Below are 72089 nucleotides of genomic sequence, written 5' to 3'. Positions count from 1 at the left end.
CCACAGCAGATACTCTTCACACATTCCTGTTGTACATGAGAGAACTGAGGCACAGAAAGAATTAAGTAACTTGCCTAAAATCATTTTCCATCACAGCATGAAAAATATCTAATCCTTTCAAATCTCAATTACCTGGTGAAAGTCAGGGGAGTCATGCAGAATTTTTTATGTGTAACTCTCACTCCGATTTATAGTCATTTTGTGAACTGCTTCCCAACATCTCTTGAAATAGTGCCACTTAACTGTTGTTAAACATGGAAAAGTGTGTACAACGTAAAGCCTAGCCTTAACTTGATTGCTCTTTAGTAAAGACACATAAGCATATTAATAAACGTGGCCAAAGACAGAGGTCGGTACTTACTTAGTAACAAATGAGAAATGAAAAAGAACATTTAAAATTGCATGGTAGCCTAAAATCCTCCTTTTAAACTTTACATGTGATTTTATTCAAGTATTGGCATTCAAAGTACATTGAAAATCAAGCAAAGCATGAGAATTTGTGAACATATGGAACATTTGTCAACAGTGACAAGATTGATGATAAGAATAATTCATGAACTTCTCTGGTTTTAACTCTTGCTCTGAGTCTATTTTGTAAGGCATTACTATTAACATAAATAAAATCTAAAGACAGCATCCCATAATTAAACACTCAGTGGATTAAAAAATGAGGAAGCTGATATCATTTGCATTTGTCTCCAGGAACACCTGCACTTATTTCTAGGATCTTTTGGTAAAGGCAAAAACACAGCTGCTAATATTGTGACTAATGAAAAACATAATGTCACCAAGAACTAGCACACTTTATATTTCTACTACTTTAAACAAAAATGTGAAGACTCACTTTGAGTTTACTAGTTATAGTATGTACTATTTTGAATAGTAATTAATTTATAGGTAAAATGTAGTATTGGCCTTTTTCCTGAAAGTTGGAATGTAAACAGAAGTATGTACTGCTGAAAAATACGGATTTAATGTTTGTTACATAAGTGAGTTCAACTGTTCTCGGTGAGGTGGGATATTTAAGCAAGAAACAGCACTCACACACATAGAAATTATTAACTGATTAGGTTTTGCACATTATCTAAGGAAAATGATGCGATGGAAACCTTAACATGTGCCTTTATATACTTACTAAATTTTTAAATTATTTATGAGGTTATATATTGATTTTAACATTTCAAACTAAATCACATATTTAGTTTATAATCCCCAAATTAAAACACCTTGGCATGTGAATAATTAAAATAATTTTAAATTCGCTAGAATTTATAAATTTTTTAAAAATGTACATTTTTTGGCATGTAGCAGTTTAAATACATTTTATTTGATGATGAACACATTAATACTGGGGGAAAAGGTGTCTGCTGTTGCTATTTTAGTTGACAATGAATCAGACCTAATAGAAAATCTAATTGGCTGGAAAAAATAAATTACAGCTATAGTGGAAAGAATGTCATCCTTCCTCCCGATCATCAATAAGATCATTTGCCTACGTCCTTTGTCTCTCTCTCAATTTATACACTATTGTTGTTTTGTTTAACTCAAGAGCTAAACTTTCTTATGTATTATGTTTTCCATCAATCTTAATTAAGATTTATACACATATTTGTAAGCCCAGACTTTTTTTGTTTGTTTTATTTTCATTTTTCCTTAAAGGTATCTTTTAGAATTTCCTTTACTGTTAGTTGTACCATTTTTCTTTTCTCTCTTTTTAATTCTGTACATGTATTTGTATTACTACTCATCCTAAAACATTAATTTGCTCATTTATATTTCTAAGTGGAAAGTTATTCTTATTTGGCACATTAAAGATAGTACTCCCTTGATTACTGATGTAGTTTTTTGTTATTGATAAGTATATTATCAGTCTAAAAACTAATTCCATAATGCCATAAGTAATTGGTGTTCTGTCTCTGAATTTCTGTGAATGCATTTAAGTCTTTGAATTATTATTTTCTTATGCTTATAACAATCATTATTGTTACTAATTTCTGGAAATGCCAATGGGTAATTTTTTAAAATCATTTGGTATTTTAAAAATTACATGCTTTTATTTTCATGCTTATTATTTATTTAAGCCTATTAATATAATTATTTTCTAGCCATTATTTCATCAATAGAATATCTTATAATTTTCCTTGATTTGAGTTTTTGTTTTGTTTTGTGTTTTCTGGATCTTGCCCATGGTAGCAACTTTGCTTCTTATGAAGTTTCGAACATTTGACTGTGAATTATTGGAATTTTGAGAGAATTTGCTCAAACTTGGCAGACATACAATTTTCTAGTCAATTTTTTTTTATCTCTGTCATTTCCCAAGTTTTCTTTTTCCTTTTTTTTATTTTTATTAAATCATAGCTGTGTACATTAATATGATCATGGGGCACCATACACTTGGTTAATAGATCGTTTGACACATTTTCATCACGCTAGTTAACATAGCTTTCATAGCATTTTCTTAGTTATTTTGCTAAGACCTTTACATTCCACATTTACTAGGATTCACATATACCCTTGTAAGATGCACCGCAGGTGTAATCCCATTAATCCCCCTCCCTCCACCTACCACCCCCCTCCCTCCCCTCCCTTTCCCCCTTCTCCCTATTCTTAGGTTGTAACTAGGTTATAGCTTTTTTTTTTTTTTAATTAAATCATAGCTGTGTACATCAGTATGATCATGGGGCACCATACACTTGTTTAATGGAATAGTTGACACATTTTCATCTCATTAGTTGACATAGCCCTCCTGGCATTTTCCTAGTTACTTTGCCAAGACATTTGTGGTGCATCTCACAAGGGTACATGTGAGCCTTGGCAAATGTGGAATGTAAATTTCCCAAGTTTTTTACAGCAAGACATTACTTCAAATTCTTATTTATGGCTTTCTTTCAAATACATATGTAGAAAAAAATCAAGCTGTAAACTCTGTGAAGACCAACTTGTTACAAGTTGTCAAAGACCTTCCCCCCCTTCACCTAAGTATCATCAAATTTAAGAACATTAGGAAATTGGTTCATTTGTTGTTGTTCTCTAAACTGCTTTATGCATGCTTTTGTACTTTGTCTCTTACACTTATGTTCTAGTCATTTTCCTTCCTGTAGTTTTCAAAAGTCAGTACATACTCACGTGTGTGTACTCTTCAGCAGAATGCAGCTTTGGGGCTAGTTTACATCCTAACAATCTCTCTTATGATTTATTTCTTGGTCTCTGCTCATTTTTTACTAATCTTAGTGCTTGGTTATGCACTAAAAGATAAATATATTTATAACACACACACACACACACACACAATGCCCTCTTCTGTAAATTTTAAGATTTAGTAGTATAAGTAGTCAAGGTATTTACAACTATGTATTTTAATTTTTTGTATTTTTAAGCCAGGTTCTACTGCAATGCAACTATTTTAAATAATATAATATTAAGTATGTTATTAAATATTCAGATATTGTTTAAGCTCATTATTACATAACCATAATCTGTACTTTATCTGAATTATGTGAATAGCAAATATAGACATACATACATATGAACATGGGGATATACAAACATTTCTACTGTATCTTGTAAAAATGTGTTTTCAACAATAACATTTGTATTCATAAATAAGTTGACTACATTGAAATGTCTTTTGGGGGATCATTTTTGACAAACACATGCAAAGATGAAAAAGGTGTCTGTAATATGTTAATCTTAGAGCAATAGAATAATGAAGATGCTAAATGATTTGATGAAAATGACTCCAAGAAAGAAAGAAAAGCTAGTTACTTAAAAACACACTATACTGTGCTGGCATGAAGTCTAATCAGAACTACCGATGTTACCAAAAAACAATCCTTTGAAAATAGTAGTCCTTCATGAAAAAAAAAAGTCATAAAGAATCATTTTTTATACTTTTTTTTTCAGTCTTTAAAATTTTCAAAGTATGTACTCTAAATTCAAAACACTATTTAAGCAGTATATATATACATGACTACTAATAAAAACACATCTTTTAAATTCTAATTACACTAGTCTATTAAAGGAGTATTTGCTGACTATTGTGTAGAAATACTCTGTAGTCTCTTGCTATTAGGAAAAGGGTCAAATTTTGACATACTAGTGCAAACATTGTACAGCATTAATATAATAATTAGCATGTTATTTCTGACATATTCTTAAAATAAAGGTACTTGTCACTTTTAATGTATAATCATGTCAACAGTAGTGGGAGTTTTCATCTGAAAACTGAAAATAATATTTATGCAAGAGTAAATAAGACGTTTATCAAAGGAACTACAGTTCTTGAGAAAAAAATTTTTTAAGTTACTCAAATGTTAATTTTATTGTTTCTCTACACACACATTTAGTAGCTAATATAAAGTGGGAAATACAGCACATAAAAATTTCCTTTTAGTGCAAATTTTAAAAACCAGAAAATCTAATCAATCGTTAAGCCAAACTACCAAATATGTTTCCTTCACATTCTTTACACAAGTATTTCAAATTCTCGCTGTTTGATTTCATCTCACTGAGTTAGGCTTTTAAAACACATGGGGATACTTGAGACCTTGGTGATTCTTTGGGTCAAAAGTATATTGAAGTTATTCAACTAATTCAAACTACACAGATTCCTTCATAAGCTCCTGGTATTGAGGTGATGAAGAAAAGACTTAAGAAAAAGACATTGCAGAATTCATCGTAAGTTACAAAATTATTGGTTATACATCTTATCGCAGTAAAGAGCAGCTTTCTCAACTTACTCAATAAAATTACCAATAAAACAAAAAGTATAAGATCCATCACAGTCAAGTCTTAGCCATAAGCTCCTCCCAGATCATTAAGTCTCTGAAGAACTGCAAGGAAGCCTGGAATGAATGTGTAGCCCAGAAAGAATGTGAAAACCCAAACTCCAACAACAACAAAAAAATACTGAGGAAAATATTTTTTAAATTGGTGTAGGTGTTCTTCCATGACTTAGCAATTATGAATTGGGCTTCAATAAACATTCCGGTACAGATGTCTTTGTTATATTGTGACTTTTGGTTTTCTGGGTATAAACCTAGTAAAGGACCCATGAATGGACTAGCAAATTGTGGTACATGTATACGGTGGAATACTATGCAGCCTTAAAGAAAGATGGAGACTTTACCTCTTTCGTGTTTACATGGATGGAGCTGAAACATATTCTTCTTAGCAAAGTATCTCAGGAATGGAAGAAAAAGTATCCAATGTACTCAGCCCTACTATGAAGCTAAATTATAGCTTTCACATGAAGACTATAACCCAACTATAGCACAAGACTATGGGGAAAGGGCCAAGGAAGGGGAAGGGAGGGGGGAGGTTTTGGTGGAGGGAGGGTAATGGGTGGGGCCCCATCTATGGTGCATCTTAGAATGGGTACAGGTGATTGCACTAATGTACACAGCTATGATTTAACAATAAAAAAATAAATTGATGTAGGTGTACATTAAATTTGATTTGTGTATATTTACTTTCAAAAAATATATAGTAATTTTAAACAAATCTTAACACAAACCAGTATTTCTCAGAAAATAAACTTGATTAAAAGAAAAGTAAATGAAGCAGTAGAATTATTAATAGCCTTCCAGTTAAAAAGTTAAAATATTCTATATTAATCTAACAATAATAGAAATTAGAAAACCTGTATTAACATACTCTAGTTAAGTGATGATTTTCAACAGTGGGTGACTGAGAGAGTCAAAGTGAAGATGGGTTGTGTAACTGGTTCTTGTATGGCATTGTCCGTATTGACATAGAACCAGGATAAAATGTAGGTTAATTAATTACTCAGGTAACTTAAATAATGAATGACATCCATCTAAAATCATAAAATGCTGTAGGGTTAGATTATCTGACTTGCAGCATTACTAAATTTGAGCTACTCTTTAAGAAATAACCCCTCATGACTATTTTATATAAACGAATGTAAACAATGTCTGATGAGTCAGAGAAAGAAAGATCATGTCTCTTTAAAAGTCAGAGCTTGAAATTCTGAGAGGCGGCTTTGGCATTAAGGAATTTATCTCTATTATTTTCATATTATTATGCATATACAGTTTATTAATATGTCATTAATAAAATATCATTAATAATTCAAACATGTTAACACTAAAAGAATTTTATTAGCTAGAGCTTTGGGGGGATGTATTAGTTTTTTTTTTTTTTAATTCTAAAACCTGTATGACTTTATCTTGATTTGATAACTACACATTGTATTGATACCAGAGTTTCGGGTTCTTGATCTCGGTGATTTGAAGAATAAATCCAAGGACCACAGATCAGTGGTAAGACAGAATTTATTTACAGAAAAGAATACGAAAACACTAAAGCTCCCAGAGAGAAAACCCAGGTCGGGGAGAAAAGCTCTCCCTGTCTCTGTCCATCTAGTGGTATATATAGGTGCACAGGTTCCTTGGCCAGGAAATGAATGGACACAGTCTTCCACTGGGGCGAGCTGAATGAATGTATTAATGAATGGACACAGTCCATTCATGGAATTGAGGCCTAGGAAACTTACATGAAATTGACCCAGGGATAGGAAACAGGGGTTCCGTTTTCAGTCACAAGAGTAAAGCGAAGGAGACACCCAGGTGCCTGTGTCTCCCCAGCGTTGTTCCACTTCTTTGGCTATTGGAGCCTCTGGTGGGGGTGGGAGTGGGAGCCCCACTTTGCCCACCCTCCAGCCCGCTGGTTCCTCTGCCGGCTGCCCCCGCACCAAAACGGCCAAGGCGAGGCGGCAGGTCCTCTATCTCAGCCTGGCTGAGCTAGCTGGGGCGCCACCGTGCCACCTGTCCTGTATCAATTCTCTCTCTCTCAGTAGAAACTCTAACTGCTGTTAGGGGAAAAGGGCGAAAACTCCATCTAACTGCTTCCTGCTGAATCGGATGATGATAGGAGGGGGCAGTTAGGTTTCTCTGGAGGGAGAGTGATTCAGGAGTCCACAATAGAATCAGGTCTTGGACAGGAACCATCTTTACTGTGTGTGGTTTGATGAGCTTTCTGAAAAATATAAATCTGATTAGTATAATCAGTACAAAGCAAAGGTAGGGCAATGTCAGGTTAGAAGCACAAATTTAGTGATGCTTTTAAAAGAAACCTATATTAACATTTTTCTTGTTGTTTTCTAAATAATAACTTCAAACTTTCCTTTGGTTCATAAGTGTAGGTGGACTATGGCTGGCTTTCTTCATAGTCTGCTTCCATAGAAGATGGAGAGTTCCAGGATTTTACTCGTGAATGGTCTATCTAGGAGTCCATTCCCGTAACTTTAACAGCTGTAGAAGAAGATAAGATAATAGAAAAGGGACCTGCCCAAGTTGGAGTCAGGGAAGGTGAATTAGAGGGAAGAGTTTTGATCATGACTAGGAGTTTTGATCATGACTATCCCCAGGAGAAAAAAAAGCTGTTTTAGTGTTGAATGTGAAAATGTAATGGGGAAGCTTTTAAGGATTTGTTGAAATTTAGCTAAAGCAGTATGTTTTACTAAGTCTGTAGTTTCTTGATCTAGTAATAGAATAGGTCCTGGTCTCATATTTATACAAATGGTTGTTCCTGCTTTAGTTAGTATGTCCCTCCCCAAAAGGGGAGTAGGACTTTCAGGCATGATTAGGAAGGCCTGAGAGAACAGTTAGTCATCCCAATTGCAGCTTAAAAGTTGAGAGAAAAATTTGATAACCGGCTTTCCAGACACCCTCTGTATAGTTAACAGATTTGGAGGATAAAAGATCAGGGTAAGAGAGGAGTACAGAAAAGGTTGTTCTAGTGTCCAAAAGAAATGTTGTCTCCTGGCCCTCCACTATAAGGCAAACCTGGGGCTCTTGAGGGGTGATGACACAAGCTGGAGCCATGAGAACCTGCCCCGGGCACCCTCAGTCCAGTTTGGGCGCTCATGGGATCACTGTCCCCGGAGGCCTTCACCTCTGGGGACAGGCCAACCTCCAGTGTTCACCCCTACATTCTGGACAGAAGCCAGGTGGCTTGCTCAGCCAGTGGTGCTGCTGAGGGCAGCCTGACCACATTGGAAGCACTCGTCCTTAGCTCCTCTGGCTTCCCCGTGCCCCTGAAAGGTGTTTGTTTGGCGGAGTGCCATTACTAGAGCTGTCATTCTTTTTTGATCCCTTCTCTCTTTTTCCTTCTTTTCCTCCTGATCTCAGTTATAAAAGACCATAGTGGCTGTTTTAAGAAGATTCTCCAGGTTATGATCTGGGCCTAGAGCCAATTTCTGGAGTTTTCTCTGGATATCTGGAGACGCTTGAGTGATAAATTTGTCTTTTAAAATAATTTGACCCTCTACGGAGTCAGGTGTCAATTGGGTGTGTTTCCTCATTGCCTCCTCTCAAGAAAGGCTGAGGGACTCTCATTTTGCTCTTGGCAAAATAGTAGACAACTTGGAATAATTCACAGGCTTTTTCTTGGACTGACGTAAACCTTCTAGGATACAAATTAGTAAATGTTTATGCCACCAGTCACCTTCTTTCCCAGGGTCCCATTCGGGAGGGGAACTGTATTCCTATGGGGTATCTGTCCCTATCCCCAGGAGACATACTGCCACCAGTATTGGACATGAACCATAAATCACCACACTTTCTAGCTTCATCCAGGACTTCATTTTTTTCATCAAACGTAAAGTTTGATCTAGTGTAACATTAGATCTCTCCAAGAGAGGTAAAAGCTTTGTTCTAACCCTTGGATAACATCTATGTACTTATCAGGTACTTATCATGGTCATCAGAAAACTTTCCCAAATCACTTTTAATTTGCCTTAAATCTGCCAGAGAAAATTGAGTGTATACTTGCGCACTTCTCCCTTCACCACTGATGCACTTCCCCCTCCACCACACAAAGAGGGATATGGGGGTCCCAGTAGGACCAGAAAATACTCTTGGGACAGCTTCTCTCCTGGAGTCCTCCGAACACACGGAGGAAGGTGTGGGAGAAGTAGATGGAGGGTTTGAACTAGGCGGTGATAGTGTCTCCCTTGAGAATCCCTGAGACCATTTGAGGAAGTCACTACAGCCAAGAGAGCTGAATCTATCTGACAGGTCTTACTGCAGTTGGGGGTTGTCCCTGAGGGAAAAGAGCACTTGCCCATAGGGTACCTCAGACCACTTTTCTTCCTGTTTGCAAAAGGCATCTAATTGGAAAATGGTGTCATAATTAAGAGTACCCTCTGGGGGCCATTGTTCACCAGTAGAGAGTTGATACTGAGGCCAGGCCTGGGGGCAGAAGAAAACCATACATTCTGGTTTCAGCGTCTGGGGATCAAACATGTCCCAGTGCTCCAGAACAGCCCAGTGGGGTGTTCTCAGATGTGACCCATCTGTGAGAAAGAACAAACGTCCCGCGTCTTAATCAATCCCACCCCGTATTCTTGAGTCATCAGAGCGTCCCCTAGCCAACCCAAGAAGCCTTCCGACCAAACAAAAGGAAGCGTCCTTCCAGTGCTTGGGGAAGAGTACGTGAGGAGAGTGGCCGCCTCAGCCCTGCGCTTGTCTGGAATCAGCCACTCTTACCAGTGTAGCGCTTAGTGCCCACTAGTTCTCCTGTGCTTATAATGTTGCTGGCAGCACAGCTCCGAGAAATCAGGCATCAGGGAGCCTGGTCCCAAACCACGCATATATCCTGCCCCTTCCCCACACTAGCCTCAGAGTATCAATCAAAGTGGGGATAAGCCCCATCCTGGAGAAAGTGGCTGTGTGGCGTTTGCACATGTAACTCCATAGAATCTGTACAAGCCTTTTCTAAATTCCCCGTAACAAAAAGGAAAGTAGGCTTTCAGACATGAGCTGGTCTTGGTGTTAACTGCTATGCTTTTCCAATCTCCTCTTTCTTTCCCAAGGGTTAGCAAGTCAACAATTACTAAATTTAGTTATAAATCAGGGTTGCGTTGAGAGACCTTTTGAAACTTTTTGTATTACAAGTAGTTGCACTTAGCCAAAGTCCTAGAGAAACCTAGAATTATCTTAAATTTCCCCACACCAGAAGAAATCAAATACCCAGGGTCATCATTGTTCTTCCTTATTTTTAAGAGACTGCATGGTAGCTAAGGTTCAGGGCCTTTCCCATCTTGGGGAGTCATCCCGGGCTTCCCTTCACAGGCCTCTGGTTGCCCAGACAAACTGTGGAGGGCAGTCGTTTTGCCCCTCATTTGGGGCTGACTTCTCTTTAACAGATTAGTCTTTTTTTCTCAGACACATAAAGTCAATCTAATTTAGTTCTGTAATGAAAGGCAATACAAAAAGACCTTACAACACACCTATAACATAGGAAGCACACTTAAAACATCTGAAAAATAGCAGAATTAATCAGTAACAAACCCAACTAAATACAGCAATCCTTTACCAACATTCAAACTAAGCGTGTGAACTACAAGGAGAGAGAGAGAGAGAGAAACAGCATAGATCTATAAATAGGAAATGTTTGGGACCGTGGAAGAGAAGAGAAGATAGGAAAAGCTGGGAGAGCACAAGTTTTCGAAGGCCGTCCCAAGTCCTGGGGTCAGAACCATTGCTGGGGACCCCAGGGCTTCTGGGTGCTACCTCTTCACTCGGCTCTCGACCAGGGAAAAGGAATAAACAGAGGATAGGTTCAACATTCTTCCAACAGACTCCATGCCTCCTTTTTGAAGCCAAGGGGAATTAGAAAGTTTGCTCCCCAACAGCCTCTTGCCCGTGACCTGGAGGTCAGCATCTATACTATGCACATTGACAGGCTGGGGGGCATTGAATTTATTAATCTCCAGGAGGATAGCTACAGGGAAAAACAGGATAGAGGTAAGCGGTCACACATGTCTTCTTTCCTCTGCTGTCCCCATAGGGGCCGCCAAATATGCTACTGGAATTTTGTCTTCTCTCCTGGCTGGCTTGCCAAACCTGATACCAGAGTTTCAGGTTCTTGGTCTCAGGGATTTGAAGAATAAATCCACAGACCACAGATCAGTGGTAAGACAGAATTTATTCACAGAAAAGAATACGAAAACACTAAAGCTCCCGGAGAGAAAACCCACGTCCGGGAGAAAAGCTCTCCCTGTCTCTGGCCATCTAGCGGTATATATAGGTGCACAGTTCCTCGGCCAGGAAATGAATGGACACAGTCTTCCACTGGGGCGAGGTAAATGAATGTATTAATGGACACAGTCCCTTCCGCTGGGGCGAGATGAATGAACTATTAATGAATGGACACAGTCCATTCATGGAATGAGGCCTAGGACATTTACAAGAAATTGACCCAGGCATAGGAAATGGAGTTCCTTTTTCAGTCACAAGAGTAAAGGGATGGAGACACCCAGGCGCTGGTGTCTCCCAGCAGTTGTTCCACTCCTTTGGTTATTGGAGCCTCCGGTGGGTGTGGGAGTGGGAGCCCCCCCTTTCCCACCTCCAGCTCGCTGGTTCCTCTGCCGGCTGCCCCCGCACCAAAACGGCCAATGCGGAGAGGGCAGGTCCTCTAGCTCAGCCTGGGTGAGCTAGCTGGGGCGCCACGGCGCCACCTGTCCTGTATCAGTATGCCTATATTGAAAGATCCTATGTACCCTATAATATTATACAGCTATTATGTACCCATAATAATTAGAAAAAGAAAGTAATTTTTCAAATATATGACAAGCTGCTTATAAAAAACATAGCTCAACTGAATTAATTGACTTAATTTTGAACTTCCTTTAACAAATGAAACCAAAATAGCCAAATACTTGGATTAAAGGTATTTTAAACTGGAACTTTGTATGCATCTGCTTGATTTCCACTTCAAGGCCTTCTTGACAGATTTTACATTAACAGACTAACCTAATAATAACCCTGGACCAATGTGCCTTTGAAATTAATCACAGTAGTTCTGAATTCCAATGACTAAAACTGGCACAGCATAACTGCTCTTGTATGGTAGTTTTCAAATGAAGCAAGAGCTTTATTTCTGAATTTTATGTGGTATGATAAAAACTCTATTCTTTTAAAATTGCTTTTTGATGCAAACTTTCTTTGAATTAGTTTCCATTACATTCACTTGCCTATCTACACATGTGTGGATTCTGTTTACGTAGGAAGATAATTTCAGAACCAATAACACTGTGGTTCAATTCCAGTTTTCTTAATAAAAAAATTAATGTATTACATTACATTCCCAGCACACTCTAATTAAATTCCTTTTCATTTCAGTCTGTCTCAGAGGGTTAGAGAAGCTCAAGAATATTTAACAAAATTCAACAAAGCAACTACCTGAAGTTGATACATTAACCTTGGCACTGAAAGTTGCTTTATTCAATCCACGTATGCCATCATTATACAATGACCTAAAAATGACAGAATTTCACTCTAACTGGAGAGGCTGTAAATGAATAATGATCATTTCTGACTCATTATATGTATTATGTATTGTGCCCTGGGAAAATTTAAAGAAAAAAACAAACAGCAACAGCAAATGTCTGTCTTACCTGGATGTAAAACCTAAAACATTATTATGGTTGGAGGACAGATAGACCTTACATGTTGTTAGTTTAATCATTTAGAGCAGCATATGTCTCACAAATAAAAATATATGTATTGATCAATTTCATTTTTCCATTTGTATTCTAGGATGGGAGGATGGGAACATGTAATTTAGAGAAGATAATCTTTCCCATGTAACATTCATTTGGAATTGATCATGCATTTCCAATATAAATTACTGATTCCTAGAGGCAGCAAGGCTGAAGGAAAGATCTCTCTCTTGATTGTGCAGGATCACCGAGTCATCCTCGATAACAATCACAGTTATACAGGTCCACCAGCCCACCAGGGTTTATCCAAATGTTTTGTAGCCATTTCAGAACTGGAATTTTCTTTGTGTTGTTTTTTTAGATTTTAGGAAGGGTAATATCAGACGTTTACTATATATTGTGCATCAATTCCGCTTTAAAAAAATCCCTTGATCAAACATAATTCATTTTTTGCAAGGAGACCAAAATATTCATACAAGATTGGGCAATTAATGACCATAAATAAATTGACGTTACTTCTGTTCACTGGTTTTAAGTAGAATCAGGTTTGCTGACAATTCTGTTACAAACTCTTCCAATGACCAGAGCTTTTGATTTTGCAGTTTTTGATAAGGACATAAGGATCCATGTGACCATATTTGAAAACCACTTAAATTTTCCATTCAGGTGACAGTCCACCTACCCTCATTCCCGTGACTATTTAATGTACTTCATTAAAATGGAATATATTTCACTTCTATCATACCAAAACTATTAAAGAGGTGGTTCAACACCTCGTAGAGCACAGGTTTGGAGGCATTTGTTTGATTTTATTTGTAGATGCATTTTTTTGATTTTTTTTTTAAATATTTGTTTTTAATCTCTTGATCAGTTCATTTGGTTTGCTTGTTGAAGACTCTGAAAATTCCTAACTATGCTTTTTTTTTTTTTCTTCATTTGACAGTGGCTGACGCAGCTGCCCTAATCACATCTTTCTCTATCTGGAAACAGGCTGCCTCCTTTTCCCTTTCTCCCACTATCAATCTTTAAGAGTCATTTTTTTTGTGTGATTTTTGGCCGGGGCTGGGTTTGAACCTGCCACCTCCGGCATATGGGACCAGCGCCCTACTCCTTGAGCCACAGGCGCGGCCCCATTTTTTTTTTTTTTAATTCAAAATTTTCTGCTTAGTAGCTGATCCTCACCATCTCTCTTTGCTCTATCATGGGTTGTGATGATTTGTTCGCTGGCTGGTTTACCCCTGAACTGTTTTCACACAGTCTTATCTATTTGAACGAGGAAATCTGAAAGAATAGTATAGAGGAAATGACATTCTCAAACTGTTAATACTCATGCATCTGAATATTAGTCTATGAGCCATGTGAATTGTTTTGAACACGAGAATGGCAAAATTCACCTCTGCTTTAGGGAATATAAAATGGCAAGTTTTTTAATGATTTGAGAGCTGCTCATTGTGGTCACAAAAAAAACGGTCTGGATGCCTGACACAGCTGAGGCACAACATGTGTAGTACATGATATAAGTTGTAGTGATAGGAACACAAAGCAAAAACTCAATGCAAATTGCAAAGGTGAAAAAACTCAGTTATGCTCCCTGGTGATTTGGGATCAGGAATTACAAATATAAATTTGGAAAGTATCTGCCTCAAATCAATGATTAAAAGAATGGAGCAGTAAATCATTCATTACAGAATTCTGAAAGGATATAAGGGAAGGCCAAGAAATATGTGGCTAATAAGACAGACATATTTAAAGGAAGTGCATACATTGCTCACAGTACAAAAAGCAGGAAAATAGGGTTACATGCTTTGGGCAAGAAATGATTTTTGTCATTTTATGAAATCTCAATCTTAATATTTATTTCGTTTTTATTATGGATGTCTACGTTATTGATTGCTTATGTAGATCCTTCAGACACGTAGAAGTATTTCCTGTGTTCTCTGAAGCACTGTACCATTGTGCCACCCTTAGTCAATATACCGTTCGGAAATTAGAAAAATTTGACTTATAGGCATTTATAGTTAAGATAGTTGTGAAAATATATAGGAATTATTCCATAGGAATTAAAGATAAAGTCAGTATTGACACTGATGGGTTGGCTGAGTGCACGTATCAGTAGTAGACTGCTAGTGTAGAGAAGTTAATGGATAAGTTGGTAGGGCAGATGTTTGAGAAAGTTGAGAGACATTAGAGATAGGGAGTATGTAAAGTAATAAAACAAACACTTCTCATTTTAATAGAGCACATATATTCATATACCGCATCACCATGACCTTGTATTCTACATAAGAGTAGGTATGTACTTCAAGGTGAGGGTTAGGTACACTCATAGGTATAGGGTATTTACTTTATTCTCCTTATATTGTTTCTGGCTTATTTAGAAAGAAGGAATCCAACTACCTAAAGCTCCTAAAACTACTTTTCTAGAATTTGTTTTGATGACAATGATTCAAATCTTTGCAGTGCCATGAAACTTGTTCAATGCATATTCAGTATTACAATCCAGGGATCATGCACAAGAGTTAAAAATATCTTCATTTTAAAATTAATGTCTGAGCTACTTAAAAAATATATTTCCAGACTGAGAATCGGATGAAATGGTTTACAACCTCACCTAAGTGTTATAATAGTCTAAAAATTTGTCAGTGTCTATTTTTCCTTTAATCCAGTGGTTCCTAATGTGGTAGTTTAAGGACCTCTGGAGATTATCAGGGGTCCTTAAATTTCCTTCTTTTATCCAATACATATCTGGTGGGCAAAATTTCACCCAAAATATTATGTGTTTAATACAGAGAGAGATAAGAAGTTTTAGTTGATTTCCATTAAGCTAGTCCTTCTACAGTTTTCAGAAATTTAAAACAATGCCATTCACTTCACTAAATTTTCTTTTGTTTGGAAAATATAATCATATTTTATAAAGATGCGCAATTTATGTTAATTTTTAATAAAAAATAATTATTTTAAAACTTTAATCCTTTTAATTACTGAGTTGTAAATAGGAAAATATAACCCACATGAACAAAGTCACTCTTAGGTATTCAAAAATTGTTAAGACTATAAATGTTTCTGGAATGATCGTTTGACGACTGCGCTATAATTGAACCTGGACATCACAGCCAGATTGGCAGGATTTCATTATACTAAGTCTCAAGTGGTTTTCCAGAGATTTCAACAGTGTCTTTCAATATGTTCACTGCACCTGGGGACCTAGTGTTAGCCAAAAGCCTTATCTGTTTTGCCCATACAATCCCAAATTATGAAACAATCTTTAATTTTCAAATTCAATCTTCAAAAGTATTCAATTTTGAAACTGCTAGCACTGACACCATTTTACAGTCGCTAGTTTATGAAAGTACTGGAAGATTTGTCTTTGTTCATGTCTCCGGTGGTGTCCATATTTGCAAGTGACTGTAATTTTAAGTTACATACACATCAAGTAATGCAGTTTCTTAAGTTTTATTAAAACTTGTTTCATATGTTTGGGGATACACCTAAGTTAGAAATATAAATAAAACAAATATTTCAAAAACCATATTAATCCACAATCCTGATGTATAAATTTTAGTTTTCTTGTCTGAAATTTCCTTTAATGAAAGACTAAGTTGAGCTTCTGTATAAAATATTGAACTGTAACATCAAGGTATGTTCATAGCAAAGCATTCAGTTGAATTCACTTGAAATTTCAAAATGCGTATGCTCAGGCCGGGCATGGTGGCTCACACTTCTCTGTAATCCTAGCACTCTGAGAGGCCAAAGCATGTGGATTGCTAGAGTTCAGGAGTTCCAGACCAGCCCGAGCAAGAGTGAGATCCCGTCTCTACTATAAGTAGAAAAAATAGCATGGTGTTGTGGTGGGCCTGTGCAGTCCCAGCTATTCAGGAGGCTGAAGCAAAGAGTATTGTTGCATCCTAGGAGTTTGAGGTTGTGATGAGCTATGGTGATGCCAGGGCACTCTACCCAGGGTGACAGAATAAGACTGTATAAAAAAAAAGTGTATGTTCATTGGAGCACTTAATGCAAACTACAGCCTCATTTATTGAAACAAAAGCAAACTGAACCTCACTTAATGGAAAAGACCGCAATTAATCATTTCCTCTGTAGACTTGAGACTCAAGATACAGAAGATACTATGAATGCTTTACAGACATACTTTTCTATCACAATTTCAAAGAAAAAAAAACTTACTCTTTTAATCCAATCTCATTTAATTATTTTAGTTTTATATACTTCTTCACATTGGATAAATTTTAACTTATCAGATTTCCTTTTGGTTTTCATTAGACACTGTCCAGGATCTGACTATTTCACACATCAGATTTTATTCCTTGGTGCATTTTTCTCTATTTATACAGGACAGCCTTCACTCAGTCCTCTGAAAGCTAACTAGTTTTAAAGTGAATCTGAGAAACAATTTTAAATGTTTATGTGAACTTCTATAAGTGCCCATCACATCTCATATAACTTTGTTTTAATAATTTGGGTTTAGACTTTTCCAAAACACAAATGTGCCTTATCTTTAAAATTGTTTGATAATCGGAAATAAATATTCTAACCGTTACCTCCAAATTTGCTGTATCTCATATGTTATTTCTAATTGGACAAAACCTCAAAGGAATTTCTACATGTATAAACATGTTGGAATTATTTAAAATGTACTTTTTAAAAATGTTTTATTGAACAATGATAATAATAATAATTCAAAAAAAGTAACATTCACATTGTTGAATAAGAATATGTCTATTATAGAATGCTTTGACTCTGAGGTTCAGTATGGAGTTATCAGTTAACTACTTCTTATTATTTTTTCCCAAAGTCTCAAAAAATAGACAACTAATATTTATAAATAAAAATAAAAAATAATTTCAAAAAACAGATCATGCCAAATCTTATAGACAACAGAAAAAGAAGACATACTTCAAAATCATTCTACTTCATCTGAATACACCTGATACTAAAATTGGAAAAAATATATTATCATAAAGGGAAATTACAAACATATTTCACTTATAAATGAGGATTCAATATCCTAAACAACATATTAACAAGTTGAATTAAAAATTAATGTTTAAGTAATGTACTTTGGTCAAAAATAAATCCAATTTATGTGAGAATTAGTTACTATCTTTATAGGCAAGGGAAAAGGAAAAGGATAAAATGAACTTTTTTTAAGGGACTTGTTATTAAATAGCTTGGGGGTGGAGATAAGACAAGGGATGGGAAAAAAAAGATTCAGTTCAAAGAACATTAGTAATTATGGCAGACATAGACGATGGTTTAAACTAAAGACATATGGAAAAAGTCAATGAGCCTTGAAGTTTTAGTAAAAATTATGCATTAGACTTATCTTTCAGCTAGATACTTTGAGGTTTATAATGTATCACTACAGATAAGCAATTTTTACTCTGTCCCAGAAAGATCAAAAGTAAACACAGAGCAGAATCAAATATATTTGAAGATACATGAAATGAGTATAAGAACATAGACCTTATTTATTCAAAAATTTTCTGAAACAATGTAAGAATAAATCTCTTAAAGAGTAAGTTGGTAATAATTTCTTCTTGTTTATGCCTTTAAGAGCTCACATATAAAATTTATTTCCTCCTATCTTGTACTTAACATAAACTGAAATTATATTCTTATCAAGGTGCATCTTTATTGGATATAAAGAGAAATCCTCCCTTACATTACAGAGGGCCAATTCACTCTTCAATCTGCAAGATAAATGCTGGCTTTATTAGAACAAAATTTATTAGCTGATGTAGCTTAGAAATACAAATAATAACATGTAAAATCTATGAAACTTATACTTACACACGGATATTTGGTAAATAACCCCTTCAACATAGTTAAAAAAAGAGTTTTATAATATATTTCACAATGATTTTATATTTTAATTTGTATAAATAATTGAGTCATATGTTTCTAAGATTTTATAACTTTTTAATTTTTTATTTTCTTTGAAAATATCAGATTTGGGGGGACATGGATGTCATTATGTATTTCAATTAACATCGACAACAATTTTATATTCTCTATTCAGCTTAACTGGAGTTGATTTGGAGGCACCTACACATATATTTACTTCTAAATTTTTTTTCACATCATGTAGGATGGAATAAAATGATCGTTAATAACTTTCATAACATTAATAAACATTTAATGGAAGCGTGTTAATGTTTACAGATAATATCTTTATCTATGTATTTCAAGTTACTATTTTGAAATAATAAAATATTTTATATAAATAAAAGGTGAAGCTATTTGAGGAAAAGAAAGATTAAGGTACAGCTGATGTCTTCTAATTAACATTGTGAGTTGATTTATAATATAATTAAAATTTTATTTATAAATGATTAGCAGTTTCTGTTTTCATGGGAATCTAAATTCATTTATGAAATTTATGGAAGAAATTACTGTAGGAAAAATAAAGTAGAGGCTAAAAATATGCATCTCATCACATTTTTCAGTAAATATATATACATAACATTCTTGTTTGTAAATTCAACATTTTCAGAATAAAGTGTTAATTTATTTTCAGAATAAAGTGTTAATTTATTTTCAGAATAAAGTGTTAATTTATTTTCAGAAGTAAGAGAAGTAGAACATCTTTGAATATTTTCCTTTTGCAGAAAAGACTGTAGAACTGGATAGGACATGTATGGTAGGAGAAAGATAACTTTTTATCAATCAGAAGAGTTTACTGCATAAAATGAAAGGATTACAGAGACTTTGTTTAGAGTAGACAATACAGGCTCTGTAGTCAGGTATCCCATGAGGTCAGCTGGTAGAACCGAAGGAAAATTGGTTTAGGTATCTGGGGAAGAGAAAGGAGATGGTACCTCTTCTTATTTGTTGAAGAGTTTTATGTTGGTGATTACAAATATGAAGACCTAATACTCAAGTGGAAGTTTTAGTTTACCAATGTCTAATAAATATATGTTCCCATGGAACAGTAAGGGCAGTCTCTGACTTTACTCAAAATTCTCATCCTCTTGGAACCAAAAGCTTTTTTATATAGCAAACGTTTTAACAGATTGTTAGTTCATTGAGAACATGTACAATTCGGGGCCATACGTGTGGACTTCTATATGCCTAGCACAAATATTTAAACGGAACGGATTACCAACAATTTTTCAAATGAATATGATATTCATCTGTATTTAACTTGGTAACAAATTTATGAGAAACAGCATCTCTGTTATGATTCCTCTTCACCTTCACAGATCACACAGGGGTCCACACTGTTTAGTCAGGACTTCAGGTTTCACTAATAAAAATCCAGTTAAAACTACTTTGAGAAAAAATATCTTTCAGCTCACATATCTGTGTAATCAAAGGGAGACTCCTGCTTTAGGTATGAGTGGGTCTTGGAGTTCAAATGATGTCATTAGTTATCTGTGTCTTCCTTGTTCAATTTCATCCATTTTATTTATTTTATTTTTTATTTTTATTTTTTGGTTTTTGGCTGAGGCTAGGCTTGAACCCACCACCTCCGGCATATGGGACCGGCGCCCCACTCCTTGAGCCACAGGCACCACCCCATTTTATTTTTTTAATTTAACTCTCTGGCAGACTTTTTCTATGTTGCCCTTAATATACAACTAGCAATCCAAGGATCAAATTTCCTCCTTCCTAGAATAAATAATAATATTATTAATAAAGAGTCTTATTCACTATTAACTATGTTTGTACAACTTTTAATTCAATCACTATATTCAGGAGGAATAGGATACAATTGGCTCTTGGGTTACTCGCCTATAAAAAGAATGCTGGGCAATGGGGAGAAGGCAGGTACTCAAAGGAAAAAAAAAATTATATATTATATATATATATATATACACGCATGCACACACACATGCATGTGCATATGTGTATATATATATATATATATATACATACATACCAGTCAAGAAATAATAAAATTATATTACACAGTGGAACTTGAATTGATGATCTCTTATTTTATAATAAAATTTAATAACTTATATTTTTAGTGTTTTTCTATTTCTTCCATTGGCGTAATTGTCTTACAAATGGATTTTTAACTAGCCAAAATTTAATTTTTTAAATAAAAATTTTCACTGGCTCAAGATCTTATGGATCTTCCCTTATGGAAGGGCCTATCCATCTTCCCTTATGGAAGGGCCTATCCATCTATTGGTTCATGTCTGATCCGTGTGGGAGGTAGTGAAGTACTTCAACTGGTGACCTATTCCCCACTTGGTTTCCTCACTTAAGCTCTGGTGTCTCACTGCTCTCGGTACTTCCTTTCTTTGTATTTCGTCTCATTCTCTAAGGGATGCACGAGACTTGGGCTAATCTTCTTACTGCCTGTTTATCTCATATCAATTACACTTAATATAGGGAATCTATAGATGGCCTACCTAGGAAATGTACCTTGCTAGGCCATGTGAAGACTACGGTCTCTGTTGGCCCAGCATCACTTCTGCAATATTTTACTGGTCCCATTCAAGTGAGTGGAGAAATAGATTCTATCTCTTGAGAGGAGAGAGACAAGTTCACATTGCAGAAGAGCAAGTAAAAAGAGAGATCGTTATTGAAAAGGACATAGAGTCTGCAGCAATGAGCATGTTGAATATCACTATTGACCAAAGATCAAATATATCCAGTTCTCCGACAATGAAAATTAATTAAATTTCATCAATTCTATTTGTTTAGGAATATCAATATGTGAGGATGCATGGTGTAATTATCATTCCATCAACAAGAGTTACACAGCTAATTATTAACTGTTAAAATTAATCATGATGTGCCTATTCACATAAACTTATTTTATAAAACAAAAACATCCAGTTTCTATGTCAAAAGTTGATTACTATTTAACACCACAATACCACCCAAGTTTCTTGATTGCTTTTAAAATATCACCATTTACGAATAGCTTACACTGTGTGATTAGAGAGTTACTTTCCTTAATGACAAGTCTTTAAAAATGTTCACAGGCATGATGTAAAGAATATCTATTTTAAAAAGCATAATTTAATAGGTAGAAGTATTTTTGAGCAATAAATACTCCAAAGATACGAACTTTACACTATGCACGTTATTAAATTACTGTCATATGACATTATTGAATATAATTTCTTCTGGGGAACTAGTGTGTCTTAGAGACTTTACAATTCAATTGTAATTTCTAAAATACTATGATTTATTATTTTTGCCTCTGTTCTTCCCAGAACCTTTAAAATATAAAGTAAATAAATTACCTGGAGCAATATTTTAAAATCCATATTTAAAATATGCAAATATTATAAGTTAATTGTGTTTCAGAGAAGCATTTTGCTTATCACACACAAATACCAAAACAATACATATTTTTTCTCAATTGTACATGTCATTTTTTGTGAAGATGATCAATAGTGTCATCTTGTCTGACATTATGAGAACAGCACAGTGTTTTGCCAAACATTGAAAATGCCCAAGAATATGAGGAAAGGGGAGAGGGTGAGGAGGAGGTGGAGGATGGGTCGAGGGAGGGTAATCGGTGGGACCATACCTGCAGTGCATCTTACAAGGGTACATGTGAAATTTACTAAAGGTAGAATATAAATGTCTTAACACAATAACTAAGAAAATGCCAGGAAGGCTATGTTAACCAGTTGGATGAAAATTTTTCGAATTCTATATAAAACCAGCACATTGTACCCCATGATTGCATTGATGTACACAGCAATGATTTAATTAAAAAAAAAAAAAAAAGGAAGTTCAAGACCAGCCTGAGCAATAGCAAAAAACTGCGCAAAGTGCTACTGTCCCATGAGGGAGACGGAGTCATACAGAAGCTTCTTTCAGGCTTACAGTCAGGTAACAAATAGATATTACGAAAAGGGGCTAGAAATAATTTTTTTAAGCTATAGTAATTCAGAAAATGAAAAGAAGAAGTAAAATATTTGTATTGAAATTATTTTTAAAATGTAAGAAATAAATATTATTACTAACCATCATTTTCACCATAAGATTTATCTCTGATGAATTAAGGGATTGTTTTCATCACTGACACTTTCCAAGAGTATTGGAAATTACTACAAATTATTTTAAGATGTTAGATTACTGCATAGTTCAATTATTTTTTTTCTTGGAATGACAAAACATACACACACACACAAAGATAAAATAAGAAAATGGTGGAAACAAAGCGAATGTATTTTGTATTTGACATATATTTTTACAAAACAAATGTAAATATTAATTATTAATTCTCACTTTCGTGAATTTCTCTCTTTAGCATGATGAATTTATGAGTTATCTCAAAAATTCTGTAAATTAAAATAATGCAATATATTACATAGTACATTTATAGAATATTTCCGTTTATGTGATATTTACTACATAGTTATTTAAAAATTTTGTAAAATGCTCAATTTCATCCATTAATTGTTTAATAAAGATAAAATGTAAATTTGAATACATATGTTTTGATTATCAAATTTGATAAAAACACCTATAATTCTACTCAGTACTTTCATAAGTCTGGAGAATAATGTATTCAGATATAATTGCCAAAACATGTCAATGTATTTAGTAAATAGGTGGAAAAAATACATTATATTTTTATCACTGGACTAAGAAATATTGTAGTTTTTATCTAAAAGAAATAAAGAAAATGAAAGTTACTTTAAACAGAAAAGGTCAATGTTTATTAAAGCAAAATAAATGAATTTGTTTGTATCTTTAAACTAAAACAAATAAAGTGAAAATTTTATTCATGAAAGAATACTTCATAGAAAGGAAAATATACATTTCAAAAAATTATGATCTCAAAACCATAGAAAAATTTGTTGATTTATTTATCAGTCTATAGATTTCCCTTTGTGTATGTGTGTTGCTTAGTTATTTGCTTATTTGATATTGGCAAATTTAATTAGTGACATTAAAGAATAAAAATAATAGAAGGAAGCCTAGAAATAAATCTATGCCCCGAATTCTGAAAGTCGTTCTGTATTGCATTGTCTATTTAACTTAATTAGTGATGTGGATTTTGAAGGCTTGAAAGTGCTCCAGGGATACACTATAAATATACACAGATCTCCCGAACTTTAAAAGAAAAACTAAAAGTTACTTCAAAAATCAAGCATAGCAAAATACAAATGAAATATATAAATATCTAAATAAGGACAATAATTAGAAATCTGCAATAAACTACATCAAAATGTCTTAGAAGGCCAACAGTCCAGAATTATTTTTATTTTGCAATCTGTAGGCACTCAATGAAACCATTAATTATCACTGACAATGACACTGAACAAGTATGCCTTTACCCTTGGGAGAGAAGTCAGTTTCTCCACCACAGAAAACTACACCAAATGTGAAAACAAGGACTACCTGAGCTCTTGAACACATAGAGTGTGTAATTTCTAACTTTACCTCCCCACACACACACATATACACACATGAACATTACTGGCCCATTAAAGAACATTTGTACTATAGAGTCAGACCAAATAATAAAAAAGAATCTTTATAAAGGCCCATGTATCCTCTTACCAGATAAGCCTCAGGCATTTTATCTTCATGCTCATTAATTCTGATATGTCACGAATGGAAGAGGTATTTTTGAAAGGTTATGATATTCAGGGTTTGCTATTATGATGGATACCCACTTATAGTTTATTCCATTGAGTGTTTTAAAATGAGAATCGGGCAGGAATGGAAATACTCAACCAAAATATAAACTATCAGACATATGTTGTGGGCAGTCCCTCAGAGACTTAATTTTATTTATAAAATTAATTAACCCTGGTGGTCCTAGGATAATTATAAGGATTAATTGTGATAAATTATGCAGAAGTGTCCTATAAACTAAGGCGAAATAGTTATGAAGTTTTTAAATATTTTAAATCCTATTAGACAGACCTTAATACAGAATGCAGGCAGCGGCACTTGGACGTATCTGACAAAGGATGAGGAGCATGGTTATCCCCACACACATCACGCACTAATTTTCTGTCTCATCTGCTGCGTTTTTCTTTTACCGGACGCTAGTTGCCTCATCAGGGTCCTTCTTGGTTTGTGCCAAAAGAAACCATTCACATCATTCATAAACTAATCTTCCTCAGTCAGTGCAGGAAAATTGTTCAAATGTCTGGAGATGGATGCTATTCAAAAACACGTATATTACAGAAACGTCTTTAGTATCCATATTCTTAAACCCATGGTGAGGATAGTAAAATGTTCTCACTTGTACAAAAATGATTGCATTCTTTATACAGAGCGGCGTTTCCTCCTGCCTTCCTGTGTCAGTAGCTTTTCCAAATATGCCATTAATCAGAAGAGGGAACAGTTGGAAGCAGGGCAGAAGCTGATGCATCTTTATATCACATTAGCTAACAGCACCACAGCAACAAGGGATTGGAGGGAAGTATGATTTGTCAATACTTACCTCCTAAAAACCTTGGCATCTACTAGATCATTTGCAGGCACAGCCATTGTATACCCAAACGCAATCGATGCCAAACTTATAGTACCATCTTTGTGTCATCCCCTAGTTGTAAATTAGGTACTTATAGGTGCTTTTTAAAGATTTTCAGCTGCACAAGGTAAGATTTAGTGCACGGAGTCACGCATAAAAGTTAAAATAAGGGCATTTCTCTTCCCAAATGATAAGGAATTATGCAATGCTTTAACAATTTCACATCCATGGCAAAAGATACATATTAAAATAAACCACAAAAGTTTCTCTCTATTCAGTTCACATTTTGGATTAACAAAGGCAGCTTAAGGAAAAAGAGGAAAAGAAGAACGGCTATCAAGTGGAAATCCTTTCAAATCCTTAAACCTGGGCCCTGCTTCTTACCCTCAGGCTGTTACAGTCAGGGATAATTGTTCTCGCCCAGCACTGCTAACTCCAAAACTTTAGGTTTCACTTTACCTCACCTTGTCCAGTCAGTCTTCTCTGAAAGACCCCCAGCCCCAATATTACCTTTGAGACCAGGACAGATGTCACTTATAAACTTAAACATCCTGTTTTTCTGCAAGTAATTTTGTAATTATCGAGTATCCTGAGATTCTACCCACTTCACTGTGTGATGAAGTAAACCAGGCAAAACAAAGTGATAGGGGCCATCCTAAGTATTCACTCCACAGCTCTTTCTCAGAAACTTAGCACAGTGTCCAACATTTAACTGATGCTTGATAAGCATTCTGACCACTAATAATGATACAATGCATTGAGCCAGGAATCAGAAGACATACGGACAAGTTCAAATTTTCTCTTTTAGTGGCTTGACCACCTTTCCTCCCACCCCCTCTGGAAGCCTCTTTACTGTCCTAGCGTTAGACTCTTCCTCTGCAAAATGACAATGTTGGGTTAAATGAACATTAATTATTTTCCTATCAAGTCTGATTACAAGATTTAGTTGTAAGTGTACTTTTTTTTTTTTAAAGAAAGTACCTATTTACATTTGATTGATATAGAGATACACTGAGTAATAACTAAACTCTGGATCAGATATCAGTGACAGGCATATTAAAATTTGGTTATTTGACATTGCATGATTAAAAGGGTTAAGGGGTTCGTCTTCCTGCCTTCCCACTTACTTAAAAGCAGAAATTTATTCCACTCATTGTTCAAGCGCTTCTGCATAATTGTTTAATATTAATGTAGTTAATTTTCAATATTATTGTTTCCTTAACTTTATTATATGAAGTATAATTATAAAATTTCTCTATTTATTCTGATTTTAGCCTCTTTCAAATATTTGTGGATTCTTATTTTGTTTTTTACATAACTAATTGTATTCTAATAAAATGGGTGGGGGGGGTTAAGAAAGTATTCACAGGCGGTGCCTGTGGCTCAAAGGAGTAGGGCACTGGCCCCATATGCTGGAGGTGGCGGGTTCAAACACAGCCCCGGCAAAAAATAAATAAATAAATAAAGAAGTATTCACTTACCATATGTGCCCTCCCATCTATTGTTTTATAATGCATAACATTGTTTTATGAGCTCAAGAATTTTTTATTTAGACATTGAGGTTTTCCTGCTATGTTGAGTGGATCAACATGATGAATGATGATCTTATTTTTATACAAAACAAAATGTAGAAAAGCTTTATTATCATTATTTAATTCATATAAGATAATTTTCATTTTTGTGTAGTATAGCTTATCACAATTTTTGAACATGTTATCTTTAAGAACATTATGATGTATTTCAAAAGTACCACAATATTAAAAAATGTGACTTCTAAAATATGTATTTATAAATGTCTGATGGCAGCTGTTTGTGTTAAAGCTCAATTTCCTTTATTTGACTTCTTAAAGATTGAAGTAAATAAGTAGACATTCCTATCAAACAACTCAAGGTAGAAGCATATTAACAGACCTTCTGAAAGTGAGATAAGATTCATGTATTATTTTCAAATATTTTTACCTTATATATAAAATATATATGTATGCATATAAAAGATACATATGTATCTATATTTAAAGGTCTTTTTTTTTTTTCTTTTAGAGAAAGTAAATCTGGAAGCTTAATCTATGTTTAGCAATGAAGGGGTGTGGAAGTACTTGAGTGGGAAGAGAAACAAGAAATGATTCATAAACTTCTGAGATGAGTGGACAGAAATTCCCAGCGCAGAGTGTTATGTTTTGAATGTCCACTCCAATATTCATGTTGAAATTAAATTGTCATCGTAACAGCTTTAAGAGTGAGAGTCTTGAAGAGGTGATTAGACCAGGAGGGCGTGACTCTCTCGGTAGATTGACACTATTGTCAAAAGGTGTCCTTGGTTGTTTTACTTGCTGTATATCACTCTTCTTCAAGATGATGGAGAAGAAACAAATTTGGTTTGAATATTTATAAAATGAATTCATGGAACATTTGGCTCCATTCAATAACCCAGAGTTGAGGGCTGGCTTGCCGGTTCCTGAAATACCAAAAACAGGACTAAATGTAATTAAATTAATCAATGAACATAACAAAGCCTTAGAGATTGCACAATAGTCATGTTTTTATAAAAAAAAAAAATAGGAATATGTAAGTCCTATAAATAAGAAGAAAAAGTCATCATGGATAGGTACTAAAGTACATAGAAAACAGATGTGAGAGAGTGGAAATTTTTCTAGGTTGGCTTCCTATTTCTTTGCTTAAGCCAGAAACTTTGCATTGTGGTATTTTTGTCACACAGCTGTTAAAATATTCACATCTATTTTTCTTTCTGTTTATATATGTATATAAACACACACACACATACACTCTATACATTTTTTCTCTTCTGAATAAAACTGAATGTATATAAGGGGGCCTTTACCATATAACTCTGTTTGTTAAGTTATTACATTATTATAGTAACTGCATTATTATTATACCACCTCTTTAGCATTACTCATTGTTCTAGTTTTTGGTAAGTGAGTTTACAGGTATATTTTATGCTGCTGCATCTGATTAATTAGTCGAGATGACATTAAACTTTCCAGAACCCTTTATTCTATTTTTGGATTAAATTGATTTGAAATTATGTAGGGAAAAGTTAGGTCTATTCTAGTTTGAAATATGTAAAATGCTATGAGTTATACATCATATACTCTCTGAACCAAATTTTATATATGCACCTTTAGAGATCTGTAATGCCATACAGAGGTAGCAACACGAAATCCTGATCAAAGAAATAACACTCCTTTAACTCTGCTGGTGTTATTTCCCTTTAATATGCTATTTTTGATATATTTTGTAGTTGAAACATGCTGCATGCTGTCAGAAGCAGAAAAGTGGGTAGACAACTAAAATCTCTGTTAATCAAATACCTTTAGCTTGACACTGATTTATTTACCAACATGATTGTGCCAGATATTTGTAGCACTAGGGAAATTAATAAGTGATTCTCCCCACACTGATAGGGAGCTAACACATTTTAGTTCTGTCAGTATGATAGCTTTTCTCAAAATATTGGTTGCCAGAGCTGTGGTGCCACCACTCAGCTTTGTCTCTGAAGTAAGTTCTGTAATCTGATTTCGAGGAAGATGAATAAAGGCCAACATCCCTTGTCATCTTGATGCATCAATAGATTGATTGATTTAATATTTACAGGAGACTGCTTTCCACAGTGCAGAGCACCAGTCCTGTCCCCAGTAAAGAATAACCAAGCAAAGGGGAGCAAATTATTTCTTTCTGGTATTATATTTTCAAGCCACCTAACATTTGCAACAAAAAGTAAATGCAACTTTGAAGCAATTTTATATATATATATATATAATTAATTATAATTATTTATACCCCCCAAATTTTATGATTGGGGTCAAACTTCACAAAAGCCAAAAGTATTATGAAGATATTTGGATATGTAAGAATAGTGGCAGGTTTTACAGAGTAGATATTTAACAAATTCTGTTATCTGTAAAGTTACAATGCATAAAAGAAGAGCAATATTCCATGTATTTACAAGAAATTAACCAAATTAACACTTAATTATTAGAATGTCTCTTAGTAAATTAAAGCTTGAAATATTCAAAAACAGCTAGTACACACTGAATGTTGTGTGTCAAGCAACATTTAAAGCATTTAAATATATGATTTAATTTATGGTTGTCATAACCACTAGCTAATTACTATCATTAACACTACAATCATACCATATAATGCTGTTCTGGTTAATAACAGACCACATATATGATGGTAATCTCATATAATTTTAATATCATATTTTTACTGTATATCATATCTTAATGCAACACAACTGTTTTACCCCTCTTCTAATTTAAAATACTGTATTTGTTGTCCTTATAAGTGTCACAGTGCTGGTTAGTATTGAATTTCTTTAACCCTTCCCAATCCAATTTTTCTGCCACCTGTTTACTCCCTAGCTCTTATTTATTTGGGGAGGGCATTTTTCTACAAGCACAACTGCACAAATACAATGTATGATCTTCGAACTTATTCACATCAAAACACATGGCTTGCTGAGAAACAGAAATGGTACATCTTGTACTATCTATTGGCTAGAGTTAATACTACATGAAGAAATACATCACACAGGCTCCTAATGTAACAATAAAAAAAAAAAAACGTGAAAACGTGTCTGATGTCTTCCTACTTCAGAGCAGAACAGGAAAATCATTTTGTAGGACGAGGTCTGACGTAGGTATCAGAAAGGATTAAGTTGATATTGCAGTATCACAAAACAAGCAAATCATCTTATTTTTAGCAGAAACATAACATTGCAAGCAAAACAAGCAAATCATCTTATTTTTAGCAGAAACATAGTAAACATTGCAATCCTCTTCAAAAAGCCTTTTTTCTTTGTTCACCAATCTATTGATCTTCTTTGACATAACAGATTGTTGAGCAGACAGAAATAAAAAATATTTTTGAGCTGTACAACTATTCACGAATACCACTTTAAACAGAAACACAGTGCACTGTTGCCAAAGCTGATAGCAGACTGGAGTGCTCTACCTCCATAAACTCGCACCAACCAGCCTCACGGGGTAGAGGAACCAGTTGGGGGACGGGAAGTTAGAACTAAATCATTAGGATGGCAGCCATCAATTTAGCCCTTATGGGTTATTGATGCTCTAATTGTACTGGTCAATATGAGAGGATTATTTTGTTGAAACTCGTTTTATTCTTTGGTATTTAAAATTTATTTTGAAAGTAAAATAAAGATATAAAACATGAAGAAAATGATTTTGTTCTGTTAAATATGGATTCAGTCAAAAGGCCATGCTTGAGGATCCAGAAGGTCATGGGTTCTCCACCCCTGGACTGTACCATACAGCTCAGATCTGTAGTAGACTATACCATTTAGGCTTGTGTAAGTACATTCTATGATGTTCACACAATGACAATTCCTAAACACACATTTCTCCCAGCATTAATGGACACTTACTATGATTTCCTTTTTTTGAATCCCAGTGAAAAACATAATCCTCAGTAAAATGGTGTCATATACCATATTGATATTTTCCTAAGAGAACATATGTATAAAGTAATGGAAAGCTAGAAATTTACTTTGTAGAATACAATGATTTGTAATACTAAATGCTTATAATTTTTGCAACTTGAAGAAACAATTCTCATTTATATGTTTGTCAAATATAATGAAAATGTAGAAAGAGGCATAGATGTACGTATTCACTATGAGTTAATTTTTTTTCTTTTCGTTTTTAACTCTCGCAAAAATCTCTGTGTACCTTTGTCAGAAAAATGGAGGTTTCTTGTATTTAAAGTTCTCTGTAATGAAAGTTATTTACAAAGGTAGTACATGCTACAAAATGTGTTTCTTGTCTTACCCTCCTCTCCCCACCTAGTGGCAAATTCCTATAGATCTTTTAAACTGAAAGGAAAATACATCAAGATTTTAGGAAAGAAAGAAAATATTGCATTTATAGACAAGAGTACACTTAAAGAATATAATACAGTATGCTTGAAAATTATCTAGTGGTCCAAAAGTTAAATTCATGTAGCTGAATTATTTGTTAAGGCATCTCTAATCAATGTTCTGACAAAAAAGACACGTATACAAGCATGCGCAGAAAGTCTACGTACAAACCTTTGCTGTTACCAAAGTTCCTCTGGTATTCCAGGATAGAATAATGAATAACATGATTTTTTCTACATATAAGTACTAAATGAATCTTGTTCTTGCTAAAAGTTTCAATAACTACCCTAAATCACCTGTAGGGATAAAAATAATCTACTTTATTCACATTTGAATATTTAAAGGATTATATCCATAGTTATTTTTTATAGAAATACATTTTTTATAAGACTTTGCTGTTTGGGACTAAAGCCAAGAATATTCATAAGAAGTTGATTCTATGCAGCCCTGAAAGCGTGTTATTACAGAGACTCCATTGCAGTCATAGTCTAAGTTTCAGTAAAATGGAATACCAAACATACGATGACTTTAGAAACAAGTATTTAAATTTGCCACATTTGTATTTTTGTCTGTAAACAAACAACTTGAGCTCCTGCTCCATTTTTATTCAGTCATTTAATGGGCAGAGATAAACTGAGTCCGAAATTGGTACAAATTAATTACCTATTTCTCAAGGCTTCTAATTACACAGAAACGACTATATGTTTCTTCCATAAACCTTTAAAAAATGTCTTTGCTTGATTTTAAAGTCCACGCACGTAAAAAATGAAATACTTGTTCTCCCCTATGTTTCAGCATTTTTATTCACATTATTAGGCAGGGGCTGCTGTAATGGTTAAATTATCCTACCCTGGCAGACTATCCATTTGCAGCACCCCATAATGTTCCACTTCTAAGTTTATTGTCGGCATTATAATATAAAATAAAAAGAAACTACAGTCATGCATCACTTAAAGTTAGGGATCCATTCTAAGAAATGCATCCTGTTAGGTGGTTTTGTTGCACAAACATCATAAAGCATATTACAAAAACCGAGAGAGGATGGCCCGCCACACACCTAGACTGAATACTATACTGAATTGTTAACACGATGCTATTTATTTAGGTATCTAAACATAGAAAATAAATAATAAAATATGATCTTAATTGCTAATACAAATTAATACCTGCTTCATTTACTTAGAGGAGCCCATTCTAAACTAAAACATATTAAACATGGCTTTCTTTTTCAATATTTCCATAGTAACATGACAACAGGATTTTGGAGTTTTCCTATTTAATACTTTACAGTTTTCTAATAATATATCAATTAATGATATTTAATTAATAAATTAAATAAATAAACATTATTTAATTTGACTTCTTGCTCCGTCTTCCTTTCTTTTTTGGATTGCTCATCACATGACTTAGAATTTGCACAGTATTTTCCAAGCATTAAATCCAACTTCTCCCCATGCTATTGTTGATATGTAGATGTAGGATTTATATCATTCTTTCATATTTGTAAATGCTGGAATCCATAGTACTTGGTGTTTAGATGTCCATTTGTGGTACTTTTATTCTTTGAAATAAGTAACAAATACCATTTTTGTAAATGCTTTAAAGAACATTCAAAAAGCACAGTACTTGTTAAGAATAACTGACATCTTCTTGCAAATCTATCGTGCTAAATCTACATTTGAACGCACTTTTGCAGATTTTCTCTTTCTCAGCTAGTTTAGAGACTATAGGAATTATTTAAAATGTAGTGCATAATTCAAAATTCATGCTGCATTTTGAGAATAAGAAAGCAAGATCAATAAAGTCAAACTCTTTGTTTTAGGGGGAAAATGGAACCTACTGAGAAATGCTTCCAAATGGTGCATAACTGTTTTATGACTCAGGCAGAAAGCGTTGGTGTAGGGATATAAAACAATTAATGTTATTCACTGGGTCTGGAGTAGGAAAGTGAGAGTTCAGTGCTAATACCATTTCATCATTTGAAGCAGCAGAGAACAAGAATGTATTTATCATCAGGCACTAACTGAAAGTACGATTTATGGCTGGAAGTTTTCCTTTCTGTTATGCTGAAAGAACAAATAAAATGTGTGAAGAATTAATTTTCTGGAAGTCAGGTCAACAATGAAGACATTTAAAAGGCTAATACAAAACCAAAAGTAAGAAGGGAAGTGCATTAATGCTTAGTTGCACTGATGCTATGTATTATCAAATTCACTTAATCAGTTCAGTAGTAATTTTAAACACCTTTTCTAATTCTCAGTGAATAAAATATAATGAGTTATTGGAGATAAAAATTCCATTTAATGTATATTCATGAGTTTACGGTATATAACATATAATGGCTGACTTCATTTACAGTATGCGGTTTACTTGGGTAAATTACCAGAATCATTAAAAAAAAAAAATTGAAGTGCACCCAACATTAAATGGATACAGCAGGCACTACTAATTACAAGATGTTAATATTTAGGAGACTTCATTATTCACTGGGCAGAGAATACAGGCAATCGCATTACACATTTTTATAGCAAGACTGCAAACATTTTAATATTGAAATCAGAATGAGAACAACATTTTAGAAAAAAAAGAAATTGAGAGAAAAATCATAAAACATATTACCTCAGTGCATAATTGTGCAAAGTTTACGACCTGAACTATGCGGTAATCGTGTAATAAACTGCCTGCCCAGAGGTGATAAGGTGAAAATCTTGAGCTTATAGTGGTAAAAAAAGATTTTTAGAACAAGATAAAAATGTGTTAAATGCTGCCAAATCTAGATTTCAAGTCTCCATAACTAGATTTTATGTTATACAGTAGTATAATTTGACAGAGTGATAATAGCTACAGTGAGAAGAGAACTAAATTATACCAACTCTGAATAGAAAATCTCATTTGAAGACTCAACTATTCTCCTGTTTAGCTAGAGTATTACACTTTAATGAGAAACAGGCACTCAGATGCCAATCAGCAAGTCTAGACACTATTTCAATATTGTGAGACCAGATGAGAACTCGAAATTTGATTCTCATGTTCTCAGAATTAATAGTCAACCTTCTCAGTATCCTAACCCTCTGTGCGCTGGCCCCGTCCCACTCTGAAAAGAAAGGTAAGACTAATTCTACCTCCGTCCTTTCTCACTCTGGCAATTGAATGCTATGCTACTGATGTTATTTCTAATTATGGAATTCACTTAAACTTCCTTGGTGGCTTCTAATTAATCCCAAGATACAGTTAAAACTCCTGAACATGATCAACTAGGTCTGTTGCTAGTTCCTACTTTGTGGGAAGGGGGCTGTGGGCAGCAGGGTCCACACAGCCTGGGAAATGCTCAGGGAATGACCCCCAAGCACTTCTCCTCCCTTAGCAACATTCTTTTCACCTGTCGGAAGTCAGCAAGCCCAGGCATTCTTTCCTTGCTGTCCTCAAGCACACAGTTCTTCTGTTGCTCTCTACCTCCTGTGTTAAGATTTGTGTAACCCTGTTAAGACGCTGTATAAACAAAGCTGTTCCACGACTCAGGGGATGGCTGCAGCCGTCAGCAGAGGCCTCAGCTGAGCGAGCCCCCCGCGGCCAGCCTGTCTGTCCTCTTCTGTCCTTCTTTCTCTCTCTCCCAGTCTTCATGGCTTCATTTCCCAATTTCCCACCTTTTACACTCAGGTCAACTCGCCCTCCTCACCCGGGTCACGAGAGGTCCCTCTGTCCTGACAGTACGGACACCACTGCATCTTCATCTCTTACCCTTACTGTGATTTATTGTGAATATTTAAACAGTGGTGAAATGGACATGGCAGCGCTGGAAGACGCCAGGCACCACCTCTTGGTTGATGAATTTTGATGGCTGGAGGCTTGCGAGGCGGACTGGAAGTGCATGAGGGGTTTAGGGCAAAGGCTGTTTCTTCGGAAATTCCCTTCTGGGTTCTAGTCCGGAAACCTTTCCTCTAACACACACTGCTAAATTCCTTCCTGTCATTGTAGAATAATATTTAGAAATAAACATATCCTACATCAAGCACACAAAATAAATTCAGTGTGAGTTTAAAATGACTTGCTTTTCTTCCAGAGGCTTAAGAGATCTGGACCCACCCTGGGTTACTCATAGAGTTAGGCTTTTTTGGAATTGTAAAATTCCTTAGGCCTTTTCTCTGAAACAGTACACCCCGTGAAGCCTGAGATCCAAGGGCATGCCGCCCTTCCTCAGAGATAGGGGCCAGAGGGTTGACATATGTTAACGACATATTGTCAGAGGTCTATAGGTGCTCTGCCCTGAGGGAAGGACACAGTCATTACTTCATACTGAGTAAACTGAGTGAATGCTTGAAGATATTCTTCTATTAACTCTGTTCCCCTATGGCTACTTTCGTCTTTGTGCCCTGCTCGGAAAACTAGTCACTGTTTAGAGGAAAAGATTTACTACACAAGTGATTGCATTGATATGATAAATATCTCCTTTCAAGTTAAATTACAGATATGTAAAAAAGAAGATAAGATAATAGATAATGGATTAGGTGTGTACGTGACTGGAAGAGTATAAAACTAAAACTCAGAATAAAGAATTTTGCTATATGCCATCCCACTAAGTATAGTCTGTTTCTTGACTTAATAATTACAGGAGCGAGTTTACACCTACAGCAAAGCTGCTGCTCATTCGCGTCTCCAGTCAAGCAGCAGTCATGAGCTCTGTGAAGACAGTATTTAACCCTAGTGTGTTTCCCCATGGCCCGAGCCATTCCAGAGAGTGCAGCACACCATCACACCGTGAACAGCTTGTTGAAGGATTGGATGCATGTCCAGACTATTCCTTGGTATGAGTTAATTTTTAAGAGTCAGCCTGTGGACAAGGATAATCAGGAAGTTGAAAAGTGTAGCTTCCAATCAGTAGCTTGGAAAGAATAAAACTTTGGTGCTATTTAGAAATAATCACTGACAATAAATTCTTCAGACAGCTTTTTCCATTTCCAGGTACCTGTGAGGCAGATGGCATTTGATTAAGTCACTGATCAATATACTTCACACATTTCTTTTCTGCCTTCCTGACCCCTCCTAAGCTCTGCTCCTCTTCCTCTTCCTTCCTTCTCTTTCTCCTGCTTTTTCTATTTCTTTCTCCCCTCCTCTTTCTCCTTTGTCAACTTTTTTATTATCTCTATTATCCTTTTTTTCCTTATAAACTCCTTAACCTTTACTTTAGACTGCTCTTTGGTTATCATTGGTACCCAAGGGGATTCAGGGGCCTCCAACAGTGGTGTGTGGTTTGCTATGAACTTACCTATGGAGGCAGATACCAAAGGAATTACACATGGATAAATTTGGGTGGTCATAGCTTTCATTAGTTTTTGTGTATTTTATGTGTGGCCCCAGATAATTCTTAGATACACATTCATAGTCAGCCTCAAGCCACAGTAGGATGCTCTGCTTGGTTACTTTAAGCTCTCAAGCCTGAGAAAATAACAAGGTAAGTAACGTACATTAAAAACAACAACAACAACAACAAAACATCAAAAATTTAAAATGCTGCACCAATGATAATCTAATTAATGTTTTGATATGTAAATAGGACAATTAAATTTTTAGTACTAGCCGTGGTCTTGTCATAAGAAATTTAGAAAAATCAAATAATACATCATGGATTCATAAATCAATTAAATTTGCCATACTTTTTTTTTTTGTTGTTTTGTTTTTTTGCTGGGGCTGGCTTTGAACCCACCACCTCTGGTATATGGGGCTGGCGCCCTACTCCTTTGAGCCACAGGCACCACCCAATCAATCAAATTTGAAGTAATAAAATCTACATTGGCATTTCATAGGGTGTTTTGAGTTTCAGGTAAACTTTGAAGTTCTGTTAAGTTAATGTACAAAGGCTGTAAAATGCCACTTATTTTGATATATTAGACTAGGGCAGGCATATGCAAATGTAGCTAGCTGTGTATGATGATCATTCAGGGAACATACACAGTGCAGCCATGTGTCTGTGAGTAAAAATATATGGCTTTTTTTGACTTCTGGGAATATTATTATTAAAATAATAGGGTATTATATTATGATGTTCTGCAGAGACCTTGTATTCTAAATGAGAATTTTGCACCTATACATAAGAACTTACGGAGTGGGCCAGATTAGAGATATGCTTAACTAAGAAGCAGCAGAAGTAAGATGAGAAGCCATAACTCCTAACTTCCAGTGGGATTCCCACTTCACAACAGATGCATTATAAACATTTCCTTCAATACTAATGGAAGGTTGGCTCCTTATTTTAAACTATTGACAAAATCAAGATTTACAGATCTTTACAATTTCCAAGACTTATTTGAAAAGAGTATAATATGATTTGTAAAGGTATGGCCTTAATTGTGCATGTGAACTGAGCTATACCTTCATTTTTATTTTTTAAGTATATAGCCCTAGTCAAACATGTAATATGTCCTCGGGGTAATTTTCATATTTTTCTTATTAATATTGCTTACAAATAGAAAATAATTTTTCTGCTAGTTGTAGAGGAACATGAGGAACATCTATTAACAAACTGAGCCTTCAGTTGGAGACATGATTGCTAAGTCAAAAATGACAAGAATATTATATAAAAAAAAGCCTGAATAATTTCAAGTACATTGTTTTTCCACTATATTTTTTCTAGTTAATTTTTAGTTTTAGCGCAATTAAACTTCGTCTGTAAAACATGTTTGACCTTTATATTTTGATCAGAAGAAAAATTATGTTCATCCTTATATTTATGACAATATTCATGATGAAAAGTAAACTCTGATGTTCCAACATACATACTTAATCAACACAATAGAAACACACAATACTGTCATTTTATTGTCCTATATTGTAGATATCAACTATATGGGCTCTATTATTAAAAGAAGTGCTTATTTACATAAATGCTGAAGAACATTCTCCCTAATAAAGTATCTCAAGAATAGAAAAGAAAGCATCCCATGTATGCAATACATATTTGAAACTAGTAAATGAGTAATTACAGGTCTGCAAAGGAGAAAAACACAATTAACACAATTACACATAAGAAGGGAGTTCCGTAAGGTCAGTTACATTGTACCTGAATTCCATTCCTCCCGTTTCACCGTCAAGAAGGAGTAGTAAGCTTGGATGCAATGTGGTGGTATAGGGCACATCTCCTGAGTGAATGAGGGGCTCACTGGAACTGTTTACCTTACTAACACAATGTGTTTGTGTTTGTAAATATAAAGAAATAAAAATAAATAAAATGAAATAATGTAAATTGTTTTAGACATATTTAAAGTACAACATATAGATATCTGAATATCTAAGATGGATGCTGGTAGAAATGAGATAGTATATCTAATCATATTTATTAATATAAAATTATAAATTCCTATTCTATAGAGACATATGACAAGCAATAAGGGCTTGTTCTTGTGTGTAAGCATTCTATCAAGTCAGCTGATTTGAGTTGTTTCTGACATGGCTGTTGTGAAATTGAACTTCGTAACAAATCAGACATTACCTTTGAGGTTAATTAAATCTTTAATTAACTCCTATTCTGGGTTTTAGTAATTTCTAAGTCTCTAATCTAGTGAGAGGTAAAGTATTTTTGAGACTCACAATGTCAACGAAAGGGCACCCAACCTTAATTAATACCTGCCGTACCTAAATGTATTACTGAAGACTGTGATTAAAAGAAAGATTGTTTTATAAGAAATTATAAAATGGACAATTATGCTTTCATGTGGAGGTCAATCCTGTCTTTTCAGAACATGTGAAAAAGTTCTTTGGGGACGGTCCTGTAAAAGTCAATGTTTTTGTTTTTATGGTAGTGAAACAGTGAAAACTTGGCTATTAAAAGTCATCATTTATCAATTGTGAAATGTTCCTCAAAATAAGAGGCGATTAGCATGTGATTGTCATGCATCATATTTTATTATTACTTTGGAATTTAAAATCGCAAGTTTTCTATGTTGATTTAAGTAACATGACCATTGTCAGATTAGACAAGTAGATTATTTTTATATTGTGATTCCCTTGTTAATAATATTTCAGTAATGGGATAAGGGTCTATTGATATATAGCAATTTAATGCTTAATTTTATAATCGTTTAGCCAAATAGATTTGACTAATACAAAAATATGTTCATTTTAGCATATATAGAAAAAAATATTTTTATTTATGTAATATTATGAAACTTATAAGGTAGCATAACATAGTATATTGTATACTATAATATACATTACTTAGCTTATTAGGAAACATGTATTTTGAGTTTTGCACAAGGCAAAGTTAAATAGGAATATAAACATGTTTAATAATACTATTTACAATTAAAAAAATTATATGTGTATTTTCCTGTGTGATATATTCTGTCATTTAGGTTGTTTATTATGGGATTTTTTTTTTGCTAATTTGCAATTTTGAGTCATCCATTTTTGAATTGGCATTTTCGTCATAATGTAATGACTTTGTCTCCTTTGATAGTTTTTATTAATACATTTTTATCTGAGGTACGTAATTCTTGCTCTCTTTTGATTTTCTTTTGCATGCAATAATTTTTTTCCCCTCCCTTCAGTGTGAGTCTGTGCATTGTCCTTAGAGGTAAAGTGAGTCTTATATAGTTTGGTTATGTTTTTTAAATCCACTCATCAATTCTATGTCTTTTTATTGGAATATGTGATTTATTTATATCCAAGGTAATTATTGTTAAGTAAGGACTTAATACTGACATTGTGTTGTTTTCTAGTTGTTTTGTACACATTTTGTTCCTTTCTTTTCCTCTTGTTTTCCTTTGAGGTCAAGTTATTTTTCTCAAGTAATATGTCTTGAGTCTTTGCTTTTGTGTGTGTGTGTGTGTGTGTGCATTGTTTATGTTTTTGCTTTGTGGTTACCATGAGTTAACATGTTGCTACCAACAACAACAAAAATATATAGCTATAATAGGTTACTTTAAGCCAATAAAAACAACTTTGATCACAAAAACCTCTGTATTTTTACTCCATTCCTCCTCATTTTCTTCACTTCTGGTGTGGTAATTTTTGTCCTTTTGTGTAGTATATCCCTTAAAAAACTATTGTAGCTAATAATCTTTAATAGTTTTAACATTCACTCTAAATACACAAGTGATTTATACCCCACTATCACAGTATTAGTGTATTCTGAATTTCACTGTGTGCTTACTTTTACCAGTGAGTTTTATTCTTTCAGATTTTATGTTACTCATTAGCATCTTTTTCTTTCAGCATGAATAACTCCCTTTATCATTTCTTATAAGATGGGTCTGGTGGTGGTGATAAACTCCCTGTTTTTATTTCTCTGGAAAAATAACTATCTTTCTCTTTCGAAGGGCAGATTTCTTGAATAGTTTTTGCCACCTTCAAGTACTATGAATAAATCATCCCACTCTCTCTGGCCTGTAAGATTTTTGCTAAGAAATCTGTCACTAGCCATATTGAAACTCCCTTATAAGTTATGTGGTTTTTAGGATCTTCTTTGTGTCTCTGATTTTTGACAGTTTAATTACAATTTGTCCTGTTGTCATCTTGTTTGGACCGAATCTGGGGAACTTTGACATTCTTATCCTTGAATACTTATTTCTTATACCCGTTTCATAAATTTTTCTGCTCTTATTTCTTTAAATAAGCTTTTTACCACTCTGTCTTCCTCATTTTCTATTTTAACCATTTGCCCTCTGTTGGTATCCATAAACCCATGTACTTTTTTCATTTACTTTTGTTCTTTTTTTCTTCTTTTTTCTCTTCAGACTGTATATTTTCAAATAGCATGTCTTTAAGCGTACAGATTTTTTCTTCAGCTTCATCAATCATCCCATTAATGTTCTGTATTCTTGTTTTCGTTACATTCAGTTCTGCAATTTTGTTAGATTTTAAAAATTTCATTCTCCGCTAAACTTCTTATTCTTTTCACTTATACCTTATTGAGTTGTTTCTTTGTATTTTCTTGAAGTTTCTTGAGCTTTCTTAACACAGTCATTCTCAATTCTTCATCAGGAGTTTTATGCTTCTCCTTTTCCTTATAATCAATTACTGGGACTTTGTTCTGTTCCTTTCGTGATGTCACAGTGCCCATATTTTCTTGATTCTGTGGTCATGCATTGATGTCATCACATTTGCAAAGTAGTTAATTATTCCAGGCATTGCTGGCTTCCTTTTTCTGAGAAAGACCTTCTGCAAACAGCCTGTTTAGAGGTTGTGGGCAGATTGTCGGATATGGTTCTGAATCCTGGGACCCTATTTTTCAGCAGAGCACTAGTCAGCATGCCTTAAACATAGGTGCACTGGTGCCAACATGGCATTGGGACACTCCTGAAACCCAGTCTGATGTCTGGCCTGGGGTAGCTCAGAAGACTGAGACTATTGAGGTCTGCCCTCCTCTCCCCCAGCATTAAGCTCTGGAGGCTCATATGGCTGAACTCTGGATCTGAGTTGTCCTGTGGTGGGCCTGTCATTGGGGTCTAAGGCAAAGTTCTGTGCTCCCTCTCCTCTTTTTCCACCCATGAGAATAATCTCTTTGTATGTGCCCTGATCATGATTGGGGTGACTTGGATGATGTAAAACTTTGCTTTCTTCCCATTTATTGGGGTACTGTAATGTTTCACCTGATTTTACAGCTCTTTTCAAGGCAGTTTTGCACTTGTAAAGTTATTCAACTTGATGTTTCTTTAAGGAAAAAGATCCCTGGAGAGTCCTTTTACCCCATCCTGATCTGGTTTTCCTAGTCATTTATTTTTGAATCACATAACAATGATTCCAGTGCTGATCCTTTTCAGAAATGAAATACATGCAAATATGCAGATATAAAACTTCTGCAGGGATGCCACAGAAACAGTTTTTCTTATATTATTCTATGTAGGTATTACTTCTAGATCATTTATTATATTAAAAAATTTCTCTAAATAGTGTGATGGTGATAATTTATGTCACTTAGCATATTCTACCCCATAAATTTGAAGCTGTAAATAAAGTTGTCGTTTAAAAGCACAAATCTAAAAGTATCATTAAATTTGTAAAATGTATTTTATGTAGGACCAAAATACCTGCCATTAACTTGGCCTACAAAATCCAGTTTTTTTCTATTCTTTGTAAAACTTCTTCATTTTTCCAAACACTTCTTTCCCAGGTTTTTTTTTTTTTTTTTGTAGAGACAGAGTCTCACTGTACCGCCCTCAGTAGAGTGCCATGACGTCACACGGCTCACAGCAACCTCCAGCTCTTGGGCTTTCGTGATTCTCCTGCCTCAGCCTCCCCGAGCAGCTGGGACTACAGGCGCCCGCCACAATGGTTGCAGTTCAGCGGGGCTGGGTTTGAACCCGCCACCCTCGGTATATGGGGCCGGCGCCCTACTCACTGAGCCACAGGTGCCACCCCTTTCCCAGTCTTTTAATGTTCCAGCCTCATTATATTGGTCTGGGTTCCTCAAACCTTCAATGCTCTTTCTTGCATTATTGACTTTTATGAATGTTATTCTCTCTTTAGAAATGTTCTCTACTGAGCTCAGCTGCCTTCCTAAAGGTTGAAATTTGTTTAACTTCTAACAATTTGCATTATAGCTTAGAAGTAATTTTTTTTTTTTTTTTAAGTTTATTTTTGGCCGGGGCCAGGTTTGAACCTGCCACCTCCAGGTTATGGGGCCGGTGCCCTATTCCTTTGAGCCACAGATGCCACCCTTAAAAGTAATTTCTAGGAAAATTTCCCTTAGTTTTCAAATTAGTGAGATCCACTTTAATGCTTTTTGAGTCACATTACACTTCGTAGTTTTCTGTACACTATAGATATCTTAACTTTGTAGTTTTGGATTTACTTGAGTAACTATTAGTATTCTGCCATTGCACTGTAAACCAACAAATGGTAGAGTGTGTAAGTTTTACTCACCTTTTCTTTGTGTGACAAATGCCAACTTACAAGAAATGCCCGGTAAATGTATGTTACTTAGTGTGTAGTTGACATTTTAGGAAATGCTTAAATATATATTAAAATATTAAAACATTCTTAATAATAACGTATTTAAATATTTGGAGTATCTATAAAGGTGATGTGATTCCACAGAAATTTCCACTCAATTTAACCTAATTTCAAAATTAAAATCTATTGTCTGAACTAAAACTCACAAATTGCAAAACTCTTAGATTGTAACTAACCTTGCCTACCCCAAACACACTAAAATAATTACTCGACATTTTTTGTTGTCATATCATTGTTGTTGTGGGGGGTTATTTATATATGTAGTTATGCTGGGTGACATAGATTTGAAAGTACTAGAGAATCTTTTAACGTGGGATTGAAAACTTCTGGGAATATGAATCCACTGAAATTTCCATTCCTGACTTTGTATTTTACATATAAAGAAAATTGGTGTTAGAAGAGTGTTCATTTGCTTCCAATCAAAATAACTGGGTTAAAGGAGGGTATCTCAGAATCTCATGGATGCAGGGGCGGGGTGGGGATTTTCAACTGCATATTTTCAAACACCATCCTCTCTAGGTAATTTGGAAATGCAAATCATTTATTATGCTATATGCCCTGCCCCATCATCTGGTAAACTCTAAGAGGATCCCTGCAGAGATGTATTGTTATTGTTACCACAGGATTTACCTAAGACTTCTTAAAGATCTGATAGCTGCAAATGCAAGGAAAAACCACTACCTTAAAAAGGAGAGATTTACATAAGAAAAAGAGAAAGTATTATTGGAAAACCTACAACTCTTTAAGCTAGATATATGATAAATCTTTCTATTCCTATTCTGCTAAACCATCATTTTATAAATTTTTGATTAATAACGAGAATTTATTCCAATCACCCAGGCTTCCATGATAACAGAAATTTGCACCTTTTCAATTCTAAGTTTGTATCATCTCTCTTAGTCTTCCCTGATTTTAGACAAAATTTATTACTATGTTCGATAGAAGGAAAAATTAGACTTTAAGACTCAAGAACAAGGGAAGAGTTTGTCGCTTTTATTTCAGTCTTAGAAAAATTGACTCTAAGGTTTTACCTATTCACAATTTGTGTTTGCCATTTCAACTGAAGTGCTTTAAACTAGAGATGCGATGATAGATGGATAAAACCTTTACATATTTATAGCATGCTGATTGGAACTAATTACAGAAGCACATAAATGTGAGGTTTATTTTCAAGAGTGCTGGAATCAAATTTACAGAACCATTTGTTCAGTGAACTCTACAAAGAATCTTTCTTCATTTTCAATTTTGAAAAAATACAATTATTATATTCTCAACCATTTGCTAAAGAGCAGTTTGAATTCCAATTCAACACTGATGTGAGAAAGTGAAAAGTAAATTAATTTTCTAACCTGTAAGTCTCACGGAAAAATTAATGTGTACTTCAGAGCTTTGACATTTACACAATAAGAGGTTTCAATGTCTTTTATTTTACAGGGAATCTAATACGCATTAGATTTCTTCACAAATATGCTACGTCTTTTTTTAGTCACTTTGCATGTTTGCACTTTCCTGTCTTTTTGAAGTTCTGCTTTCATTGGTCATTCTTTCCAGTGAAGTGCGAATGGAAATGATTTATCTCATTTCCAGGTGATTTAAATTTTCAGGTGATTGATATCTACTTAAACTTCAGAGAATACTTCCTGACATTGTATTTTTGTGCCTTTTAGGGCATTTATAACAGTGACTACTTTGTGAACAGAACAGTGACAGACATCAGAGACTCTAAGTGATGCTTGTTAAAAGTTATATGAAACTTGCATAAGAAATTAAAGACAGAAACAGACAACCTTCGTAGTTTTAAGGCATTGAGTTTTTGGTGCTATCACTTAATAAACTAATCGTGCCTGATTGATTCATATTCCTTTCGACATTGCTTAAACTATGGTAAAATGTAGGCAAAACATAAAACTTTTTTCAAAAATCTCAATGAGCATGATTGCATAAAATGTGCATTTGTTACCACTGCAGATAATGATTTCGGAAAAAGTAAATAGTTTGCTTAGTTCTAGTTACTTTATTTGAAATTCATAGATTATAGAAACATTTCAAGGTTTCTTCATTGTTTATATTTAACAACAGTTTTGGTGTTTATTGCATTTTAAGATAACACACTAATAATGCGGTGTATTTTTGTATGCAGATAATTAAGGGCCTCAGTCTAATTTGAAAATGCCAAATTTTTATTCTTACTGGTTGCTAACTTTTTGGTGACAAATGCTGTATATTTAATGTCTTGGTCTTTTCACTTCATTTATTCATTTTATAGTCCAACAACTTTAACATCCACATAACATTCTTCTGAATTCTATTAAAGACTATTAAATACAATCACATAAATTTAATTAGCTTGTATCATTACAGTAACTGTCTTGGGAGTACCATTAACTGCCTTTTGCCTTTCCTCAATCACCCATTCAGTAGACCCACAACTCTGATTATTTCCAGTCATTCATCTTTTCTGGTTTCTGGAGCTTTTCGCTGTGTGAACAGCACACTAAACAAAATATAAATTAGCAATTCAACTAGGTGCCCATCAGAAAAGAGAGATTTTTGTCATATACCTTGTCATTCCCTACTTTCTACAAATAACATGGTCATACCCTCTCTATTGTTCTTAAATCCATATTTTACTCTTTTTCATCCTAGTATCCCATGGTATGAAGTAATACATATATGTAGGAAGAAACTTTCTCAACTTCTAGACTCTAAACCTCTAATTCTAGGTGCTTCTAAATATACCCATAGTGTCACATGGTCAGTGATAAAATGTGCATATGATAATGGGCACATAAGATTATAATGGGCTAAAAAAGTCCTATCACTGGTAACATCACAACCATCATAATTTCATTACTTAAGACATTACTCACACATGCGTGGTGATGCTGGTGTAAACAAACCTACTTACCTGCAAGTCATATTAAAGTGTGGAAGATACAAGTATGTACGGCCCATAATGCTTGATTATGATAATACACAGCCTAATACTTGCTTATGTATTTAATATTCCATACTTTTTACTGTTAATTTAGAGTATACTCTTTCTACTTGATAAAAAACTGTTAGGTGTAAATGAGCCCCCAGTGATTTCTTCAGGAGATATTCCAGAAGAAGGCGTTGTTACCATAGGAGAGGACAAGGCCGCATGTGCCGGTGCCCTTGAAGCTCTTCCCATACAACAGGACGTGGAAAGGGAAGACAGTGATATGGGTGACCATAATCCCGCAGTTATAGGCATAGGCTATTGTACATGTGTGTCCTAATTTTTAACAAAATAATTTGAAATTTAAAAAAATAAAAAGTTTATAAAGTAAGAGTTACAGGAAGATCAAATTTACTTATTATTCAATAAAAATATATTTTATTTACTTTGGGAGGCCAAGATGGGCAGATCGACTGATCTCAAGAGTTAGAGACTAGCCTGAGTTAGAGTGAGAAAAAATAAAAAATAGCCAGACTACATGCACTGGTAGTCCCCCCTATTCAGGAGGGTGAAACATGAGAATCTCTTGACCTTAAGAGTTAGAGGTCACTGTGAGCTATGACACCAGGGCATTCTACTGGGGGGGGGGACAACAAAGTGAGACTTTGTCTCATAAAAAAATATGTATATATAATCTATATTTACATATAATAAATTTAACGTATCTAGCTGTATAGTATTCAAAAATTCTACAATAGTGTACAGTGATGTCCTAGGCTCACATCCACTCACAACCTAACTAACTCATCCAAAGTAACTTCCTGTCCTACAAGCTCACTCATGGAAAAGACTCTACATAAGTAAACAGTTTTTTTAATCTTTTGGACGTATTTTTGCTATATTTTTCTATATGTTTAGATGCAGAAATACTAGCCATTGCCTTAAAATTACCTATAGTACTCAGTATAGTAACATTCCATACAAGTTTGTAACCCAGGAATAATGGTTTGTACTATATAGCACAGTGCCATTACACCACATAAATGTGTGTAAATGCACTCTTTGATACCTGTACAAGGACAAAATCACGTAAACGTGCACATTTTGTAACACATCTCCATTGTTAAGTGACGCATGACAGTACTTATCAAAAGTGAATCCTTTTTCGACTGTCTCAAAATTCAAATCCTTCTTCAGCACTGTACCCCATCTGCTGCTGACTATTTAGAACCCTCATTTATATGTCTTTTTTCGTTCCTTGTCTCTCTCATATCTGTAGACTCCTCAAGGCATTCAGATGTGCCACAAAGGTCTGTGAAGAATGAAAGTTATTATAGTATATAAAAGTCTGCCATATTCCCATTTCTGAAAAATTAGGCTTTAATCACCTCATAAGCATTTATCCCAAGTAACTTTTAAAAAATTATTTCTCCTCATTTGCTAAGCTAGAGAGATTTCCTTATAAAATCTCTTCAATTATAAAAGCAATGAGGTAGGCAAACTTAAAATTTAGAGAAAGAACCAATTCATCCGAATTATTTAATTCATTTTCTTACCTAAATTATCAAATATGCAAAACACCACTAACTCTTCCTTGGTCTGCCCGTATTCTCCCATTTAGCCCATCAAGGCTATAGCACAGTTTCTACTACATGTCACAATTCTGATGCATTATCCATACAAATGAACGTTCTTTGAATTTCAAACTATGATATTCTCTTAGAAAAGGCAAAAGAGGTTAGTAAACTATACTTGTATAGTATGGGGAGGTTAGTAAACTATACTTCACTTTTTAACCAAAATTAGTTAAAGATCCCCAGAAGGGAAAAAATACGATTAGGTTATGTTAACTTGGGGAAAAATAGACAAAATGATTTTCCAGGTTATTCATATATACTCCACACAACAACCCATCCCTACTCCTCATTTATAACTGGTATTATAACTTCAATTCACATTTTCTTTTTTGGAAAATTTGACCAAATATTATAAATTATTTTCTTATTTTTGTTTTAAGAAAAAAATCCACTTCTGGACTCCTTTTCTACATCAGACCCTTGAAAGACTGAGACATTATCATATTGTTTGCACATAGAAATAGAACTTTAAGGAATATTTAAAAACAATATTTTTATAAATACATGTTACCTCACTACACAGTAGCTAAAAACACAATAATATTTCTGTAATGATATTGAGCAAGTTAGCGGACGTTTTCTGTAAATTATATAGACTATATGTTACATATTGGATCTCAAACACTGTTCCTAGAAGATATTAATAAAAAGGCCCTAATCATGACTGTTACGTACTATTTTTTTTTTTTTTTTTTTGTAGAGACAGAGTCTCACTTTATGGCCCTCAGTGGAGTGCCGTGGCCTCACACAGCTCACAGCAACCTCCAACTCCTGGGCTTAAGCGATTCTCTTGCCTCGGCCTCCCGAGTAGCTGGGACTACAGGCGCCCGCCACAATGCCCAGCTATTTTTGGTTGCAGTTTGGCCGGGCCGGGTTTGAACCCGCCACCCTCGGTATATGGGGCCAGCGCCTTACTGACTGAGCCACAGGCGCCGCCCAACTGTTACTTACTATTACATCTGACAGTTGTCTCAATACATTTCTCTAAAGGATATAAAAAAAAATTATCTAAGCATGCAGTAATTTAGAGGGAGCAGCTTGAATTTAGAATTTGTCTTTGTAAAGCTGGGGAAAAAAGTATGTTAATGTATTTTTGTCAGTAATAGCTTGGTGATAAGGCCAAGAGAGGGATTATTTCTGATAAATACTCATGGGTCTTTGTGTACACTCTGAGTTGCACAATGCCATTACCATTGGTGGGCATTCACAATAAGCATGGCTTTGAAAGACGGTTGACCAGAAAAAAAAAATGTGTGCTAACCAGCAAATCCAAGGTAAAGAATAAAACCACAAGAAATATGGTTTGAGGCTCAGTGAATAGAGAATCTGTTGCTATTCCTCTGCCTTTAAACGTTTTCAGTGTGTGTATTTGTTGCTTTCTTACTCTGTTTTAAAGATGTTGATGACTCCTGCTTTGTGATCTGGCCTGGCTCTCCTTTGTGCCTGATCTTGAAGAAACAAAACTTCTCTCTTGATAAAGATGTTTCTCTGCATGTACTGACCCTTTGTTGACCCTCAGGGGAGGCTACAGAACATGTTAACACGGAATAGGACTTGATGGTTTCTTTGAATTGGTATCTGAGTTTCTCATCCCTGACGTTGAAATACATGGTGATTTGTCCATTTGCAAAACATAGACTGCTTATTCTTGAGATTTTCACCATTTATTTCATGGTTTAAAACAGATGTACAAAACCATACGTGTCACAAATTTGGTATATTTTATACCTCAAATTTCACTGGATAAAGTAAATATGTAATGTTTCTCAGAACATTCAAGTCCAAATTGAAGGAAAAATTGGAAAGAAATACTTGTAAAAAAAAATCTAGAAAATAAAAATGCCAGCTGGACTGACTTTGTAAGATACTGCTCATCTTTAGCTATATTCATGTGAATTAATTCAGACATGGGAAACTATCTACGAGATGTTTGTAAGATATCCATTTATTTACCAATAGCTTTGGAATCTCTGTTATATTTCAGAAATTTAAAGTTTCTTCTTGAACATTAACTGCTTGAGGGCACTATTTTTCAAAACACACACACACACAAACACCCCCACCTGTATAAGACTTGAAATAGAAGTCACAAAGTTCAGTGGCTTAATCCCATTGGAATGATAACATTGTTCTCATTTTGTTCAAATGAGAATGGCTTGAGGGCAGTGATTAAACTTAAGTGTAGTGATTTCAGGGATCAAGACTCTTACTATTCCTTAGCGCATCTGAGTCCCCTGCATTCAGTAGCAGTTGACAAGGAGAAGGGAGAGAAAGCGTGACCCTTTCCTAAGTGCCTTCACAAAAGTGTCACTTATGACTACCACTCAAATTAAATCAATTAAAAAAGTCACATGCCAGCCAGTAGTCTTCATGGGACTGAAAATGCAGTCCTAGCTAGAGATTTGCCTGTCCTGTAATACATCAAATATTATCGATATGTCACCATCATTCATCATTTTCTTTCTAAAACTGTAAATGCTAGTTTGGTTTAGGTTGGACATCATACTAAAGGTCTTTTATCAGCAAAATGAAAAGTGTTCAATTTTGCCTTAATATAAGTTAAATTACTATCCTGGTTCCAGGTGAAGAGAAATAATTATTGATATCTATCTGACTTTTGTCTGCAACTGACTCTTTTTCTTCAAAATTAAACGTGGAAATGAAAGCTTTGCTCTGAAGGGTTTATTTTTCCTCTTAAAATAAATGACATGAATTACTTATCCTTTCAGAATTATCTTTTCCCAAGTGTTGCTGATGGCTTCTTTTTAAAATGCTTTGCATTAGCAAGTGCCATCCACATGAAAAGCCCATTTCGACTTGACATTAATTTTACACTCAGTGCATAATACTCGACCTTGTCATTAGGTCAACTATAAACTGCCATGACTGAAATGTAATTTTTCTGCTGCATTGCTATTTGTCCTTCTCTGATTTGTGCCCAGAGGTGGACAGCTGCCCTCTACTGTCATCCTGTTGCCTTTGTATATTTCTTTCTTACTCGTGAGCGTCCATCACTAATGTAGCTTTTGTTTACAAAAGACAAAGGTGCTTCTAGGATAAGCACACCTGTGTTTCTTTCTCCCTTTATTTCTTAACACAAAAACAAAAACAACAAGGAAGACAAAAATTTCAGTCTCCAAAAAATTCATGAGGCCACATATTAAGGCATATTCTGGTAGACGGGTCAGTGGAATTACACATTAAGTTACTGGACTATTTTCCTACAGTCTACCATTTAGGTTATGTTCTTGATCTTACTAAAACATGCTGTAAGTGCTTATTTTCAATTATCATTTCCTAAACCCCCTGCATGTAAACAAGTAAATGCTTCCTCATGATTCATGAAAACATCCTCTTGAACAACCTTTGCATTTCTCTATCTTTCTGACAATTACTCTTATCTCTACAAATTGGAAGATGGTTGACATTATGTGCATGAAAAGAACAACTATGAAATTTTTCCATAATATGGATACAACATTTTTAAGCATGCATGTAACATAAATAACAAGTGGAAGTTATCATAAAATTCTGTTATTTTAGAAATATTAATGTAAACATTTTTATATCTGAAGAAAGAAGATTTCAAGAAATTCTAAGACTCTATCATTACTACCAATTTTATCTTACACAATCACTTACGTTAATTCCTTTGATAATTAAGTCCAAAAATATACGTATCATTCTTTCTTACTATCCCTTGATATATTTGATAACCATCTATTTTTCAGATTTTGTTCAATGATTTCTCATCCCACAATAACCAACTGAATCTTCTCTGAGAAGAAGCTTTTCTTTGAAGTGGGAAGCTGTTGAGAATCATGCAAATTTTTGCAACCTAGGAGGAAGGAGGAAGGTAGAAAAGCAAAAGGGGGAGAAGGAAAAGGGGGGGAAGGAGAAGGAAAGAAAAGAGGAAAGGAAGAAGAAGAAGGAAGAGAAACAGGAAATAGAAGGAGAAGGAGGAAAGGGAGGGGCAGGAAGGTGTGGATTAAATGTGTTTATAGGAATTTGGAAAATTATAAAAAATGAAATTATTTCAGTAAAAAGACTAAAAGAATAATTCTACACTGCAAATATTATGTTTTCCAGAATGTAAACTATATGCAATGCTTTTCTACTTGGAAAGTAGATAATTAAATTACTTATTTCAGTATTTACTTTGAAGTTAGCTTATAATTTAATACATTTAATGCAGACTTCATAATAAACATATAACACCAGATGGAATATAGTTGTGCAATTACTTTAGCTATAAGTGTTAATGAAAACCAATTTCATGTATAATTATTTATCATTGCAGACCACCTTAAAAGTAAATATTCCATATTATTGTATTGTATCATATTAGGGCATCATCATGTCTGCTGCTATATATTACTTTTCTTCAGCAATTCAAGAAATGTAAAATAACTCAGTAAATGTTATATTGAATACATAATTGAATTAATGTAACAATATCAATAATACATATTCAATTATAAAATACCTTCAAACCTCTGACGTATAGAACATAATTGGAAGTAAATGTGAACTTTCCCAATTATATGTTGCCTATAAGAAACTCATTTCACCTATGAAACATACATAGAGTGAAAATAAAGGAATCAGAAAAGATATTCCATTTAAATGGAAACCCAAGAAGAGCAAAACTAGCCATACTTTCTAGCAGATAAAATGAATTTCAAGGCAAAAATTGTAAAAAGAGAGAAAACAGGTCATCATATAATGAAAAAGGGATCGATTCAGCAAGATAGTATAACAATTCTCAGTCCGTTAAAAACATTTAAATATAGGCAGACCTTTTTCACCAAAACTTCTGCCAATAAAATAGAATATAAAGGAAACCAAGTGTCCTACAACTCATAATGGAAACAATTAATTAAGTCTGAAATGTTAATATTACTTCTAAAAAATAATTTCCCTTTTATCTCTTCTTATCTTTTAATTCTTAAAAAAAATTAATATCCACTTCCAAAACACAGATCCCTACATTGCTTAGTCTGCTTTAAAAATAGTGCTTAAAGTATATGACTTTGCTTTTTGAAAAACAAACAAGTCTATGTCATACAAATTACTGGTTTGCACACTGTATAATATTCAAAAAAAGGCTTATAATGGGACCAAAATTTTGTCCAGGGGTCATGATCAGAAACAGGGGAAAGTAAGTCTCAAAGTCAAAAAATCCAAAAAGTGTCTCAAAACTGAAATGTCTGTGCTGAGTTTACAAATGGTATTAACCTAAAGAGGTCATTACCAAGACTTGCCTACAGGTGTTAGGCGGTCAAAGTAACTGAGTTGAACTAGTTGGGATGTGAAAAAATAGCAACTGATCACTGATTTTATGATTCTGAAAAGTAATAAAGAATATTGAGGACTGCGGTTAACAGGAGAAGTGCATATGCCTAATGGAAAAGGCTTTAGGCAGGCTCAGGTGCTGATGCCATGTGGAAAATCAGGTCCGGTACCTGGACCTCCTGTGAGGCCTTGTAAACATATTCTTCTGCTTACTTACTCACAACATGGAATCATAAAGAGTTACATGTCTTTCGTAAATACTCTGCAAAACTTCTTTGAATAACTCTTTTCTTCTCTTTTTGCAATTTATCTTTCTTTGCTAAGAGCCTTCATACTGTCCTAAAAGGATAGCATTACCAAGGAATAGTTCACTGTCAATTTTGTTTTCTGTAATCAAAGTGTCTGTCCTATTCAGAGTGAGTCCTGAACTTATCCTTCTTAGGTTGCATCCTCAAATAGTCCATAGTAGACCATAGTTTTATAAGGAGTGAAACTGTAAAATTTCACACTTTCATATCTTTTAATAACTAATTAAAGTTTATTCACATATTGTTTGAACATTTAGGAATGTAAGAATGTTTCTGCATGTTCACAACAATACAGGATGCTCCTAGATTGACCCTAATGGCTACAACACTGTTTTGAATTTAAATTTTTGCAGACAAAGATTAAATTTCTTTCTTCACAGAGAGCTCAGCACAATTATTTTTTGAATTGATCCCTTTGTCTCTCTTCCAAGTTAAAATGTTAATGTGCGGGCGGTGCCTGTGGCTCAAGGAGTAGGGCATTGGTCCCATATGCCAGAGGTGGCGGGTTCAATCCCAGCCCCGGCCAAATACCACCAAAAATAAAAAATAAATAAAAAGAAAATAAATAAAATGTTAATGTGATTTCAATGGTATTATCTACTTTAAAATTTTAGAATCTACTCTGTAATTTCTAAGGATTAGTTTTATAGACTGTTATGATATAAAAATGTGAAAAATAAAAGTTACAATGTTTGCAGGTGCAAGTAGCAGAAATTTCAAAACATGTCTGGTAGGAGAGCAAATATGGCTAATTTAGTGGCTAAGTAAGAATGTTGTTTTCTGTTCTTTGTTCCTCACAGGGAGGATTCCCTTCTAGCAGCTCCGATAGATTCAGGTGTCACATCCGAAGGCCATGATTAGGAAGCAGAAAGAAACATATCTCTGGCTTTTATCTCCTCAAAAAATAAAAAAACAAACAAACCAAAAAAAAAAAAACCCCAAATTCGTCACAGAGTACATTCAGGGAACTTCTCTGTATGATTGAATTGCTGTAATTATGTCAGATGTCCCTGCCTTAAACAGCAATTCACCAAGTAAACTAGGCCACTTTTTTTGGCTAAGGCCTGTGAAGAGCCAGTCTGTATTTCCTAGGAGAGCTGCAGCGCTGCTGAAAGCAAATTGAAGGATGGAGAACTCACGTGGAGTTTTAATAGCAAAGGAAAAGTCTAGGAAGGAGATCGCTATGAGAAGACAGCCAGGAATAACTGCCCAAGGCAAAGGCAAATTTGGGTGTTTTGCCTTGGGCTCCTGTGTCCCTTTTTTGTAAATGCTTAAATAAAATGGTGGCTACTCCTTTCTTTCCATCAAATATTAGAACAGCTAAGAACAATCTTCATTCTTGACCACCACGTGAGTAAAATTTTCATCTATATTCCCAATAAAATTCATGAATTTGCTGATATGTTTAAGACGTAATTTCTATTAAGATTTTTTCCAAAAAAGTTGTGACTTGCTCTAAATCTTACAGAATTAACAGCAGAAGAAAATATCACCACTCATAAAGTTAGCCAAGATGAATTTTGTCTAATTTCTTCAAAATATGCCATTTTTGGAAGCATTCCTGGTTGGAAGCAGTGTCATTAATCACATTGTTAATGCAAGGAGTTTGGAACTTGTGCATGATAACTCCAGGATGGAGCTACTCTTTCCTCTATGTGTCAATATGCATAATAGAAGGTATAAAGATTTGTATTACATGTGGGCATTAATCTTCTCTGAATTCTACCATAAATACAGCAATACATATTTTAATCATTGTTAGATTAAGCAGTGTACTACATATCTAGGAAAAAAGTGTCTAAAATCCAATCATTGATTATGCAAAAATTTTATTTTCTAACAATCTTCAAAAATTAAAATCAAATTCCAGGCTAGAATTTGATTTTAATTTCAACCTCCTCTTTGGGAAGTTGAAATTCCTTCCACTGTTGTATGTTAATGACTTTTTGTATCTCATAACTTTCATTAATTAAATAATTTGCATTGCAATGCTATAGAAGATAATGAATTGTTATTATTGAAGGTATTCAAGTATGAATGAGATACTTTTTAAAATTTCAGAATATTACAGAAGTACAATGTTTTAGTAATATGGATTGCTTCTGTACTGCTTGAGTTAGTTTGGTAAGTGAGGCCACCACCCAGATAGTGTACATTGTCCCCATTAGGAATGATTTCACTCACCAGCCCCTTTCTCCTCACACCTGCCTCATTAGCATTGTGTTCTGCTTCTCCATATGCACATGAGTGCTCATCAGTTAGGTCCAATTTAACAGTGAGAACTTGTGGTGTTTATTTTTCCATTCTTTAGATACTTCTTCAGTTCCATCCAAATTGTCGCAAGGAGGATGAAGTCACCTTTCTTCATGGCTGAGTAGTATTCCAAAGTATATAAGCACATCCCATATTGTTGATGCACTAATGAATTTATGGGCACTTGGGTTGATTCCACACCTTAGCAATTGTGCAATAAACAGTGGAATGGAAATTGTCTTCTTTTCAGGTGGGAAAAGCCAGCAGTAGGATTGTTGGATCAAATAGTAGATCTACTTTTCGTTTTTTGAGAAATCTCCATACTATTCTCCATAGAGATTGTACTAGTTTGCAATCCCACCAATAAAGTGTAAGTGTTCATTTCTCTACATCTATGCCAGCATCTATTATTTTTGGACTTTTTGATAAAACCATTCTCACTGGGATTAGGTGATATCTTGTTGTGGGTTTTGTTTTGTATTTCCTTGATGATTAGTGATGTTGCGTTTTAATTAAGAAGTATTAATTGATCTAATGGATAATGGCATCTTGTACCTTTATAGAGTTCTTATAAACCTGAAATTTTATACTTTGCTATAGTAATTTTTATAATTCCATAGTCTAAGATACTAAATGGAAGATGATGTAAATGTCCGTTTTTAAGTAAATTACACACTGCTTGAAGTGTTTAGTTTTCATATAATATTACAATAGTGAAAAAAATAAACTAACCAAAAGTTAATATAATTCACAGTGGTATACTAATATGTTTTGTGAAATGCAGTTATGTATGTATTACTTTGTAAACTGGAGAATGAAGGTATTTTCCATTGTTAACACTATCATTATGATGTTCCTTGTGGATTTAGTGTAGGTAAATTGAACAATTATTCTTATTACTTTTTTGGGAGGCATCTCCTCCCTGAAGTTCACACATGTTTAATGTTCAGCTCAAGATCTTGATTCATGAAAAGGCTGGGTAATTACTAACCAAGAAGATTCCTTCATGCTGTGCTTCAGTCGGATCATACTCAGTTCAAACAATATTTTGAATTGTAAAACCATTACCTAGTTTTGCCTAATTCTTGTCTTAATATAAATGGAATCATACAACATGAACTTTTTTGTTCAACTAATTTCCAACATTAAATGGGTGACATTCATTCATATTCTGTATGTATAAGTTTGTTTGTTTTTTCCTTTTCTTAATTCTTGTCTTAATATAAATGGAATCATACAACATGAACTTTTTTGTTCAACTAATTTCCAACATTAAATGGGTGACATTCATTCATATTCTATATGTATAAGTTTGTTTGTTTTTTCCTTTTATTAAGTCAAATACACATAGATCGTGAATATATTTATGCATATATGGGGTACAATGTGTTGATTTTTTATACAGTTTGGAGTGCTTATATCAAACTAATCAACATAGCTTTCACCTCATTTAATTATTGTGTTAAGATATTTATGTTCTATTCTTGATAGATTTGCCTTGTACCCTTTCAATATGATCCATAGGTGTGGTCCCACCATTAACCCTCCCTCTATCCAACCATCCCCCCTCCCTTCCCATCCCCCTCTACCTGTATAAGTTTGTAATTATTCTTCCCATTTCTGTATAGAATGCCAACATGGAAAGTTACCAGGCTTAACTCATCCAATGGTTGTTTAACATTTGAGTCATTCCCACTTTGGGGTTTTGATGCACAAAATTTCTATGACCATTTTTTTTACAACTGTTTTGGTATATTTCTGTTGGGCATATATTATATAAAAATGGAATTGCTGATTTAAGGCATATGAAAATAGTAATAAGTGTTATAATATTAATTTGAATTTCTGTGATTAAGAATGATAATAAAATATTTCCACAAGTTTATTTTTAAAACAATGTGTTAACTTTCTATGAAGCATACATTCAATTCAATTTCTTTTTGTATTTATTTAGAATGTCTCTGTGAGAGTATGTGAAGGAAATATGTGTATATATGTGTATGTATGTACGTATGTATGTATATATACATATATATACATCATCTCTCATTCTGCACATTTTTGTATCACTCCCCTTAATCATCAGGTCTTTTTGAATACTAGAAGTTCTTAATTTTAATAATACACCATTATCAATTTTTGTTATTGATATTGTATGCTATTTTAAAAATCTTTGCATAGACCATGTTTATGACAACTTGACTTTCTTGCCTTTTCTCTTAGATGATTAATGACTTTATATATATCATTTAGGCCTGTCACCATCTGACATTAATGTGTGCTTGTTTGGAAAGAGGAAAGTACTAAGATTACCTTTTTCTTTTGTGGCTATCCAGTTAATTGTAAAATCATTCTCTCCCTCAAAGAATTTGTAGTAGAGACTTTGTTAAAATTTCATATCAGTTAAAGATTAATGTCTGTGTCTCCAATTGGACTCTGGTTTCTGTCCCATTGAACCATTTGCTTTCATTAGCCAGCATCACATTGTTATAGTTAGTGTATTTTTTTTCTTTTTTTTTTTTGAGACAGAGTCTCACTATGTCACCCTTGGTAAAGTGCTGTGGCATCACAGCTCACAGCAACCTCAAACAAGATCTTGGGCTTAAGCAATTCTCTTACATCAGCCTCCCCAGCAGCTGGGACTATAGGCACCTGCCACAATGCTGGGTTATTTTTTAGTTACAGTTGTCATTGTTGTTTAGCAGGCCCTGCAGGGCTGAAACTGCCAGCCTGAGGGTATGTGGCTGGGCCCTACTCGCTGAGCTACTGTTGTTGGGCCCAGTTAGTGTACATTTATATTAAGTCTTGGTAGAGGTAATAGACGTTCTTCAGCTTTGTTCTGACTCAAAATTGCCATTAATATTTTTAGGTCACTTGAGTTTCTACCTACATGTTAGACTCATATTTTATTTTTCCAAACAATGAAAAATAATGTTGAAATTATGACTGACAATACACAGAAGCTTTAGAGAAACTCGGGAAAAATTGTCATTTCATTGGTACCACTAGAACAATCCATGAACTTGGAATAGGCTCTCCACTTACTAACATACACCTTAAGAAATGCTTTTCACACTTGTAAGTGTAGAGTTATCACAAAATCTTAATGTGTTACTAGCCTTATTCCTATCTAGGAATTTTTGTACCACAACAAATTAGACTTGTTTGTTGAATGCCATTCTCATTTTCATTGTCAACGTAAAGAAATATAATTGACAATTGTGTATTTATATTTGTCTAACTTCAGTTTCTATTTTCTATGGTTGATTTGTAAATAGAGGAGTAATTCTCTATGACATTATAATGACATATACAAAAAAATCAACTTTTTTTTATTTTCATAGCCATTATTTATGTTGCCTTACGACATTGGATAAGATCTTCAGTAAAATATTGAATAGAAGTTGTAGTAATGGGCAACAATTTTTGTCACTCTCAGGGGCAATAATGGTATTTAAGTAATGGTATTTATTTATTTAGCTTATGTTTAATATACCAGATTGAGAAAGTTTCCTATTATTATTATAAAATGAGGCGTGTGTTTTAAATTTTATCAAGTGCATTTTATTCAGCTGTTATGATATGTATATTATTTTCTCCTGCATCCAGGTAATGTGAAGAATCATGATTAATTTTTAATGTTAAAATAACTTTCCATTCATAGAATAAATTTTACTTACTCAGAAAAGATCTATTATTTACATAACACTGCACTATTTCTGCTAGTTATGTTTAAAATTTGTAAGCATCTGGGAGGGCAAGGCTTTAAGATTGGTTGAGATCAGGAGTTCAAGACCAGCCTGAGCAAGAGTGAGATCTTATCTCCAACAAAAATAGAAAAAAAAAATTGCCAGTTATGGTGGCCTGAACCTGATGTCCCAACTACGGGGGAAGCTGAGGTAGGAGGATCTTTTGAGACCAGGAGTCTGAGGTTGCAGTGAGTTAAGATCATATCACGGCACTTTATGCACTTGAGCTGGGGTAACAGTTTACACGCTGTCTCAAAAAAAAAAAAAAAATTTGCAATTATACAGGGCGGCCGTAAAGTTTATGTGCAGTTTAAAATAGTGTGCAATTTAAATTTCCACGTGGACTTTATGGAAACCCTGGCTTTTTGAGAGGAATTAGAGTGTAATTTGCATTCCATATATTGTCAGATTTGTAATAAGTTTGCTATTATATTTTCCTTAAATGTTTGGGGAAAATTAGCTAGGAAGCCACCTGGTCTATATTTTGTATAAAAATGTATTTTTATTTCTCTTGTAGCATTTGTATTTTTCAAAGAAATTCATCAGTATTTATCTTCTTAAAATGCAGCTGATCTGTAAAACTTCAAATAGTGTTTCTTTCTAAATTCGTATTAGTCATCTGAGTTTTATGTCTCTGTTGCTTGAGTGATCACACTAAGGATTTATTTTAATTTCATTGCTCTTTTTCAAAAGTCAACTTTTATATAGTTGACTTTCTCTGTTGTCTGGCTGGTTGCTATGTTATTGATTTTTGGTTATATTTTTATTATTATGTTCTTTCATTATTGTTCCTTTACTTATTAACTTGTCTTCCCATACTGTAGGTCTGCATCATTACAGTTTTTAATCAAAATGAATTTTCTATTTAGAGAAGTTTTAGATTGGCAGAAAAATTGTATAGTACAGAGAGTTGTCAAATACTTTGTGCCCTATAATTAGTATCATGATAAGCATAGGCCATCTGTAACAATTAATGAAGCAATATTAATACATGGTTGTTAAGTGAGTCTGTACCTTATTTATATCTTCTTAACATATGTTTAAGTTTTCTGTATGTTATGTAAAATTATATGGGTTTTGAAAAATTGGTGTTATGTTTATTTCCCCTGTTACATAATACGGGACAGTTTTACTGTCTTAAAATCATCTCCCTTGATTTACTCGTTTTTCCTATCCTCCTAACTCATGACATAGTTTATAAGTTTCTTTCAAAAAATCTTTAAATAGCATAGCTAAGGACACACCAAGTAAAACAAAAAGACAACCATCAGTATAGGAAAAGGTATTTTCAGGGAATGCATCTGACAAAGGGTTGATAAATAGAATCTATAGAGAACTCAAATTAATAAAGAAAAAAAAGAGTAAACAATCCCATGTACCACTGGGCAAGAGATATGAACAGAATCTTCCCTGATGAAGAAAGACCGAATGACTAACAAACATTTGAAAAAATGTTTACCATCACTGATTGTCAGAGAAATGCAAATCAAAATCACCCTGAAACATCACCTAACCCAGTGAGAATAGCCCGTATCACAAAGTTTCAAAGCTGCAGATGTTGGCATGGATATGGAGAGAGGGGAACACTTTTACGCTATTGGTGGGACTTCAAACTAATACAACCTTTTTGGAAGGATGTATGGAGAATTTGCAAAGAACTCAAATTAGACCTGACATTTGATCCTGCAATCTCATTACTAGGCTTCTACCCAGAAGAAAAAAAAAATTGTTCTACCGTAAGAACATTTGCACTAGACTGTTTATCACAGTTCAATTTATAATTGCCAAAATATGGAAACAACCTAAATGCCCATCAATCCAGGAATGAATTAACAAGCTGTGGTATATGTATACCATGGAATACTATTCAGCCATTATAAAAGATGGAGACTTTACATCTTTTGTATTAACCTGGATAGAATTGGGACACATTCTTCTTAGTAAAGTATCACAAGAACAGAGAAGCAAGAATCCAATGGACTCAATTTTAATATGAAGCCAGTAGATGATCTAATATGTACCCTTATGAGAGAAAAACTCAAATCAATTCATGGTGGGGGATAAGGGAAAGAGGGATGGGGAAAGGGGAGGGGGGAAATAAAAAAACAAAACAAAACAAAAATTTAAAATCCTTAAATTGTGTTTTATGGCTTAGAATATAATTTATCCTGGTGAATGTTTCATATTAACTAGGAACCGTGTTTATTCTGCTGATGCAGCTGATGTATGTATGATGTCTGATGCATTCTATAAATATCATTAAACCAAGTTGATTAATAGAGCTACTTAGATAAAGTATAGATATCTTTATGTATTGTGTCTTCCTTTCTCTATCAATTACTGAAATAAAAATCCTTATGTCTCCGAATATAAATTATTCGCTATGCCTAAGCACTTACCAGGTCTCTCGGATTGCCTCATATTTTGAGGTTCTGTTTTTAGGTGGATACATATTTAGAATCATTATTTCTTCTCAAAGAACTAATTCTTTTACCATTGTATAATGTACTCTTTATTCCTAATAATTTTGTTGTTGTTATTCTGGAGTCTGCCATGTGGGAAATAATACAGCCATGTGAGCTCTTTTTTTAATTGATGTTAGCATTGTATTCATCCCTTGGCTTTAACATATCTGTGTCTTTACATTTACAGTCAGTTTTGTAGAAACACTTGCCTGCTTTTTATTCTACTTTGACAATATCTCTCCTGTATTTGTTTCTTTTTTTCTGACATCACTTGCTTTATTATTGTCTATATGATTCCATTTTATTCTCTCATAGACTATCAATTGTGCATCTTTCAAAAAATACATAAATAAATGTTACTCATCGCCCTGGTGTTTGCAGTATGTATTTTCCAATATTCCAAGTTCACGACACCTTTCATGTAATGAAGTTACATTGTAGCGAAGGGTTTCCAGTTGCTTCTTCTTGTTCCTTGGAATATTGCTGTAAATCATTTCACTTACCTATAATCTACACTCATTTTTACTACTTCTACTAATTTTAACAGTTACCTTTCAGAAGAATTAATGAATAGAAAATTAGATTTCTTATTTTAACTTTTTCTTCTCAGTGTTGTTCTTTTCAATATATAAATGTGAGTTTTTGGCCTCTACCATTTTCTTTCTCAAATAAAAACTGTAGAGGCCAGGTGAGGCTTCCCAGGCCTGCAATCCCAACATTTGGGGATGTCAAGGCAGGAAGATCACTTGAGGCCAGGAGTTCAAAACCATCCTAGAGAACAAAATAGGACCATATCTCTATATGAAAAATAAAAATAAAAGCAAAAACAAAAAAAATTCTTGGAGTGTTCCATGTACTCAGGAAGCTCACATAGGAGGATAGCATGACCCCAGAGGTTCATGGGGAAGTGAGGTATGATCATGTCACTATACTCAAGACAGGGTAATAAAATGAGACCTGTCTATAAGAAAAAAGCAAGAGAAAATAAACATTCATTTATCTATTGCAGGGCAATTTTTCTGGTGATGAAATTCCCTAGGTTTTTTTGTTTGTTTTTTTTCTGTGAAAGTCTTTAATTTCCTTCACCTTTGAAGGGTGAGTAGTAGTTATTTTCCTTCAAAAGCATAAATATTTTATTCCACTCTCTTCTTGTTTGTGTGGCATCTGATGTATGGCAATTTATATTATTATTCTTTTATAGTTAAGATGCCATTTTTGTCCTTTAGAATCTTTCAGGATTTTTTCTTTGTTTTTTTGCTTTCTGCATTTTTTTTTTTTTTTTTTTTTTGGCCGGGGCTGGGTTTGAACCCACCACCTCCGGCATATGGGACCGGCGCCCTACTCCTTGAGCCACAGGCGTCGCCCCTGCATTTTGAATACAATAGACTGAGTGGTAAATATTTTGCTATTATATTGCTTTTCTATTTTCTATGCGTCTGTGGTCTGTGATTTGGTCATAATGTCATTAATTTTGAAAAATTCTCAACTATTATTACTTCAAATGTTTCTCCTGATCTACTGTCTTTTTCTTTTTTTTCTAGAATTCCATTTTACATGTCCATTATACTTTGGGAAACTTTCACAAGATGTTAGATACACTATCTTGTTCGTTCAATTCTTACCTTTGCTATTCAATTTTAAAAAAATGATACTGGGACTGCAAACTAGTACAACCTTTCTGGAAGGATGTATGGAGAAACCTCAAAGCACTCATTTGATCCTGCAATCCCATTACTGGGCATCTACCCAGAAAAAAAAAAAATCCTTTTATCATAAGGACACTTGTACTAGACTGTTTATTGCAGCTCAATTTACAATCGCCAAAATGTGGAAACAGCCTAAATGCCCACCAACCCAGGAATGGATTAACAAGCTGTGGTATATGTATACCATGGAATACTATTCAGCCATTAAAAAAAATGGAGACTTTACATACTTCGTATTAACCTGGATGGACGTGGAAGACATTATTCTTAGTAAAGCATCACAAGAATGGAGAAGCATGAATCCTATGTACTCAATTTTGATATGAGGACAATTAATGACAATTATGGTTATGGGGGGGGAAACAGAAAGAGGGAAGGAGGGAGGGGGTGGGGCCTTGGTGTATGTCACACTTTATGGGGGCAAGACATGATTGCAAGGGGGACTTTACCTAAAAATTGCAATCAGTGTAACCTGGCTTATTGTACCCTCAATGAATCCCCAACAATAAAAAAAAAAAAAATGTATTGATATATATTTAAGCTCGCTGTCCAGACTACTGCTAGGACAATAAACAGAATTCCTTATTTCTATTACAGTATTTCCTTCCCTACTATCATTGATTCTTTTTTATTAGACTTTCCCTTACAGGGAAAAATATTGGGCCCTTAAAATATTCATAAAATTTCTGATAATTTCTTTTTTTTTCCAAAACTTTTCTTTTAATTGTTTGGGATTCACTGAGGGTACATAGAATTAGGTTATACTGATTGCAGTTGTTAGGTAAATTTTCTCTTGTAATTGTGTCCTATCCCCAAGAGGTGTGCCATACACCATGCACCCCCCATCCTCCACCCTCCTCTCCTTCTCTCCTCTCCCTGATTCCTTATTCCTCTACCCTAGTCTTGGTATTAGATCATCTACAGCCTTCATGTTAGAATTGAGTACATTGGATTCTTCCTTCTTCATTCTTGTGATGCTTTACTAAGAAGGTGTTCCACCTCCATCCAGGTTAGTATAAAAGATGTAAAGTCTCCATATTTTTAAAGGCTGAATAGTATTCCATGGTATATATATATATATATATATATATATATATATATATATATGTACATATATATCACAGCTTGTTAATCCATTCCTGTGTTCTTGGAGATTTAAGTTGTTTCCATATTTTGATGATTATAAATTGAGCTGTCATGAACAGTCTAGTGCAAATGTCCTTATGATAAAAGGATTTTTTTCCTTATGAGTAGATGCCTAGTAATGGGATTGCAGGATCAAATGGGAGGTTTAATTTGAGTACTTTGAGGATTCTCCATACTTCCTTCCAAAAAAGTTGCATTAGTTTGCAGTCCCACCAACAATGCAAACCTGTTCCCTTCTCTCCACATCCATGCCAGCTTTGAGACTTGGGATGTGGGCTATTCTCACTAAGGTTAGGTGATATCCTAGGGTGGTTTTGATTTGCATTTCTCTGATAATCAGGGATAATGAGCATTTTTTTTCAAATGTTTGTTAGCTATTTGTCTATTTTCATCAGAGAAGTTTCTATTCATATCTCTTGCCCACGGGTACATGGGATTATTTACTCTTTTTCTGTTGATTATTTTGAGCTCTCTATAGATTCTAGTTATCAACCCTTTATCAAATTGATAACCTGCATTTTATGTCTGTAGGAAACACACCTAGTCTCGAAGGACAAATTAAAACTCACAGTTAATGGATGAAAGACAAATTTTCAGGCAAATGGAAATCAGAAGAAAAGAAGGATTGCAAACTTATTTTCAGATACAAGTGGATTTAAAACAACTGAAGGCAAAAAAGACAAAGATGGACACTTCATGTTGGTCAAGGGAACAATACAACATGAAGACATTTCAATTCTAAATATTGATGCACGCAACTTAAATAGTCCTAGATTCTTGAAATGGACCTTAATTAGTCTGAGCAATATGATTTCCCATAACACTATTACATCAGGGGAGACCTTTAATATTCCTCTTACAGAGCTGGACAGATCCTCTAAACAGAAACTAAACAAAGATACAAGGGTTGTAATTGTGACCCTAGAACAACTGTGCTTGATAGACATATACAGAACAATCCATCCCAATGCTAAAGAATATGCGTTCTTCTCCTCCACCCATGGAACATTCTCAAAAATAGATCATATCCCAGGACACAGATCAAACCTCAACACAAAAATTTTACCTTGTATCTTCTAAGACCATATGGCAATAAAGGTGGAACTCAACTCCCACAAAAATTGTCATCCCCACAGAAAGGCATGGAACTTAAACAACCTTATGCTTAATGACAGTTGAGTTAAGGAAGAGATAAAAAGGAAATCATTAACTTCCTTGATCATAAAAGGAATGAAGACAGGAGCTACCAAAACCAGTGATAACACAGCCCAAAACATCATCTTGCCTCTCTAAAAGGTTTTGGCAAACTTGAACTCTTTTTTGCTTTTGTTTGTTAGTGAGCTGCTTTGGGACTGTTTTTACACGTTTTGTTCATTCCAACATTGTCCTTTATGATTTTCCTGTTTCTTTATTGATGTTTACTTAGTCTGCTATGCTTCTAACAGTCAGTCTATGATTTTGATGCATAATTCTATAAATTTTTAGAATGTTTTCATCTGTTCTGGTTTCTCTGACCTCTTCACCAGTGATGCTTTCTCTCCCCTAATCCATTTGAACACTGCTATCTTCTTTATGGATTTATCGTTATGCACTTGGACTAACGCATTCCTGATTTCACTTCTATTCTTAACCAGTTTCACAAGAAATTTAATGTTTGTTTATTGCTCTAATTCAATCTCTGATAGTCTCACAACAGCACACAAAACCATGCAATAACAATAATGAATGTCACTCAGCAAGACACCACCACATGTTAACCTAAGCACAGCTGTGGGGCACTGATACAACAAGGTTATTAATCCTTATGGAGCTGTTTGTTTAGTCCTGTAAGGTAAACACACAGTGGCAAGTTTGAGAACTTAATTGTCAGACCTTATATCTGGTAGTATAAAGAGATGCAAATAAGCCTTTAGTTGAAAATTTATGTTAATCTGGCTAGGATTTTAAATGTGCTTAATATTTTATCTAGCTATAAGAGTCAAAGGCCTCAAAATCATCCAAGATTCCCCTTTACATCAGAAAAAAAGAAAGAAAAGAAAAAATCTTCTTATTGATTTTGGACTTCTACCCTGTTTTCCCGAAAATAAGACATCCTCCGAAAATAAGACCTACTTACTGGAAAGATAAGATGTCCCCTGAAAATAAGACCTAGCACATCTTTGGGAGCACACCTTAAAATAAGACACTGTCTTATTTTTGGGGAAACAGGGTATAACTTGTCTTCGTATAAGACCGTGTTTCTTGCAGATCTTTCTATTATAATTCTTCAGTATCATGCCTTACTACCACATCAGCAAGGGCCCAGAATAACATCAGTGGATTACAATTAAAAATGCTGAAATGACAGTCTCCTCTCCATTTTGTTTATTTTAGGCATCTAAAGTACTGGTTGTTAGATAGAGTCTGTGACTTTCATAACATTTAGCAGAGAGCCATTACTTAATATTGGATCCCTGTGAGTGTAGCTGGTACTTTTTGGAAGAGAAAAAATATTTCTAAATCTTATGATTAAACCTTTTAATAAGTGTACAAATCTGAGATGTGATATTATAATATGTTTTTCTTAGCTTATTTTTTCACTCTTTAGGTGAGATTGGAAAGATGCAGAAGGATGGAGTCTGAGAAGTTACTGTTCCAGGTTGGATGATGGTCTTATGACTTGGAGAGTGGATCTTTGTTATGAAGAATGCTCTTGTCATATTCCCTCCTTCTCCAAGAAACAAGAAGGAATATTTTTGCCTCATTGCCATACTAACATAATGCTTCTTTGATGCAGAACTCAGAAATATGTGCCTATCCCTAAGACTGTCACCAGGAAAAGTTTCTGTTTTAAGCTATTCCAACACAGATTCTAGTAATTTATCAAAATTACAATTTAAGTTTTATTAGCAATTTATTGTTTTAATGGCCTCTGCTTGGGGAAAATTAATTTTAGCCATGACTCCACATTTCTCTACTTAAATATACTCTATACTCATCAAAATATGTGTATATCTATACATATCTATCTATATAGACATATAAAAAAAACCCATGTTATCTTCTTATGTTTATGAACACACATGCATGTTCGCACAATATCTTGGTGGTATGATAAACAACTCGTCAAACATTTCAAACATAATTAAGATGATATTTCCCTTTTATAAATACAAGAGACTGATGTCACAGGAAGTTTTGTTTTTTTTTTTCAAATAAGTAATAATTACAGCAAAAAACTAATGACAGTTGCGGTCATTCTACTTAAAAAAAATGATTGTAAAAAAAGATTGTAACTTTAGCACAGTCTTTGTCAAAGCACCGAAAAAATTATTCCCAACTGGCAATTCCTATGATTATTCTTTCATTTTATTTTTAAAAATGTGTTATCAGACATTATTTACGTTGGAAAAAAGAGTGAGAAAAGATTATTTATATTTTTATAAATGACATATTTTAAAATTTTACAGGAACCATATGGATCTGAGCACACTATCACTTCAACTGTTGAAAATAAATATAATGCTTAATATTATTGCAGCGATTTTTGATTTTAAAGAAACATTTAAATTTCATTTATTTTATCTAAATTAAATTATATACTCTATTTATCACTAGAAAAATATTTGGTCTCAATAGAAAATCAGCCTTTCCCATCAATTATTTCAGAAGGTGACTTATCTATATTCCAAAGCACCAACAATAATTATTAAATCAAAGAAATCCAATGTAAGCTTCTTTTTTTTTTTTGTAGAGACAGTCTCACTGTACCGCCCTCAGGTAGAGTGCCGTGGCGTCACACGGCTCACAGCAACCTCTAACTCTTGGGCCTACGCGATTCTCCTGCCTCAGCCTCCCGAGCAGCTGGGACTACAGGCGCCCGCCACAATGCGCGGCTATTTTTTGGTTGCAGTTTGGCCGGGGCTGGGTTTGAACCCGCCACCCTCGGCATATGGGGCCGGCGCCCTACTCACTGAGCCACGGGCGCCACCCCCAATGTAAGCTTCTTAAGATTAACAACCATGCCTTATGAATTTTCTTATCTTCAGGCTCACATAGAGTCTTTCACTGGAGTTAATGAATAATAAAGAAATAATGTCAAAATAAGCAAATGTTTCTCTTACATCTCCTAAGATTGTTATTATAGATTATTCTCTTTCTAATATTTCTACTACTTTACAATGACATTAAACAAAGTATACCCAATAGGTACATATGTATACACACAAATAAATAAATAAATAAATAAATAAATAAAGATTATATACAATACATAGTGTGTATATATATTTACATAATGACCAACATAAAACAGAAAAATTAGCAGCAAAGATGTAGTCAGAAACATACCTGAGTAACATGCTAGTCCTAGTAGTAGAAGTAACAGCAGCAGTGGGAAATAACAAAAGTAGTGGCATATTTATAAAACATATAGAGGACAAGAATGGGTTAAATGTGCATTAAAGCATTTCATAGCAATCATAAATTTATATGTTGCTTATATTTACTTTTGGCTTATAGATAAGAAAACCTGGGATCCGAAAACGTTAGATAATAATCCAAAGGCTGTAAAAATAATACACCGCAGAGCCAGCCCTTTTAGCTCAGTTAAACCAGGGTTCCTAATCTTAATTATTAATATGTAATGGCATAGGCATATAGAAATATATTTTTTTCTTCTCACTAATACTTTAAGTACCTCCCAACAACTAGAAAGTCCCATTAGAAAGTAATATTTTCAATTCAGTGTTTGTCGAATCATTTTTATAACTGAAATTCCTTTGTGTCATGAACTATTTCTAGGAAACAAATGAATTCATCTGTCTCACATAAATTCACATGCAAATGAATTTATATACAATTTTGCCAGGTTATGTATGCAAAGACAACACCTTTCCTTAGTTGGACAAAGTGTATGTCTTTGGAGGCTCTCTGTAATAAAGATTAATATTCAAGGAGCAGTCTACGGGTACCTGAAGACAGTCTTTTCAGTTGATACTTCAGCAAGTCCGGAGTAATTCTGTCGCAGGTAGAATTACTTGTGTAATTAGCTAAGATCTTCTGTGTGAATAACTAAGATCTTGTGGTATGGGGATTGATGAAGTTCCCGTACATTTTCACGCCTACATCCTTGTGGATGATTGGAACATCTGAGAAATCAATTATTTGAGAATACAATGTATTTGAAGTGGTCATTTATACCGAGAGTAGGAGTTGGAATCCAGGAGGTGAGCGGTTAGGATGGAGAATTTGAAGATGAACACAGAGCATATAGAATAGAAAGAAATAAAATGAATGTTTAGGGCCTTTGCGTTCTACTAAGGATTTTAGACTTGAAATCTGAGACTCTTACTCCTATTTCTTGATTCATCATGTGGTCAGTGTCATTGCTTATTTTCTGCTTTGTCAGTTCTTAAAGAGAAATTAGCAGTGAATTCTCCGAAAAACACTTGGGTGTTCTCTAGGCTTCTTGATTTAAGTATTTTGGCATTTTAGGTATTATAGTTTACCTTCTTAAATACTTTTTTTCAGGAATGTAATCTTATCTATTTCTCTGTGGCATATATATTCTTGTTTAATTATCACCAATTTTGTGTCATTTAATTCTTCCTACCTACATTGCATCAACTTTTACTTTAATATTTTTATATTGGATGCATTGTAATATGATGAAAGAAAAATTCATATGTAATAGGTGATATTACTTTATCAGATTGTGCTCAGACCTCATAAAACTAATATTTTAACCTGCCTTTGTATGAATAATTACTATCGTTCCTAGAATCAAACATCATTTTAATGTTTAATAAAATTCTTTTTTCTGATCCTATCCTCTAAAGAATAGAATACATTCAAGTATAAATAATTCATTATTATGGTAGATTTTTAGAAAGAGTGTTTTCTATGCCTATCTTTTTAATAACCAAAGGCTATACTTGTATCAAGTGTAATTTGCTTCTGCTCAGTATGTAGAAATCTAATTTTTCAGCTACAAGGTACAGAAGGAGTCAGAAACATATAATTTTGCCTTTTAGTGTCAGAAAGGATGGCCAATACTAATACAATGGTTTAATTAGATAAACTAGCAATTGACAGTTTTTTAATATTGTCCAGTCAACTAAAGACGTAAGTCTCTAACTGCAGAATTAACACATCCCAAAGGTAAGAGAATTGCTGGAACCCAAGAGTTTGAAGTTGCTGTGAGCTGTGACACCATAGCACTCTACCAAGGGTGACATAGTGAGATTCTGTCTCAAAAAAATCAAATAAATAAAATGCATACTATGTTAAAAAAAAGAATACTGTTTTTATTTCTGATGAATTCGTATCTATCTACCAAGTTCATCTACATTCCTATTGTCAGATTAGTCACTGGCATTCAGATAACCAAATGACATTTCACTTCAATGCTGTAGAGAAGGAAAGAAAAATTTCCACATTGTTCCTTAAGACCTTAGCTCTTTGGTCTCAGTGTTTATTTAAATTCTATTCATTTTCACACTTTGTAAGACCCAAGGAAGGGTTAAAAATAGCTGGAGTATTTTAACAATAGTGAAGCTCTTCATATGCCTGGAAAAAAAAAACAACAACAACAACATAAGTCAATGTTTTGGCTCAAACTCATTAGCACAAAGTAGATGCTTAATAACCAGGCCAGGCCAGGCATGTGTTTCTGTGTTGTTAATTTAGCAATGCCATTTTGAATAGGAATTTTAATCCTTTAGCTTTAAGCAGTAAATGTAAAGTTAGGCCTTATTATTCCAGGACTTCAAGATTTGAGAGGTGGGCCCTGACTGATGGTCCGGTAGGGGTCACAGCGACGCGGAGACAGCTCTCTGGCCCTTCGCTGACCACGCAGTCCTCAGCGGTCCTTTCTGCCTCTGCCCCAGCCGCCGCCTCTCTCAAGAGCTCAGCCCTCCTGGGTCCAGGGGTGTTACAGGCAACAAGGATCTTTCACGCTGGAAGCCAAGTCTTGTCCCTCTACCACCTCTTCCTGAATCCGGAGGAAAAGTTTATTTTGGTCTGATCCGTGAGGAATTCTTCCAGTTTCTTTATCCTAAAACTGGCGTTCCTGGGCGGCGCCTGTGGCTCAAGAAGTAGGGCACCGGCCCCATATGCCGGAGGTGGTGGGTTCAAACCCAGCCCCGGCCAAAACCGCAAAAAAAAAAAAAAAAAAAAAAAAAACTGGCGTTCCGGGACCCTATGTGCTCAGAACTGGGCTTATCTTGTATTCTCTATCCAAAGCAATGTATGTGATGACCCTGGAGACCTTCGCCACCATATCAATAGTAGGATTATTTGTCTATGTAGTTAAAAAATATGGTGCCTCTATTGGAAAATTTGCTGATAAACTCAATGAGCAAAAGCTTGCCGAGCTAGATGACGCGAATCCAGCTACCATCAGACAAATCAAGGATGCGATTGATACGGAGAAGTCGCAGCAGGCGCTGGTTCAGAAGCGGCAGAGGAATAACATGGCTGGGGCCTTGGAGCTTGCTTACCGGGAAGGGCTACGTAGAGCATATTAGGGGGTGGAGAACCGCCTGGACAATCACGTCTCCATGCAGAATATGATGCGTGGAAAGGAACAGGAGCTCACGGCAAGCTGGGTGGACAAGCAGGTGGGGCAGAGCGTCTCTGCACAGCAGGAGGCGACAGTTGTCAGGCCAGATCTAATGCTGCTCGCAAAGAAGGCGAAAGGACAGCCTGTGAACGTGTTACCTTTCCCAATCGAGACAACTAGAAACAGTCAAAGGAAACCAGTGTGACAAAATCTTTCCATATTTCTGTCTATACTGAAGTTACCTTTCCTAAAAATGAAAAGTTTGAGTTTTCATACAGTGAAAGGACTAAATCTATTAGCTGGGTAGATGTTCCTCA

The 72089-nt window shown here is 34.4% G+C and overlaps 1 pseudogene; it reads left to right on the top strand.

Moving 5' to 3' along the window:
• Positions 1-35514: 35514 nt before the first annotated feature.
• LOC128566420 (ATP synthase F(0) complex subunit B1, mitochondrial-like) lies at positions 35515-71737 on the top strand (annotated as a pseudogene).
• Positions 71738-72089: the final 352 nt, after the last annotated feature.

Source organism: Nycticebus coucang, chromosome 15 (assembly GCF_027406575.1).
Source record: "Nycticebus coucang isolate mNycCou1 chromosome 15, mNycCou1.pri, whole genome shotgun sequence".
In the NCBI taxonomy this organism is placed as follows: domain Eukaryota; kingdom Metazoa; phylum Chordata; class Mammalia; order Primates; family Lorisidae; genus Nycticebus; species Nycticebus coucang.
This window is presented reverse-complemented; position numbering and strand designations above follow the sequence as displayed.